The 60,948-nt window shown below is 47.7% G+C and overlaps 2 protein-coding genes and 1 non-coding gene across 5 annotated transcripts; 1 reads left to right on the top strand and 2 right to left on the bottom strand.

Annotated features, from left to right (window-relative positions):
- The first annotated feature begins 728 nt into the window (after positions 1-728).
- On the top strand, positions 729-24,093 carry B3GNT7 (UDP-GlcNAc:betaGal beta-1,3-N-acetylglucosaminyltransferase 7). Its single transcript, XM_053310428.1, has 2 exons — positions 729-886; positions 21,776-24,093. Exons 1-2 carry the CDS (start codon positions 855-857, stop codon positions 22,974-22,976), a joined length of 1,233 nt encoding a protein of 410 aa, XP_053166403.1. The 5' UTR covers positions 729-854; the 3' UTR covers positions 22,977-24,093.
- Positions 24,094-36,846: 12,753 nt separating this feature from the next.
- On the bottom strand, positions 36,847-48,860 carry NCL (nucleolin). Of its 3 annotated transcripts, none has more exons than XM_053309328.1 (15): positions 48,682-48,860; positions 46,224-46,334; positions 44,700-44,970; positions 44,049-44,192; positions 43,062-43,229; positions 42,751-42,837; positions 41,869-41,998; positions 41,176-41,312; positions 40,714-40,837; positions 40,275-40,411; positions 39,753-39,879; positions 39,440-39,591; positions 39,102-39,228; positions 37,489-37,712; positions 36,847-37,313 (listed from the first exon to the last, which is right to left on the bottom strand). In XM_053309328.1, exons 1-15 carry the CDS (start codon positions 48,697-48,699, stop codon positions 37,231-37,233), a joined length of 2,040 nt encoding a protein of 679 aa, XP_053165303.1. In that variant the 5' UTR covers positions 48,700-48,860; the 3' UTR covers positions 36,847-37,230. The 3 variants fall into 3 exon arrangements, with proteins under 3 accessions (XP_053165303.1, XP_053165304.1, XP_053165305.1); XM_053309329.1 differs by having other exon boundaries at positions 44,709-44,970; positions 48,682-48,857; XM_053309330.1 differs by lacking the exon at positions 48,682-48,860 and adding an exon at positions 47,618-47,663.
- On the bottom strand, positions 43,739-43,803 carry LOC128352679 (small nucleolar RNA SNORD82). The gene has a single exon (XR_008320575.1). It is a non-coding gene; the product is annotated as a small nucleolar RNA SNORD82 (small nucleolar RNA).
- Positions 48,861-60,948: the final 12,088 nt, after the last annotated feature.

Below are 60,948 nucleotides of genomic sequence, written 5' to 3'. Positions count from 1 at the left end.
ATAAGATGGCTCCCTGTCCCCAAAGGGCTCACATTCTAAAAAGAAACATAGGGACACACACCAACAACAGTCACTGGAAGTACTGTGCTGGGGGTGGAGAGGGCCAGTTACTCTCCCCCTGCTAAATAAACAGAATCACCACGGTAAAAGGTGCCTCTTTGCCCAGTTAGCAGGGGTTTGCCCATGAAACGTTTATCCTCACAACAACCCTGCAAGGTAGGGTTAGGCTGATAGATGACTGGCCCAGAATGATCCAATGACTTTCACAGCTGAATGGGGATTTGAATTTAGTCCTAGACCAGCATTCTAACCACTGCACCCACACAGGCCTCCCGTCGTGTGAAGGCTGCCTTCCGAACTGCCATGGTTATTGTTTATTATATTCCGACACACTTGTAGTAGTATGTATTACTAATACACTGCAATGCAAAACATTTATTTTATTTATTTAAAAAAGGCAAAACCAGCTAAGAAGGCTGATTAAGAAGACTTTTATCCTGCCCGCTCCCTGATGAAGAATCCTTCGCCACCCGCAAGCTTGCACCCACCCTGCCAGTCCCAGAGAAGCTGCTCTTCGAGCGCCCTGCCCTGCCCTCCCCTCCATGTCCTCGGCGGAGGGTGAATCTGGATTTGGAAGGGGCCAGTGACCGAGCCTGAAGGGTTAATAGTACCTGCAGCCTCAAGTCCCCACACCTCCCTGGTGGCCCCACCTCCCCGCGGCTGAGCCAGTTGCGCGCTCCGAGGGGAGGGTCGCCCTAGAGCGAGGAGCGAGGCTCTCTCTCTCTTTCTCTCTCCTCCGCAGGAACAGCGGCGAGCGGCGGCGGCGGCAGAGAGCAGCGGAGTTCTGCCCCCGGATGCAACCCAGGCTTAGCAGCATGTTCCAGTGGTGAGTGCTTTTCCTGGGAGCGGGGTGGTCTGCTTGCCCGTGTCTGGTTTTGCTCCACTCCATCATCCCCATGGAGCGCCGGGAAGCCGCTGCCAGTCTGGGTAGACAGGACTGAGCTAGATGGACCGAGCCTCCGACTCGGTCGAAGGCAGCTTCCGAGGTTGCGAGGAGGAACTGCTGCTGCTTCGCACGCGGCTGCAACATTTCCCCTCGACTACCTCGGCTTCGTCGCGAGCCGTTTCCCTTGCACTTGCCTGGATGGCCCCAGAGCGGCTCCGTCCCCTTTGTGGAGGCAAGGTTGGACCAGCGTCGCCCCGTTCTTGGACACGCCAAGCGACACTCTTCTCTCTCTGGGGCATCCTGTTGGGGTGAGCCCGGAGGGAGGAGGGCTTGCGTCCTGCGGGGTAGTGACCGGGTGTGTGTCTGAGTCTTGCATGCCTCGATCTGCCCCTGCAGTGAACTTGCACCAATGGCGAGGGCTTCAAGCGATTTGGGGAATTAAAGAGTTACCTGCCTCCGTTGCAAAGAGAGCGACGAGTTTGGTGGCCCGAGAAGGAGAACACGCGAACCCCAACTTTGCACTTCTGGTTCTGCTTCAGAGCTCCTGCAGAATTCCCCCCTAATAATAATAATAATAATAATAATAAAAGGAATCCCAGCCCAAATGCCTAACCAAGAAATTCCGCCCTACACCCTTGTCGTTCGGGGACTGTATTCCGAAGCAACAGATATTGAAAGTGCCATCCTAAGGATGTTTACTCAGAGGTCAGTTCCATTGGGCTCAATGGAGCTTACTCCCTAGTAAGTGCGTTTGGGCCAGTCGCTCGAGAGTTGGTGTGGTGGTGGAAAGAGAGAGGGGCTCGTGGTGTGACCCCCCCCAAGCATGCTTACACAGAAGTAAGTCCTGAAGAACTCAGTGTGGCTTCCTCTCTAATGAGCGTAATCAGGATTGCAGCTTTGGACTAGGGAGATCTGGGTTCAAATCTCTCCCTAGTCTTGAACTTGAAGCTCTGTAGTTGCAGCAGTGGCGGCTTCTCTAGCTCGGTGTAGGGCACACATTTTGCATGTAGGAAATTCCAGATGCAGTTCCTGGCAGTACCCCCAGGTAGAGCTGGGAAAAGACCCCCCCCTCTCAAATCCTGGGGTTTTGCTGCCAGAACCAGGATTTCCGCAGAGAGGGGTGCCCAACCTTGACCCCCCCAGCTGTGGTCGGACTACAACTCCCATCATCCCCCCACTGGCCATTGTGACCAAAGGCAGCCCAATGCCCGAGCAAGGCACCAAATGTTGCCTTGCCTCACCACCCTGGTGGGGGCTAGCTAGACCTCTTTCAAAACCAGCCCTTGCAAACCCTGAAAGTGGGCTGGGGGGGGTGGCCAGCCGCCTCCCCTTTCCCCGTGCTTCTTGCCAGCTTAGCAGGGGGGTCAGCTGAGTCCCCAAGGGCTGCTCCGATGGTGACGGGGGGGGGCTCCCTCTTGGCCCGCTGCTGGCACTCGGTGCTTCTCCACTGCCTTGGGGCCAAGCTGCCCCACTTGTGGCTGTGGTCCTACCACGTCTGGGGACCTGGTTCTGTTCGAGGGAGGGGGTAGCCAGGCTCTAGGCACTGTTGCTCCCTTGGACGTGGGGTCAGAGATTCACGGCATACTTCATATTCAAAGGCTTCTGAGCTGGCAGTGCCTAAAAAACGATTTATAACAACAGGAAGCGGCCAGCCTGCCACAGGGCAATTCTTCTGTGATCGCTTGGTGAGCCCGAAAGATCAGAGAACTGGAGCAGCATCCTGATGAGGAAACCCTTGGAAGCTTGAGCCGGCTTTCTGTAGAAGGAAAGATGACTCAGTCGGGGTCGTCACAGTGTATTACACAATTATGCCTGGTGTGAAGAAAGTGGAGAGGGGTTTGCCCCCTCTGGTGATGCGAGAACTGATTGGCAAGATTCGAGGCAGACAAAACAAAGGACCCCTTCATTCTGCATTGTATGAACAGGTGGGACTCACTGCCACTAGATGTGGTGATGATGCCATCTGTGCTTGTGAGTTGGGCAAAGGGGGATTGGGCAAATCCAAGGAGGAGAGGTCTGTCTATGGCTTTTAGCCACAGTAGCTAAAAGGACGCTCCTTTCAGTGCACCTCTGAATATCGGATACTGTGGAACAACACCAAGGGAGGGTGATTGCCTTCATATGGGCTTTTGGCTGGCCACCACTGGAAATAGGATGCTGGGTTAGATGGACCTTTGGTCTGACCCCGGAGGGGTTTCTTGCATTAATGGGGCTAAAACCCACTCGCTTTGCGATCCTTGTCTTCTCCAGGCAGCCAGTCCTTATCTTCCTGATGGATAGGGTTAAGTTTCATTTTATAGTTCCGTGCTTAAGTTTCATTTATCTCCGAGTAACAGTCAGCCTAATCGGTTGAGCCAACAGCGTCGATTTCGTTTGGATGGAAAGAAAGTGAAGGGTTCGCATTGGTGGCTGTAAAGAAGTCTCTTCCTGTGTGTGGCTTCCTGGGTTTCTTGTTTCCCTCTTACTCTGTGGACTCCTGTCGGAGTGCGCTTGTGCGGTTTCCAGCACTGATGGCTTTGTGATGAGTAATTTGTTAATGTGCGTGAAGGTGCTTTTTTTCAAACGAAGTTTTTCTTGCTTTCCTGTTGTGTCGTCGTGGAAAATGACCTTTGTTCAAAATTCTTCAATTGGCCACCTGTGCTAAAAATACTGGGAGGTTTATAGCAACAGATTAAAAACCGAATTGTTATTCTGCCCCCACGTTTTGAGTTTCAATCCATTAATTAAGCATGCCGTTTTTTAAACGTCATTTTGATAGGGTCATCACTAACATGGAAAGGGAAGCAATAAATGCAATAAAGTTTATCAGCAGCAGAAACAATGCCGCGCCGTAAAAGGCCAGGCTATACTAAGAAGCTAAGGGCTTAATGTTGCTTTGGTTTCAGATGAGACAGTTTCCAGGGCAGAAATCTATTTTCAACTGCTGGGGTCAGCCCTAGAGTGTCTGGAGTGCCTCTAAGCCTGTGTAAAGTGTGTGCTCGCAAAGTCCCCACCACAGAACTCCTCTCCATACATCCAGGTGATGGACTAAGAGCATTGCTATTGGACATAGGGAGCTGCTGCCTACTGAGTCAGACTGTTGGTCCATCTAGCTCTGTATTGTCTATACTGACTGGTAGTGGCTTCTCCTAGGTTTCAGAAGCCTTCCCCAGCCTTCCCTGGAGATGCTCCCAGGGGCCGATCCTGGGACATTTCTGCACACAAAGCAGATGCCCTACTGCTGATCTTAAGGCCCCATCCCCAAAGGGAACGTCTCTTTTACTGGCAGACTTTACAGGATGTTGTAGGGCTTACTGGACACACATGCAAGGGGAGATACTTTGAACAAACCCATAAGTTGCACTGCATAAATGCTATGCATTATCACCTCATCTGTTAGGATAGACTTCATAGGAACATAGGTAGCTGCCATATACTGAGTCAGACCATTGGTCTATCTAGCTCAGTATTGTCTTCACAGACTGGCAGCGGCTTCTCCAAGGTTGCAGGCAGGATTCTCTCCCAGCCCTATCTTGGAGATGCTGCCAGGGAGGGAACTTGGAACCTTCTGCTCTTCCCAGAGTGGCTCCATCCCCTAATGGGAATCTCTTGCAGTGCTCACACTTCTAGTCTCCCATTCACATGCAACCAGGGTGGGCCCTGCTTAGCTAAGGGGACAAGTCATGCTTGCTACCACAAGACCAGCTCTCCTCTCCTGGGTAGTTCCCCACTCCATTCCTTCTCATTTTTCTCTGCCGCAACTCAATTTGCCACAGGTAGTATGCACAATGTATTTTCAAGCCTTGCTGAAATCAGTGGGACCTGAAGGCTTTGGCTTCATTGTGCCCTGTGGAATTCACTGCCACAAGATGTGGTGTTGGCTATTAGCTTAGATATCTTTTCAAAAGGACACGTTCATGGAGGAGAAGAGGTCTTATCAGTAGCTATCTGAAACCTCCGTCTTTGGATTCTAATACTCTCCATATTCAGATGAATACCTCCAGATTCATTGTGAGCCCTTTTGAGACAGAGAAGTAAACCTCTGAGCTCTTTGTTGAAAAGCGGTACGTATCTGTAGTGGTAGTAGAGGCAGTAGGCCTCCAAATAACTCTTCCTGGGGAGCGGCTTCAGTGGGGAATCTCTGGGTTTCATGCCCTACTTCAGGGCTTACTGGAAACTTCTGGTTTGCCACTGTGGGAAGTGGAATCTTTGGTCTCAACCAGGGTCCAACTGTTCCCAGGTGCCAGCTCACCTGGAAATTTGAATGTAGTGCTTGAGCCAGGCGAGGGACGGACGGACGTGAGCAGGAGGAGGAAGGAGCCAGCTTGTCCCTCCATCACCTGCCGGAGCCAGAGACATGTGACCGGGAGGAGGCTTGTGAGGTGGCACGTCTGGTGCCCCTGTGGGGCGGAGGACGTTGCTGCTGGGGGTGAGCGTTGAGTCCGCTCTTCCCCATGGAGCAGAAGGCAGCCGGACTCCTGGATTTTGGTCCGGCTTCAAGAGCTAAGGAAAATGCATTGAGGCCCAGTCTTAATCCAGCAGGGTGCCCCTTAGACCTCTGCCAGCGGCCCCATTTCCTCCTATGGATGAAGCATCGTTCGTACTCAAGGGTTGGTTTCACTCTTCAATTTGAAATGTTGGCATGAAGCACTCGGTGAGCTTAAAGACAAGCCTTTCATATACATGCTGCCGGGCTTAAAGGACAAGAGCCCCTCTGTTCTCATCTCCTCCTCTCTGGGCAGCGGCCACCTTAAGGGAAACGGCACAGGTCAGAAGAGGTGCTTTGTTGGGTCAGAGCAATTGAGTTACAGCCCCCTGTTTCCCTCAGTGGCCGCAGGCCTTGGGGAAGCCCACAAGCATGGCCTGGAATAGCCCTCTCCAATTGCTGGGATAGTCAGAAGTACAGTATACTGCCTCGGCATGCAGAAGCTCCATTTAGCTGTCTTAGATAATGGCATGGCTGCCAATAGACCTCTCCACTCTTTCATGAATGGGTCTCTTTGCCTTACCCCTGCTAACTGCATAAGAGGCACTTTAAAAAGTGATGGCTGCCTTGTAGTTGGCAGAGGGAGAGCCCGGCTCTTCTGACTGAGCCCAGCATCGCATCTCTACAGTGGATGCCCTGCTTTCTGTGTGTGTCCTGTTCAAATTGTGAGCTCTTTTGGAACAGAAAACTGCCTTCACATTTATTTTGCTCTGCAAGCTGCTTTGAGAACATAGGAACAAAGGAAACTGCCATATACTGAGTCAGACCATTGGTCTATCTATCTCGGTATTGTCTACCTAGACTGGCAGCGGCTTCTCCAAGGTTGCAGGCAGGAATCTCTCTCAGCCCTATCTTGGAGGTGCTGCTGCCAGGGAGGGAACTTGAAACCTTCTGCTCTTCCCAGAGCGGCTCCATCCCCTGCTGAGGGGAATCTCTTGCAGTGCTCACACCTCAAGTATCCCATTCAGATGCAACCAGGGCAGACCCTGCTTAGCTAAGGGGACAAGTCATGCTTGCGACCACAAGACCAGCTCTCCAACTTTTGTTTCGTTTCGTTGAAAAGCAGCATGGTGAAAAGCCAGCATGGTGCAGTGGTTAGAGTGTTGGACTAGGACTGGGGAGATCCGAGTTCAAATCCCCCTTCAGCCATGAAACTCACTGGGTGACTCTGGGCCAGTCATGTATCTCTCAGCCTAACCTACCTCAGAGGGTTGTTGTGAAAGAGAAACTCAAGTATGTAGTACACCGCTCTGGGTTCCTTGGAGGAAGAGCGGGATATAAATGTAAAGTAAAATAAAATAATAAATAAATAAATAAATAAATAATAATATTAACAATTAATAAATAATAAATTTTCTTCACCCACTTAAGCCAATGAGGCGCTTCACGTGATCGGTGTGAAGCACCGTAGGGGGTTCTACAGGGATTGTGGGCTTAGCCCGCTCTCCCTGCAGACGAGCAGCCGCACTGGGCGGCCGGATCGGCTACCAGCTCTGTCACGGAGCCGACAGGGGTGGCAGGGATGGGGGGGCCGTGTGGCCCCCGGAAGTTTCAGGTTGCCCTGTGCGAGCGAGCAGGGCATCCTGCAGAGACCTCCGAACCTGGGAGGCTGCTTGCAGCTTCCCAGTGGAGGTCTCCTCGTGTGTCGCCATGGCACGGAGCCGTACCATGGCAGCACACGACCAGGAAACCTGGGTTAGCGGAGTGCTCGCTCTGCTAGCCTGAGCTAAGGAGAGGGCCACTTTGGTGGGCTAGCTGCCGGAGAACCACTGGGCTTGTCCGCGAGGCCACTGGTTTTCACGATGGGGAAAAACGGGGCTGAGCTTCTTTAGCCTAGTTTTCCCCTCTCGTGAGAATAACCTCGTTGTCTGCTAAGATAGTGGACTTTGTCAGCTTTTGGGGAAGTTCAAGTATATAAGTAATGTCAAGCAGATCTCCTCGTCTATGTGTGGCCCCACTATAAAAGTTGGACGGGTTAGTTACGTTTCTCCCCCACTCTTCCTTCAAAGAGTTTAGGGTTCCCTCCAAGCTTGCTTCATCCTTGCAGCAACCCAGAGGGATACATCTAGGCTGAAAGATAAGCCCCTTTCAGTCACTGTAATATGTGCGTACAGCTGACTGTACACAGGTTCCTGTGTATGTGTGAATGACTGTACCTGTGTTCCTGGTAAAAGTGAATCTGGGTACAGGCACCCTTAAGTGCAAGGCACAGATAGGAAGTGTTCTGCTGTATGTGTGTTTGTCACTGGGCAATAGTTTCCCTTTGCAGGAGCCAGGCGGATTCTGCCTCAGCAATACCCTGGATTTTCGGTTCACTCTCTGTGCAAGAAAGCAGCATCTTGGCTGTAACCCGCTAGAAAGCTCACAGGGGCCTGATGGTGGGCAGCCAAAGTAAAGTAAAATTCAACTGAGATTGATTCGAAGTAGGCTGAGACAAGCGGAAGTGCTTCTTCACATGAGTAAGTTATAGAACTTAGTGCCACAAGATATGGTGAAGATGCTAGGTTAATTCTTCCTTCGCTTTTTAAAAAAATGTGTTTTTTTGTTGGTGGATAGAATAGGAGGATAGGACTACTGAGTGATTAACTGTGACAACGAAACTGAACTTCCATATTCAGAGGCAGTATATCTCTGAGTAATGGAAGCTGGAGGTAAACCAGGGGTGTGTGTGTGTGTGTATGTTGCCCTTGGTGTGTTCAGCTGTAAAATACAACTCGTACATGAGAAGTGTCTGGAGGGGCCACAACAGAGATGTCCTAACCTTGTGCAGCAATACAAGCAGGCCTTGATATCCACAGATTCATTATGCGCAGATTCGCCTATCTGCGGTTGGGTAAAAGACACCTGCCCTCGGCATACTGACCTTACATATCCGTGGGTTGGGGTGGCAGGAAATGACCGCAAAGGTAATTTCTGGCCGTCATTTTCTTTTTTGGAGCCTTAAAATGGCTCCAAAGAAAGAAAATTGTGATTTCTGGGGCACAGCACAACTCAGGGGGACCAGCGAAGCATGGTAGAGAGCTTTCCCCACAACCCCCCCTCCCATTTGGCCAATTATCGACTGTTTTCTTGATGACCGGGAACCTAACCCCCGTGATCCCATAGCCCCAACAACTTGATATTTGCGGTTTCCATATCCGTGGTTGCAACCGGGAACGGAACCCCCACGAAAATAAAAGTCCTCTTGTATTGCAAAGCTCTCCAGCCATACTGAGCCCAGCAAAGGAGCTGGTTCTCCTGCAAGATCTCTTCTTCTGCCCCGCCAAATCCATGCATATGATGCAATTCTGTAGTGGTGACCCTGGAGCGGATTCCGCTGCCTACATTTCAAGGAATATTTCCACCACAACATTGATCAGTGTGACGACACAGAGTTGCCGTTCTCTGAGCACTCCGCTAGACAGCAAAGCGACACGCAGGTGGTACCATCCTCTCAGCACCAAAAAGAGTATTCTGCATGGATCCCTTCTGATGGGTGTAGCACTGGGCTGGGTTTTTGCATGGTGTGCTTCCAACGCAATCCTCAGGTTGAGATCATCAGTAAACAGCATTGCCTGCCACTTTAGCCTTTATTCAGACATTTTGTTGCACCTGCATTCCGGTGTCTGTATATATGTACATGTGTCAGCACTGTACAAATGTTGGACGTAACATATGTATAGGGCTATTGTGCTTTGGAGATGGGATTCCCAAAAGGCATGCTAACCTGAAACCGAAAATAACTTAGATGACTATATAAGTATCCGATTCTCTTTGTTTAATTTTTTACAGAAGGGTCTGACTAGGGTTCAACACTCACGGTATGAGTGTTGAACACAACATGTGAATAGTTACATTCTCAACCGTGGAGAACGTGATGCCATTCATAGTCTTGGAGATGTTTTTGACGTCATCACTGAAGAGACTGACAAAGGAGAAGCAAGTCTTGCCGTAAACAAGTTGGACTGTGTACAGGAGGAACGTAGGAAGCTGCCTTATACTGAGTTAGACTGCTGGTCCATCTAACTCAGTATTGTCCGCACAGACTGGCAGCAGGTTCTCCAAAGTTGCAGGCAAGAGTCTTTCCCAGCCCTGCCTGGAGATGCCGCCAGGCCAGGGACTGAACCTGGGACCTTCTGCGTGCAAAGCAGATGCTCTTCCACTCAGCTACAGGCCCGTCCTCTGTCCATCACCAAATTCTACAGGCTGTTATTTTCTCCTAAGAAATGCCCGAAGGAGCTATGCAACCTAATGATGGAATTCCCTACAGATGTACAAGAACAAATCTGCAGTGCTGCAGCCCAGGATCCTCAGCCAGGGTCTTCCATCAGCTACTCAAATGCACAAGCCGGGCAATCTGGTATGTCCCATTGCTTCAGGCACTGGTGGCACTATCACCCTCAGGGCATCTGGACTCCATTCTCAGGCCCACCAGTATCCCCAGCTATTTGCACGACACCTCCTGAGGAAACTGCGATCCCTTTGACAGATGGACAGAGAAGTCCTGGGTTATCCATATGCCCCACAAAGATGGTCTACAACAAATTTCCAACCTTGGCTCCCCAGATTACATTGGACTATCTTCATCCCCAGCCACAATGGCTTTTGGGCATGATGTGAATTGTAGTCCAACATCCTCTGGGTACCTACATTTGGAAACTGCTGTCCTAGGGACTCAGGGGATCCAATAATTTAGTTTATTTATTTATTTAACACACGAACAGCCCTGCTGGATCAGGCCCAAGGAAGCCCATCTAGGCCAGCATCCTGTTTCTCACAGTGGCCCACCAGATGCCGCTGGAAGCCTACAGGGCCTGTTCTTCTATGTGCTTTATAATTTTATCCTTGAGGATGCTTTCCATCAATTTGCTTGGAACGGATGTTAAACTAACTGGCCCTGAATCCCTTTTTGAAAATTGGTGTTACATTTGCTACTCTCCAGTCCTCTGGTACAGAGCCTGATTGCAAGGATAAGTTAAAATGTTTAGCAAGGAGGCTGGCAATTTCACATTTGAGTTCTTTGAGGACTCTTGGATGGATGCCATCTAGCCCTGGCGATTTGCTAGTTTTCCTTTTTTCCAGACAGGATAGAACATCATCTCTTATCACTTCTATCTGACTCTGTTATTTAGCCTCCATCCCCAAAAAGCCTGGTTCAGGAACAGGAATATGCTCGGTAACCTCTGCCATGAAGATGGATGCAAAGAACTCATTTAGCTTCTCTGCAACCTCCATATCCTCCTTAATAGTCTCTTTCACTCCCTCATTGTCTAATGGTCCAACCACCTCCCTGGCAGGTTTCCTGCTTCTGCCACCTTGGTCTCGAGGGAACAAACTTGTTCCCTGAGAGCCAGGAGCTCCTTGCACCGAGCACACACCCATGACTTCTGCCCATGGAGCAAACAGTCACACATTTGGTGCTCTGTGCAATACACTCAGAAATGCCCCTTCCCCTGCTGACTGTCTGTCTTCATACTGGTTTTGTTGGCTGTTTACAGTATTGTTGTATTGTTTACAGTAGTTTATTAGAAGGACAGGTCTCAGCTGTAATGGTCAGCTATTTAACGGTCCAAATGGCCTTTCTCAAGAATATGAGGGAGAGATCAGTAATTATATGAGGGATGGATTTGTACTTCCATTCTCTTCTCTGCTGGGCTCCTTGTGATCACAGGGGCTTGTTCCAGGCTCCAATGCACACTTCCCACTAAACTCCCACAAAACTCCAACATCCTGTTTGCTATCCTCTGTTCCCTATGTTCTCGGCCTACACCTCTTATGTAGAGAGTAGGTTCCAAATTGAGACACAGGATGTGGGTCAAAGAAATGTGGGGCCTCCCACAGCCCTAGCTGACTCCACTCCCTCCAGGCAGGGACAAACAAATATATTGGAGTTTGCTGGCCCTAGCAAATGCTAGCCCTGGCAAATAACTCTCTCTGTCTCTGTCTCTCTTTCTTGGACTTATCCCTTAAAGAGAAACCAGCCCTTCCAAATCTGCCCTCCTCCTGTTAGTTAGTTTGAAGGGGGGAAAGGCTAGATGTTGTTCTGCTTAGAAAAGCTTGCTCACCCCCTGAAGCTGCTGCTTCTGCTCTTCCCAGAGCAGCCATGCTTCTATACTGCCCCAAACCTGTGTCTCTGGGTGGTTTACAATTTAAAATATTAAAAACAATAAATCAATTAAATGATTAAAACCATTTAAACATTAAAATCATTAACATTAAAATCATTTAAAACCCAGCATTAAAAATATTAAAACTATAAATCTAATTAAAAGCCTGGGTGAATAAATATGTCCTCAGTGCCATTTAAAAAGTTGCCGGAGATGGGGAGGCTCTTATTTCAACAGGGAGCGCCTTGCAAAGACCAGGGGCTGCAACGGAAAAGGCCGGCTCCCGAGTAGCCGCCAGATGAGTTGGTGGCAACCGCAGACAAACTTCTCCATATGATCTTAACAGGCAGTGATGTTCATGGTGAAGAAGATGTTCTCTTAAATACCCAGGGCCCAAGCCGTTTAGAGAAGCCACATAATGGCGCAGCGGGGAAATGACTTGACTAGCAAGCCAGAGGTTGCCGGTTCGAATCCCCGCTGGTATGTTTCCAAGACTATGGGAAACACCTATATCGGGCAGCAGTGATATAGGAAGATGCTGAAAGGTATCATCTCGTACTGCGTGGGAGATGGCAATGGTCAACCCCTCCTGTATTCTACCAAAGACAACCACAGGGCTCTCTGGTCGCCAGGAGTTGACACCGACTTGACAGCATACTTTACCTTTAAGCTGTTTAGGGCTTTATAGGTAATAGCCAGCACCTTGAATTTTGCCCGGGAATGTATCGGCAGCCAGTGTAGTTCTTTCAACACCGGAGTAATATGGTCTCACCAAGATGACCCTGGATGATGATGTAGGTGATACCATCGGGGTCTTGTTCACTTGCTGCTGCCATTCAGTGTACACAATACGGTACTAAGCTATAGATGGACCAAGATTCTGACTCGGTAGAAGGCAGCTGCTTATGTAATAAATGGGTCAGTCTCCACCCCAAAGAATAAAGGAGCAGGAAGTTGACCTTGGAAATGTCAGGAATCAATGGAAGTACACTTTGCTGCTGACCTGCAGATGCCGGCTCTTCAGCAGAAAAAATGTAGAGAGCGACTAGAGTGGGAACTGGTTGATCTCAGAACAGAAGTACACTTGCTGGTAACCTCCAGACTTGATTACTGCAATGAGCTCTATGTGGGGCTGCCTTTGTACGTAGTCTGGAAACTACACTTAGTACAAAATGCGGCAGCCAGGTTGGTCTCCGGGTCATTTCGAAGAGACCATATTACTCCTATATTACAGGAGCTGCACTGGCTGCCAATAAGTTTCCGGGCAAAGTACAAAGTGCTGGTTATAACCTATAAAGCCCTAAACAGCTTAAGCCCACGGTACTTAAGAGAGCGTCTTCTTCTGCTTGATCCCCATGTCCACTGCGTACATCAGGGGAGGCTCGCCTGTGGCTACCTTCATGTCGCCTGGTGGCCACTCAGGGACGGGCCTTCTCTATTGTCACCCCAAGACTTTGGAATGCACTTCCCGTGGGAATAAGAGTCTCCCCATCTCCAGCGGCTTTTAAAAAGTGTCTGAAGACTCATCTTTTTACCCAGGCCTTTTAGCTTTTTGACTTTTTAACTTTTAGATTGTTTTAAATTGTTTTTAGCATTTAATTGATTTTAATGTTTTGGTTTGGTTTTGTTGTGAACTGCCCTGAGACCTTGGGTTGGGGCGGTATACATATATGATAAATAAATAAATAATATAGCAGGTCTGGACTCCATTTCTGCAGGCCTTAATTGAGACGACGTTTACTTCTTAAATCCTATCACAGTTTAATTTAGGATTGCTAGGAAGTTATCACTTATTACTGCAAATGCGAATAACCAGCAATACAATAATCTTGCATATTCTTAAGCTTATCACTAGATCAGGCCTCTTGTCTTCTCTTGCATTTGACTGCTGTTTACTAGCATTTTTAGCCTACTTTCCAATAGGTTTATGAGATCACCTGGCATTCTGTTTGTGTGTCCATGTGTCCGTCCATGTCCCCCCCCCCAACTGCCATCAACTTCACAATGCCGGGACCAATATGAACCAAATCGAGTACAGTTGTAGGGACACATAGGGACATCTCAATAGTTTGTGATGATGTCATCCACACTGATTCAAGATGACAGCTAGATAAACATTTGAGGCGCAAGTGGGTGAACGACTTAACTGATTTGAACCATCTTTGCTGCAGCTGTAGGGACACGTCAATGGCATAGATTGTGACAATGTCATCCAACCCAATTCAAGATGGCAGACATGTAAACTTTTGAGGCACGAGTGCACTAACTTGTGGACAGTCTAACCAATTATGACTTAGCGTTTGCAAGTCAGCCTGGTGTTCACTTCCAGTGGTTCTTCTAGAATGTTGGGACCAGCAGATTCCTCAGGGGCGTGGTGGGGAACTAGCTTTCAGAAGCACAAAAATAAATAATAGATTTATCAGGAAAAAGAGAAGCAATCTTGCTATTAAAAATGTGGAACTTCATTGATTTTTGCAGAACTAGTGGTGCAATCGCTAGGTACTGGTTTCCAAGTAGTTCAGGGAGGGGCCGTAGATCAGCAGGAGAAGACACGCCTTATATGCGTAAAGTCCCAGACTCAAATCCTGACGTGTCCAGTGAAAAGAATAGGGGGCTGTAGCTTGATGGTTGAGCTTCACATGCAGAAGGTCCCAGTTTGAATTCTTAGCAGCATCTCCAGGTACGGCTGGGAAAGATGCCTGTCTGAAACTACGATTACTACAAATATTTATATACCACTCTTCAACAAAATTCTTAAAGCGATTTACATAGAAAAATAAATACATAAATAAGATGGCCCCCTGTCCCCAAAGGGCTCACAATCTAAAAAGAAACATAAGGTGCCTCTTTGCTCAATTAGCAGGGGTATAAACCTTGGAGAGCTGCTGATGGTCAGTGCAGACAATACTGTATTTACCCAAACCTAAGACTAGCCACATCCCACCCTTCCCTCAAGTTCTTTGATGTTGGAAATCGGAGGGGTCACCTTAAATTCAGAGTCCTCTTCATTTTGGGTAGATATAGGTATAACCTGTATTTAACGTGTCTTTTTTTAAAGGGGGCTTGTCTTAAATTCAGTCATCGTATTTGGGTAAGTGTGGTGCTGAACTTGATGAATCAACAGGCTGAGGTAGCCCATGAGGGCTACCTTGTCTTGTGTCCCCAGAGGATGTATGTTTTATTTATCCCATTTTAATACAGTCTGATATGTACATCTCTAGGTGGTATGTACAATTTTAAACACAACATAAAAGAGTAAAAACAGATTAAAATTCCACCAAACACAATAAAAACAACCTCATAAAATAAAACAGGTTTTAAAAACGGATTTCAGTTAAAAGCCTGCAAAAGCAGGTGTGTCTTGAAGGTCTTCCTGAAAACAAACAGAGGAGGTGATGCTCTTATTTCAACAGAGAGCATATTCCAAAGCCCCGGGGCAGCCACAGAGAAAGCCCCGTCCCAAGTCGCCACCAAATGAGCCCAGTGGCAACTGTAACCATCCTCTCCAAGAGACCGTAACAGGTGGCAGTTTTTATGACAAAGAAGGCACTCTCTTAAATACCCTGTACCCAAGCTGTTAAGGGCTTTATGGGTAATAACCAGCACTTTGTAACATATCAGCAGCTAGTGCAGTTCTTTTAAAATTAGTGTTATGTAGTCCCTTCAGGTTGTCCCAGAAACCAGTCTGGCTGCTGCATTCTGTACCAATTGTAGTTTCCGGACTACATACAAAGGCAGCCCCACATAGAGTGTATTGCCGTAGTCAAGCCTGGGGATTACTAGCATGTGTACCACTGTTTTAAGATTATTCACCTGCAGAAATGGACGTAGCTGATGTATCAGCCGAAGCAGCTAAAAAGTGCTCCTGGCCACTGCCTCAGTATGAGAAACCAGAGAGAGTTTTGGATACAGGAGCACGCCAAAGCTACGTACCTGATCTTTCAGGGGGAGTATAACCCCATCCAGAACAGGCAGATCTAAACCATCTCTTGGGTCCTGCCCCCCCCCCCCTGTCAGTACCTCCATCTTATCTGGATTCAACTTCAGTTTATTCCTCATCCAGCCCATTACCACCTCTAGACCGGCCTTTAGAGAAGTTATGCCATTTCCTGATGAGGTCGACATGGAGAAATAGATCTGGGTGTCATCAGCATATTGATAACACCCTGCACCAAACATCCTGATAATCTCTCCCAGCAATTTCATGTAGATGTTAAAGAGCATTGGAGGCTTGTGGAACTCCACACTTTAGTTTTTGCTTAGCAAAACAGCAGTCTCCAAACAGCACCATCTGGAATCTACTGGAGAAGTGGGAGCAGAACCACTGTAAAACAATATCACCCAATCTCACCTCCCTCAGGCGATCCAAAAGAACACCATGGTTGATGGTATCCAAAGCTGCTGAGAGATCCAAAAGGATCAGCGGAGTCAAACTCCCTCTGTCAATAGCCAGTTGAAGATCATCCATCAGGCCTACCAAGGCAGTCTCAACTCCATAGCCCTCTTAAAAGCCAGCTTGAAATGAGTCTTAAGTAATCTGTATCATCCCAAACTGCCTGAAACTGATGGTCTTGGGCAAACATCTCTTTCTGTCAACCACGGTCCCCCAACTCTAATATGGCCATTGTTCGTGAAGATTTCTAAGAAAATGCATGTCCAGTGCCCTGAATAGGCGTTGATTATCTCATGGACTCTAGAGCTGTGCATATGCTACAGCCGCTGGGTGGACCGAGGCAACCTAAATGAAGGTGTTACCTTCATCAGCATGGGAACAGCCACTGCCGTGTACTCAGTGTTTCCAGTGGTAATACTGGAAGATCTGGGCCACGGGAGACAAGCCCACACTGTGCATCTCCTTCCTTCCTGCACGTGTCCCCCTCCTCCCCTCCCCAGCACGGGAGCAACAATGGCAGATATCCTGCCATCGCAAGGGCAGGCCACGCGCTGCAGGGGCACTGGCTTTTTTCTTCTTCTGGTCCCAGCCAGATGTAGCCAGTGGTATTTTGATGTGATGAAAATTGTCCACATATGCAGGCTTTGCCAAGGAATAAGGGCTTGCCGTGTGGGGAGACCTTAAAGTGGCCGTTGGCAGCTGGTTTAGCCACTCTGAGTGGGGAGAGAATAATTTGCATCTCTCCCTCACCCACCCCAGGCCCCCACTGCCGGCTGTTGCTCCCTTTGCAGGGCCAAACTCGGGGTGATGTTGGGGTTCTGTGACTGGAACTCTGGACGTCTTTGGCAGGATGCAGGAGGGGAGGGGGCATATTAGGGGCGTAGCTAGAGGAGAGGGGGCTGTGTCTGCCCCTCTCCGCATTGGCCCCTTGGACGGAGGGAGATAATGAAGAAAATAGGGAAGGGTGGAGCTGCCCCCCCAGGAGGTGGTGGTGGTGGGTCTCGGTTCTTTGAAAGCATCTGCTTATTTATAGCCACACCCATGGGGTGTACTCTGGCATGGGTTTTTTTTTTTAACTTTTTGCCCTTGTGCAAATCTCCCAGCTTTTGAGCCTGTAAGTTTCCCCCTCCACCGCTAAGCAGCTTCAGCGGCAATTTGGATTGTGTCGGTGACATTTGAAGACTTGGGGGCACACGGGTGGGGAGGAAGGGAGAGATCGAAGGAAAGGGGGCTCCCCTCTTCCTCTGGCAGACTGGCACACAGAGAGAGTTCTTTTCTTTGTTAGGCCTTTGCTTGCTTTAACCGTTTCCTTGAAAATGCAGCCCAATTCTTTGGCCTGGTTTCGACCACTGCCTGATCTTCTAGTGTTAAATTGTGGTTACATTTATCTATTTGATACGACTGCTCTGGGAATGGGTATCTCTTTCCATGATGGTTTTCTTGTCATTCCCAGGATCAATTTGTGGAAAACAGCCAGTCTGAATTCTACCCATCATTACACCAGAGTCTTGATAAGATCTGGCACTTTGCTGTTGTTGCATTGGAATGTGGAGCCAGTCATAGAAAGCCTTTACTCTTGCTGTAACTGGAAGTTCGAAACAAGCCAAGCAAGTCTATTCCATCCCCTCCAGCGCTTACCAGATAGGGGCACTTATCTTGTATGTCTAGCAAAGAAATAGACTTGATTAGCAAGACAGAGTTGCTAATCGCCGCTGGTTCGAATCCCCCGCTGGTATGTTTCCCAGACAATGGGAAACACCTCTATCGGGCATCAGCGATCTAGGAAGATGCTGAAAGGCATCATCTCATACTGCGCGGGAGAAGGCAGTGGTAAACCCCTCCTCCTGTATTCTACCAAAGAAAAACCACACGGCTCTGTGGTCGCCAGGAGTCGACACAGACTCGACGGCACACTTTACCTTTACCTAGCTACACAGTAAATGGCTTCCTTGAATGGCTGCACATGGCTTCCTTAAAAGCAGGAGTTCCCAACTTAATGTCCTCAGATGTTAGACTACAGTCCCTATAATCCCTAGCCACAGTGGCCAACGGTGATTGGCCACTGGGAAATGTAGTCCAATAACATCTGGGGACACAAGGTTGGGAACCCCTAGCAATTTCCCAGGGAACCCTGGGAATTGTAGTTCTGTGAGTGTAGAAAGAGAACAACAGAAAAGTCCCAGCCTTCTCTCAAAACTACAGTTCCCAGGTTCCTTCACGGAAAGAGTCCCTAACCAACATGGGAGCTGTTGTTGTGTCCAGTTTGGCCCTGAGAACCAACTGTTCACTTGGACAACAGTGTCTGTTGATGTTTGGATGTGCTTGAGACCCCGTCTTGCTAAACGCATTGTGCTGGATGGTTTGGAGGCAGGAGCAGGTGAAACACAATTCTGCTTTGGGCTCTTGAAGCATTGCCAAAGTCTCTCTCCATGCCCAAGACTGGGCCTTTGGACTGCCATTTCATGACACCATTACATCAGATGTACTTGCCAAGCAGCCCTCGTTGTGAGGGAGGAGAGACAGGTGAGACAGATGCCTAGTGTTTAGTCTGCTTTCTTTAGCTGCCCGTGGTGTGAAAAATGGCCGTATGTAGACATTGCTCTGGGAATTTGGGTGTTGGGTTTGGGAATGTAGAGAGGAGTGACTTCGTTTAAATGGGTATCAGTTACTTCTGATTGGGCTTTGCCAGGAAGGGCATGGAGATGAGAATATGGAGAAGTCTGGACTAGAAGGACAGCTTCTTCAGCCCTTCCCAGCAGGAGGTGAATTTGGAAACAGGGCGAGGCCTTGAATATCTTTGCTTTCCTGAAAAGATTAATACGGGCATCAAAAACTGCCCGGAAGACTCAACAGCCCTCCTTCAACGGCCTCCTGCACCTAGGGAACAGCCTTTCAGGGAGGGCTCCGGCCCTCTTTGCGCCTGAGGTGGGATGCTGAATGCTGCCTCCAGTGTCCCCCTAACAGGGATGATCCCAGATGTTGTGGACTACAGCTCCCAGAATCCCCAGCTGCAATAGCTTTTGCTTGGGGATGATGAGAGTTGTGGACAACAGCACTGGCTGCCTCCCATCATCTGCACACTGCATGCACGATCTCTCTCTTTCTCTCCTGTTGTCACTGCTGTTTGATTTCATGAGCACAAGGCCTTCTCTGCTGCCCCTTCTTTTGCAGCAGCTGCCCTGTAATACATGCATGCTCCTCTGCCGCTGCCGCCTCTCTTTGCTGCCAGGATAATTACGAGAAGAAAGGAAATGGGAGTGGGGAGAGAGAAAGAGACTTTATTTTGATCTTTGACCAGCTTAGAAACAAACCAACAGAAGAGGAAATGAGAAAAGAGCATTAAAATACTAGAGATTCTCGGCAGAGGTGGGCAGAAGCTGTGGGAGATGGGGATATCTTACCACTCTGCTGTTGCCCCTGTAATCCCACCGCTTGGGGTGGCTGCCTCCCCTCGCCTCATGGAAGGGCCGTCCAGCAGCCTTCATTAGGGTTGCCAACTCTGACCAAAACTATTCCATCCATCTCCAGGTGACTTGAGGCCAACCTTAGCTCGATCCAGAAGACTTGCTCTCAAATTCTGCTCTGTGGCATGGAGTTCCCAGCGCACGGATATGGGTTTTCTTGGACTGCAGTGGCGCTGCCTTCGTAACTGATTCAGGTTCCGTGCACTGCGGCAGTTAGAAAGGCAAACTCGGTTGTGGAAATGGCAAGGAAAGGAGCGGATAATAAAACTGCAAGTCTTCGAATGGCATGATATACATTTATGGGGCGGCCACACTTTTTAGATCACTGCCCTGGTTCAGCGGTTCTCAGACTACCCCAAATGGTGTTGAACTACAGTTCCCATAACCCCCTGTCACAATGGCTGAGGGCTGCTGTGGAAGGGAATGATGGGAGTTGTAGTCCTATAACATATTGGGACCCCAGTTTGAGAACCCCCACTTTAGAGGAAGTGGCAACTGGGGGGGCGGGTCATGATGTAATTATTTTCCATCACTCATACTACTAGAACTTGGGTCACCCAGAGAATTAGCATATGGTTCAGAATTGATAAAGGAAGCAATTTGTCATGCTACATGCAATTAATGTAAAGTTCACAAACCCATGAGGTACTGATGGCCATTTATCTTAGATGGGTTTGATCTTTTTGTGTTACAAAAGGGGATCAGACAGATATGTGGAGGACAGGTCTATTAGCCATGACACAATAGTTAGGCAAAACCTCCATGTTCGGAGGCAGTGTACCCCTGAAAACCAGCTGTTGAGACAAACAGCAGAGGATGGTGATCTCCATGTCCAACTTGTGAGCTTCCCAGGACATCAGGCTGGTCACTGTTAGAAACAGAATGGACCTTGGCCTGATTGTCATTTATTTATTTATAAAATCATCTCACATATGTAAATAAATTAATTGATGTATACCAGGGGTTCCCAACCTATGGTATTCCTACAACTCCCATAATCCCTAGCCACAATAAACTGTCACTGGGGATGATGGGAGTTGTAGTTCAGCAACATCCAGAGTACCACAAGTTGGGAGCCCCTGGCGTATACCACAATCGATGGGCATGGGGCTTTGCAAAGAACCTCTCTGCCCTGAGGGGCTTGCAGTCTTATATGGAGGCAACAAAGGAAGTGAGGAGAGGTGGGCTGGATCAGGGAAGAAGATGAACTGAGGTAGAACTGGTCTTGTGGTAGCAAGCACAAATTGTCCTCTTTGCTAAGCAGTGTTTGCCTTGGTTTGCATTTGAATGGGAGTCTACATTTCCAAGCACAGCAAGATATTCCCCTTAGAGAATGGGACTGCACTGGGAAGAGGTACTGAGGTTCCAAGTTCCCTCCCTGGCAGGATCTCCAAGACCGGGCTGAGAGACACGCCTGCCTGCAACCCTGGAGAAGCTGCTGCCAGTCAGTGTAGACAATACTGAGCTAGATGGACCAATGGTCTGACTTGGTAGATGGCAGCTTCCTATGTCCAAAGTGGTGTTTATATTTCCATGTGGTAGGGAGAGAGGAATCGGGCAGCTGAGAGGAAGAAGAGAGTGTCTAGAACTGAAAACTGCATTTCCCCAACCTGGGCAGGGTGATAAGAGCTGAGCTGCCTCTTCTGAGAAACTCTCTATTAATACAGCCTCGACACTGTGCTCTTATTCAGAGCAGCCGGCATCAAAGAGTCCCTGATGATGAGGCCTCGCTCTAGTTTTGAGGGAAGAATGTCCTGGAGATCCCAAGGCAGGACGGTTAGCCAGCAAACAGACCACCTTCTATTCAGGGAAGGCCCCACTCAGCAAACAGAAACTTGACTGCTCTCTTTTTAATGTTTAATTGTCGGTTGTGCCTTCTCAGTATGATGGTGAAAGCCCAGAGGGGGGCTGGAATGTGAGGGATTTGGAAACAGGGAGGGTGGGGGGGGGCAGCAAGCGGAAATTGGACACCACCTGGGTAGACCTTCAGCTTTAGTAACGGAATCTATTTCCACTGCTGATGTCCTCTGCTGCCACAAACAGATGTCTTGGATGGGTGGAAAATGTAGAACATTTTCAATATTTCACCCAGTGTTTTGGACCACTGAAATTGCCTCCTCTGGCCTGACTTGTGAGCTCTGAGTTCTACTTTTAATTCTCCCCTTTCTGTTCACTCAAGCTTTTAAAAATTAGATTTATTTTTTTTTTAAATAGTATTGTGTTTTGTACTTTCTGTTGTAACTAGTTTGTCTTCTGTTACTTGTTTTTGTTGGATGTTTTTTTTTTACTGTTGTGAGAGAGAACAATTTATGGGGCAGCTAACAAATACAGTTTATTATTATATCATACTGACATGTTTGAATGGAGGGTTATCGTCTAGCCTTGATTCCTTGTTTTTTCTTTCTTTCTGTCCTCTTGTAGGAAGAAGACCGTCTACAAAAGCGTCCTCCTGTCCTTTGCACTGGTGGTTATGGTGACCGTGCTGCAAAGAGGCATAGCGCCTGGTCAGTTCCTTCAAGGCCAGCAACAAAAAGAAGATATTTCCCAAGAGCCAGTAAAAGCTCAGAAGAGGGACAGCGTCTTCTCGGTTGCCAACAACTTTTGGAAGAAGAAGGAGGAGGAGGAACCCGTTACCATTGAAGCAGCAGAGACGCAGGTGACCTCTTGGGACATCACCACTATCAACTGCTCGGCCAACCTCAACTTCAGCAAGGACGACTGGTTCAAAGGGCTGGAGCCTAACTTCCGTCAGTTCCTGCTGTACCGACACTGCCGATATTTCCCCATGCTCATCAACCACCCGGAGAAGTGCAATGGCGACATCTACCTGTTGATTGTGGTGAAGTCTGTTATCACTCAACACGACCGCAGGGAGGCCATTAGGAGGACGTGGGGCCAAGAGAAGGAGGTGGATGGCAAGAAGATACGGACTCTCTTCCTATTGGGCATCGCTTCCAAGGAAGAAGAGAGGGCAAATTACCAAAAGTTGCTGGATTACGAGAACCGCATCTACGGGGACATCTTGCAGTGGGACTTCTTGGATAGCTTTTTCAACCTCACCCTCAAGGAGGTGCATTTCCTCAAGTGGCTTGACATCTACTGCAACAATGTCCGGTACATCTTCAAGGGTGATGACGATGTCTTTGTAAGCCCCGACAACATCATGGAATTCCTGCAAGACAAGAAAGAGGGTCATCCGCCTCTGTTTGTGGGTGATGTTCTTCTCAAGGCCAAACCCATCCGCAAGAAGGAGAACAAATACTACATTCCCAGTGCCTTATACAACAAGAACAACTACCCACCCTATGCTGGTGGCGGTGGCTTCCTCATGGATGGCCTGCTGGCCAAAAAGCTCCACAAGGTCTCGGAAACTCTGGAGCTGTATCCCATCGATGATGTCTTCCTGGGCATGTGCTTGGAGGTCCTTAAGGTGACACCTGTGGCACATGCTGGCTTCAAGACATTTGGCATTGTGAAAAACAAGAACAGCAAGATGAACAAGGAGCCGTGCTTCTTCCAAAGCATGCTGGTGGTTCATAAACTTCTCCCATTGGAGCTGCTCCGCATGTGGGATTTAGTCCACAGTAACTTAACATGTTCCAGGAAACTATATATCCTTTAGCTCCATCTGGAGGGAAAAAACAGTTGGTTTGAGGGAAAGCATTTGGATGCTAACAGTTGTGGGTAAACTCCCAGAATCCTCTGGGGATTCCTAGAATCCACTCTTCCAGCGCTGTGAAGGAAAAGAGGGAAAACCATGTGGGGAGGGGGGAAACTAGGGAAGGAAGGGCCTTGAAAAACTGTTTGTTTGTTTGTTTGATGTTTTATTTGTTCCCCCTTTGGTGGGGGGTTTGAGAAGTTTAGAAAAGACTTGACAAAGATGGCCAGAAGTTGCTAACGGGAGAAACTATGAAAAGAGATGGAACCAGGATGCTCTTGGAGGAGGCCTCCCGAAAATTTGCCTCCCAGCTTTCTTGGGGTGCAGGATTCTTCAGTGCATTGAGAAGATTGAGCCAAGGTGGAAATGCCGATGTGGGGATTTCCTCCCTTCTTGTGTACTTCTCAACTGAGGGCTGGCCCTAAAGCTAAGACACTTTGAGTGAGTGAGGGAGTGAGTGAGGGAGAGAGAGAGAGAGGTTTAAAGGCAGTCCTGAGTGGAATGATTTTTTAAATCATTGTACTCGATGTACAAACACCTCGATGCCATTTCCTTTCTGTCCCCCACCCCACCTGACTGTTCTGGAAGGTGTTTTGGGGGGAAGAGATATGCTTTCTCAAGGACAGATTGCCATCATCCATTCCTTTCTAAGATGGTTCCTGTTTTATTAAACCTGTGCCATCTGCAAACTGAGGGCAAGTTTACATAACCTTTTTTTTTTTTTAAAGGAGAAATGTTGCCAGGTGAGAAAGTTCTGTAACATTTCCTGTAGTAACTTATGCTGCCTCTGGAGTGAAAAAAGGGTGCAGCGGTAGCCACAATTTCTTTTGCTGGAAGAAATGAACAATCCCTTCCTATCCCTGTGACTTTGTTTCATTGCACGGGGGTGTAATTATAAGTAATGGCCGAAGAACAGATTTCTCACCTTGTGGTGTGATTTCCCTAACAGAAGAACTGTTGTGGAGGGGGGTTCTGTGTTAAATTGAGAGCAGTTTCAAGAAGACATGCTCCACCCATGCCCAAGTTAAGAGTTCCCTAACCCTTTGTGCTTGTCCTATAATAAATGGGCTCTCTCTCAGAATGTGAGGTTAGGTTCCACAATCTGTGTGCCATACATTGGCTAATGTGTTTATCCATGCAAGGTTGTACAGATCCTTTCCCAGTATGTGGAGCTGGCTCTCTCATTGGATAGGGTGGCCACTGCCTTGTAATGGGTACCATGCAACTCTTTGGTGTAGCTTAAGAATTGGGGGCTGCCAATGGCTGGAGAACAAAGAGGGCAGAAGTGGCAAGAACTGAATTGCAGAACTATGTTTTCTCCTTGCCTCTTGCACATACACACTAGCAGGGATCCACAGATTTAAGCTCAGCTCATTGGCCAGCCATTATCTGTGGTCACCACCGATCTCCCCGCTTATCTTTTTCTGGCACACGGGCAGAGGGCTTAGGAGAGAAGCAGGTCTTCTGTCAATGCAGTGGGCTATGCAGATGGTAAGAAACAGTGAGAGCCCTCTCCCCACCTTATACCGAGTCAGGCCATTGGCACATCTACCTCGGTATTGTCTACACAGTAGCTCTCCAAAGCTTCCGGCAGGAGTTGCTCCATCTGCTCCAAGGGGAATATCTTGCAGTGCTCACGTGTAGTCACCCATCCAAATGGAGGATAGGTCTCTCAAGGGCTACTAGTCAGAGGGCTACAGGCCATCTCTAGCCTCCAAGGCAGGATGCCTCTGAGTACCAGTTGCAGGGGAGTCACAGCAGGAGAGAGGGCATGCCCTCCCCTCTTGCCTGTGGGCTCCCCAGAGGCATCTGGTGGGTCACCGTGTGAAACAGGGTGCTGGACTAGATGGGCATTCTTGGGCCTGATCCTGCAGGGCTGTTCTTATGTTCTTACAAATCAGGGCCTGCTACCACAAGACCAGCTCTCTGCCCCATGATGATGCACTACAACTCCCATCATCCCCAGACAATTTCTGGGGACCCAAGCTTGAGAAACTTGGATGTGCACTGTTTCCTTAAGGCAGTTTCATAGTTTCTTCAGTGCCAGCTTAAAAAGAGGCTTCTCAGGGGAGAGTTCCTGGTTTTCCTCCTTTCAGCAATTTGCAGTGATGGTGGCAGCTCACTAAAACAAGTACTCTTTCTGCTTGATCTTATGCATGCTTACAGGGAAGAAGCCCCCACAGGGACCAGTGGAATTTTACACTTGTAAGGAGTACATGGAAACCTGTAGCTTTCGTTCCTTCTGGAAGATAAAGACCAAGTTGCCAAACACCTAACCTTCAGCCCACATACAACAGCATACCAGCCAAATCCAGAAAAACAAGTGTGCTGGGGAAGAAAGACCGACCACAGGCATGTCTCTCCTGGTGACCAAATACGACTCTCACACACAGGTCCTCTCCCCACCCCTGCTGTAGATGTGTGCAGAAGATGCAGATTATCCTTCCTTGCAGGCATAGCCATAATCTCAAACTGTGTTTGGGGTTTGCTTAGAAGCTTCTCAAGTAGTGGGCAAACTTTCCAGAAAGGACATCTAGTCCTCCAGTACGGATTTTGCCCTGCAAGGGGGACTGTGTGATGCATCTTAAGGGATGCTCTCTGTTCATGAGCACCATTGGGCTGTGTGCCCCAGAATCCTTTACGCTCTTACAGACAAATCCATAGTGTTCTCCAACAGATAAGACTCCATGGAAAGTGTTTCCTGGGGCTGAGCCAGCGTGCAACGGTAGGGCACATGTTTTGCGTGGGTCTGCGGTTAAACCTCTAATAGCTCCAGTTAAAAGATTTCTGGTCGCGCACAATGGAACTCCCCCTCCCTGTCTGATACCCTGGAGAACTGCTGCTGGTCAGAGCTGACAATACTGGGCTAGCTGAAGCAAGGGTCTACTTGGTGTAAAGCAGCTTCTGATGTCCCGACACAAGCAGCTTAAAAACCACTTGACACACATGCAAGATCCTGTACCTGTGCCACAAAAGTTACCAACACCCAGCCCTACTTTTGGAGACAGTTGGTGATTAGGTTGTAATTGCTGGTGTGATCCAGCACACTGTGCTAAAGCCTCATTAGTTTAACTGGGATTAAGTACATGTCATTTCACACTAGATTGTGACCTTTGGATCTAGTGGCTATGTTTCCATTCCCCAAATATGGCAATTTCTCCCACGCCAGCCATGAGTATGGCCCTCCCCCCCTTTACTTCCCTACATGTGGCTTGACTCGCTTTCCTGAGTAAGCTGCAGGTATCTGCTGTGGCAGTGCTGTGTGTGTTCCTGTTTTCTTGCTTCATGCAATACCAAATTCCACTATTGCATTTGGGAGACTAATGCATTCTCCCCAGTGTAGTCTGTGGAAGAGGGTAGGGGCTAGTTGTGTGGCAGGTTGTCCTTGGCCTTGTGGGGGTGCAGTAGCGAGAGATGGACTGGCTTCCGTACCTTCTAGCCACACGAGTCAAGGAACCTCCTTGAGTGCAACGGACTGCCCCCCTTTCTGCCCTGAATTCTCACTCGCTGCCTTGCAGACACAGAAAGGAAAGCATTTTCTACTTAAAGAGCCCCTCTGAAAGACACATTCCAAAATGAGCCTTTTCTGTAGCCTTAGAATTTCATGTTCCTTGGGATGGGAAGTGAGCACAATGGTGACTGAAGTTAGCCCAGGCATGTTTTGCTACTTAAGACAGCAATTCTCAAACTTGGGTCACCAGTTGTTGTTGTTGGACTACAACTCTCATCATCCCCAGCCACAATGGCATTGTAGTCCAACATCTGGGGACCCAAGTGTGAAAACCCCTGGCGTAAGACACTTACTATGTGTACAGATTCAGAGCTGGGGTTATGTTTTTACCATTATCATTATTGTTGAATTCAGTCGTCATAACATTCTGTGTGTGGTCCTTTTCCCGCTCCTCTCCTGGATCCATTTGTAGCCTTCTCAGCTTTTTCCTTCTGCAAGCTCTTTAAGGACCATAAACCATATGACATGTAAATTGCGATTACTAACCCCAACCCTCAGGACGGGCTCTAAATCTAAATCACAAATGCATATATACCTTGGAGAGGAAAAATTCTCAAGCAAATTCTCCTAACTGGCTTGCAAAGATGCACATCAATGTTCTCATAAATGCAGTCTTGTTCTTTCCAGCCCTCCCCACTCCTTCCAGTTATGGGTGCCTCTGAATATCAGTTGCAGGGGAGCAGTGTGGGAAGGGCATGCCTTTTGTCTCCTGCCTGTGTAGACACATCCCAAAGGCATCCGGTGGGCCACTGTGAGAAACAGGATGCTGCACTAGAGAGGCTGTGGGCCTGATCCCGCAGGGCTGTTCTTATGTTCTCATATGTTTGCTAGTCAGACTGTCAACCACTGTACCCAGTTTGAGGGGGAAGGGGACACAACTGGCCAGACCCTTGGTGCTAACACACCCCATGGCCAGACCCCTTCAGAGCTGTAGTCCAACAACAACTAGGGACCTCTGCTGTTTTGAGAATCCCTGGAACAGAAGAAGGGGCTTTAACCTCTGACTTGACAATCTCTTCTCCCAAGCTGCTATTAGCTTTTCTGCAACTAATAGCAGCTTAGGGGAGCAATTTAGATCAGGGATGTGGCAAAGGAAAGAGACCCAGATAATTGTCTCCTCTCACAGACCCCACTCCCACCATCCCCCCACAGCAGGTAGGTGGTTGTTGTTGTTAAACACTTAGGAACATGGGAAGCTGCTACTGAGTCAGACCATTGGTCTATCTAGCTCAGTAGTGTCTTCACAGACTGGCAGCAGCTTCTTCAAGGTTGCAGGCAGGAATCTCCTCAACCCCAATCTTGGAGATGCTGCCAGGGAAGGAACTTGAAACCTTCTGCTCTTCCCAGAGCAGCTCCATCCCCTGAGGGGAATATCTTAGAGTGCTCACACTTCTAGTCTCCTATTCATATGCAACCAGGGCAGACCCTGCTTAGCTAAGGGGACAAGTCATGCTTGCTACCACAAGACCAGCTCTCCTCTCCCAAGAGTTCCAATCTTATTTATGTCTCATGTGGCTCTTAGTTAATTGATTAGGTGCTGTCAATTCGATGTCGATTCTTAGCGTCCACATAGATAGATTCTCTCCAGGATGATCTGTCTTCAACTTGTCCTTGAAGGTCTCTCAGTGGTGCATTCATTGCTGTCATGATCAAGTCCATCTCCCTTGCTGCTGGCCGTCCTCTTCTTCTCTCTCCTTCAACTTTCCCCAGCATTATGGACTTCTCAAGGGAGCTGGATCATTGCATAATGTATCTGAAGTATGATAGTTTGAGCCTGGTCATTTGTGCCTCAAGTGAAAATTCTGGATTGATTTGTTCTATGACCCGTTTGTTTGTTTTCCTGGCTGTCCACGGTCTCCTCAAAAGTCTTCTCCAACACCAAAGTTCAAAAGTGTCAATACTTTTCCTATCTTGTTCCGTCAAAGTCCAGCTTTCGCATCCATAGAGTGTCATGGGTCTCTCAGTTAATAGTGTCCCTCAAAACACATTCCAACTAGTTAAGTATTGAACTGGTTGGATTGTGCTCACTCCAGAAAGCACATTTGTCAGGCTAGTTAACGTGGCAGCTATAAAATGTAATCATCGAGGCTTCTGCCCCCACCCCCCAAAAGTACCTTGCAAAGTTGAAATTTTAAAATGTGTATGTCAGAACTCTGAAATTTTAGCAGTTTGGGTTGGTGTGAAATTCTCTTTCTGTTCTAGCCTCCCTCTTGGAGCTGGGGGGCTTTGATACACATTCCTTGAGAGGGAGCATTTTGGGTGTGGCCAGTTACTTTGACAATCCCAAAGAGAATGCAAAGTGTTAAGCCATTAGCTAGCATGAGCACTACTAGGTTCTGTGTCACTGCTTGTCTTTCCCGCCAGATGGGCAGAGCAAACATGGTTGTCCTCTTGGCCCTAAAATGCTCCTTTAAGCCAACTGCGAATAGCGGCTCAAGATGCCCAGTGACAGGGGAGAATCTAGGAAGCATCTCCTACCACTGTGATGAACTGGCTGCGAGACTCTGCAGAAACTGGAGTGACTCTTATTACTGTGAACTTGTTTTAATTTATGATTGCTGTTGTTCCAAGGGAGAGGGGAAAGAAATGGCTATAGCTCTCTCTCTCCAAGAATACCAGTTCCCTTCCTGCCTGCTTTCAGTGCTGATGGCAGTGACTGATGGAATAAATGGACAAGGGCAAAGCCTAATGGTAGAAGCTCTTGCTGGAAGCCTCCTGTGATTTCTGCTTCTGCAACAATGACCCACAGGCTGGAGTAGATGCCTTTAATTTATACATGCCTGCAGTAGAGTGGCTGTCTATTTATAGCAAGAGGGACCAACCCGAGCCTCTCCAGCTGTTGGACTACAACTCCCATAATCAACAGGCTCAATAAACTGCAGCTGAGGGTGATGGTCATTGTAGTCCAAACACAGCTGGAAAGCCTTAGGTTGGCAACCCCCAACTTATCGCATATATGCTATAGAAGACTGTGTGCAGGGAATTGTGTAGAGAGCTCTCTCTCTTGCTCTGACATGGTGGGAGCTGTGCAGAAAACTATGGTAGAATGTGTGAACATTTTGGTTTTAAAATAAAGTTGTGTGATAAATAAATCCCAAATGTGTACATACCAGTCATTGGATGCAAATGTGAGGACACTGAGAATAACTCCGGCCAATCATCATGCAGCTCTCAAACAAGCATCCGAGACTGCCTTTTATTGAGTCGGATCATTAGCCCAGCTAGCTCAATCAGAGAGGAGAGAGGAGAGCTGGTCTTGTGGCAGCAAGCATGACTTGTCCCCTTAGCTAAGCAGGGTCTGCCCTGGATGCATATGATGGGAGACTAGAAGTGTTTGCACTGTAAGAGATTCCCCTCAGGGGATGGAGCCGCTCTGGGAAGAGCAGAAGGTTTTAAGTTCCCTCCCTGGCTTCTCCAAGATAGGGCTGAGAGAGATTCCTGCCTGCAACCTTGGAGAAGCTGCTTCCAGTCTGTGTAGACAATGCTGAGCTAGATAGACCAATGGTCTGACTCAGTATATGGCAGCTTCCTATGTTCCTAATCTTGTCTGCTCTAACAACAGCTCCGCAAATAGTCAGTAAAGGGGGAAACCTCCAACTGATCCTTCTAATGGGAGAGCAGGTAGAGGGCCTCCTGGCATGTTCTTGGCTGGGACTGAACCTGGGCTCTTTTGCAGTGCAAAGCAGACATTCTTCCCCAAGCTATAGGCCTATTCTCATCGCCTCCACTTAGGAAGCTGCCATATACTGAGTCAGACCATAGGTCCATCTAGCTCAGTATTGTCTACACAGACTGGCAATGGCTTCTCTAAGGTTGCAGGCAGGAGTCTCTCAGTCCTATTTTCGAGATGCCAAGGAAAGAACTTGGAACCGAGATGCTCTTCCCAGAGCGGCTCCATCCCCTAAGGGGAATATCTTGCAGTGCTCACACATCTAGACTCCCTTTTATATGTAACCAGGGCAGACCCTGCTTAGCTAAGAGGCCACCTCTGAGTACCAGTTGCAGGGGAACCACAGCAGGAGAGGGCATGCCCAGCGACCTCTGGTTAGCCACTGTGTGAAACAGGATGTTGGACTAGGTGGGCCTTGGGCCTGATCCAGCAGGGCTGTTCTAAAGACCAGCTCATTTTCACTTATTTATAAAACTACTTTCCTACTGCTTAAAGCCCTGAACCATGTACAATAATAGATCAATAAAAGAAAAGCTACCATAGATCACCCAGCAAATATATATTAGGAATGTGCACAGATCAATTTTTTTTGAAAATTTGATTTGTGCCCCAAACAAATCACCCCTGATTTGTTTTGTATCCAAATCACCCCAGATTCAATTTGTACTTGCTTTGATTCAATTCGGATTTGGACTGATTTGGACCACTTAACAAGGTCCTAGGGGCAACAAACCTGGGTGGTGGGTAGGTCCCCATGGGTGCCACCTACCAGCCCAATTGCAAGGCAGTGGGACACTTGTTTGATTTTTAATTATTTCTGTTTTTACTGATTTTGAACATTTCCACCATAGGAAACAATGGGGATTTGAAGTTGTCATATCCTAAGCCTAAAACGGATCCACAGCTTTCATTTATTTTATTTTTTTTAAAAAAGCTAAGCTCTAACCCTTGTAGAAGTGGAGTTATGGAGCAAAATGTGCAGTCATTATTTTTCAAGTGTTTGGATTCCTTGGTGTGTAATAACTTTTCCTCATAATGAATCCCTATGAGGATTCATTGCACAGCTTCATTTCTTCTGTTCATTGTGACTGTCACTGGACAGTGCCAACTGTCAACTGCCATGTGCCAACTACACACACACACCCACACACACACCTGCAAGGCAGTGGTTTATGCATTTTAATTTTTAGGAATACTGAAATGTTTAGATTCTTTGGTGTCTAATAACTTTAATAATAATAATCCCTATGAGGGCTTCATTATGAGGATGGTTGACACTGACACAGTTGATGGTTGACACTGTCAAAAAGACAGTCAAAATGAATAGAAGAAATGAAGGTGTGTAATGAATCCTCAGAGGGATTCATTGAGGGAAAGCTATTATACACCAAAGAATCCAAACACTTGAAAAACAGCGACCACACATTTTGCTCCATAACTCCACTAAGGGCTAGATCTTAGCTTCTTTTTTTTTAATGAAAGCTGGAAATCTGGGGGAATTAATAGGAGGGCTCCAAATCTCTAATCAGTTAGAATCGAATCAGGAGTTATTCAATTTGTACCCGAATCTAGCCAATGGACCACAGGAGTGATTCATTTTGTTTCCAAATCACTTAGATTCGGGTATAAATTGATTTGTACCCGAATCCATTTGCACATCCCACATACAGAGAGAGAGAGCGCACAAGCACCTTTGCAGCCTCAATCTAAGACAGGGCTGCTCAATTTCTGCAGATGTTGGCCTGCAACTCCCATAATCCCTGGTATAGAAATCGAATAAATGAATAAGTAAATATTGGTCACTCTGGCAGGGATTATGGGAGCTGTAGTCCAAGAACAGCTGGAGGGCCAAAGTCGAGCAGGCCTGCTCTAAAGTGAATGCATGTACAGTCACTCACACAGAACACATGCACATCTATATATTTCCCTAAGACGTATCTGTGGCTAATCTCATGCATGGCAGCTCTCGTGAGCAGCTGCTGATTAGCCACACAGACAGGGGAGAAAATGGTGGCAAAGGCTGGCCGGCCAGTGGAGAAAACAGCAGCAGATGGAAGGAGGATGCGGCAGCCAGTCACGGAGGGAGAATGTGCTGTGGGGGAGAACGAAATGGGACTGAAGCGGGGTGGGGGGGAGATAGGGAGAACTAGGGGCACAGATGCTCTGTGCCAGGTCAACTAGTATACCTGAATGCACATATAATATTGTCTGACTAGAACTAGGGTACATGTCCTTTCAAACAGCAAGATTTTGTCATCCTATTAGGCTAGAAATAGAAGCTGCACCCTACAGGCTCCTTCCTGTTGCTCTTAAAGGCACAGCAGCTGTATCCTGCCCATGTGCCTTGGCAGTGATCACTCTCTCCCTTCTTTCCTACGATGCCTCCCTGCAGCACTACAGAGTTTGCGGTGGAGCTCAAGAAGCCTATCCTAAGCTTTCTGTGCCGGGTGGCTGGACGTGGTAGTGATGGGTAGACCCCACCCCATCATTTTTGACTCTCGCCCTTGCCCTATATGACCCTGGGTGGCCCCGCCGTATCAAAGGACCAAAAGCTCATCCAGGCTTGTCAGTGGAGATGCTTCACCATCACTAACTAGCTGCCAGTGTCTGAAACAGAAGTAGTTTCAGCAGCGCTTTTTATCGGCTGCTTATCGGTCCTAGTCTTAAAGGGACAGGAAGGATCTCCGGGTTGACAGCTGGCAGTTTTGGTAGGACAGGCTTTACAAATAAATGAGTAATGGTGGTTAAAAAAAAAAAAGATTGCAAGGCCAGTAAACCCTGCATAGTGCTTGCAGACGAGACTGATAAGCGTACCAATCAACGGAGGCAGATTTGACTCAAAAAGACAGGATGGGGGGACATGGCTACACCCCTTCTATGGTAGTGTGTCCTTCCTATCGAGCGCTGGACAGGTAAGTGGACACAGCTGGGTTGAACTTGGCACACCTGCAGGCAGCCTGACAAGCTCTTCCATCTTCACCAGAGCAGCTCGTTTACTCAGAGGAGCAAGAAGTCAAGAGGGGTCCGGGCTATAGCTCAGTGGCAAAGCAAAGGCTTTGCACACAGAAGGTCCCAAGTTCAGGCTCTGGCGCTTCGAACTAAAAGGGTGCCAAGTAGCAGATGCTGAGAGAAGAGGGCGACTGGCCTTGTGGTAGCGAGCATGAGCTGTCCCCTTGGATAAGCAGGGTTCATCCTGGTTTACATTTGAATGGCAGACTACATGTGAGCACTGTAAAAGATCTTCTGTAAGGGGATGGGGCTGCTCTGGGGGAAAGTACCTGCCTGGTTAAGGAGGTTCCAAGTTCCCTCCCCAGCATCTTCAAAGAAGGGCTGTAGTAACACCTCCTACTTCGGCCAATAGCTATTATTAGGGGAACAATCACCCTCTTCCTCTTAAGTGAAGGGATGGGTGTCTTTGGCACACCAACCAGGGAGACTGGCCGATTTAGTGCCCTTCATGGAGGGACTAACTCCTTGCAACATGAGTATTCCTGTCCCAAAGAGCAGCCCTGGCCTCCAGGGTTAGGCTGACCTGACCTCACGCACAAGTAGTTTGGTCACCTAAACCAGGTGCCCACAACAGACACTGGATGTGAAAAGTTCTTTTATCAAGCTGGGAAGTTGCTGAAACATCCAGCCACAAAAACAAACAGACCCGGGAGATACAGCAGCAACTTAAAGCTTTGTTGACAGCTTCCCAAAGCACTGCTTCTCACCAGGCAAGTTCTAGGGAAATAGGAAGTATTTAGGCCCTCACTGAACCTTAGATATTCATCCTGGCTTCTCCAAGGTAGGGCCGAGAGAGCGATTCCTGCCTACAACCTTGGAGAAGCCGCTGCCAGTCTGTGCAGACAGTACTGAGCTAGATAGACCAATGGTCTGACTCAGTATATGGCAGTTTCCTATATTCCTATCCTTTTTGCCTCCCTGCTACATGGACCTTGGGTTCTTTCCATCTCTCAAACATGGATTGCCTAGTCAATTGGTCTTCCACAGCCTAAGGCCTTTGTTGTACTACTTTCTTTTAGTATCTGTTAAGGGTGGTGGGGATGCAGACAATGGCTAAGGAAGCTCAGTTATGGTTTGCTGCAACATTAGCATGGACAAACTATGGCTTAGAAGCATTATAAGCAGCACATTGGAAGGCATTCCATGCTAACCAGCCAGTCTGTCTTCTGAGACAGCCACTGCATGCCCTGAAAGACCTTTTATGTGAAACAGTCATGTAGCAAACTGGCTAAAGCTACATCACCAAGAAGCTCCAGGCCAAATTCCAACCTTGCTCTATGTTTCTTAGGTGGACTTGAGTAGGCCATCTTCAAGCCCTTCCCCTGCAATAAAAGATGTAATAGTGTATAGCACTGTATGTACTGAGGATTATGCAATATGCAAGTCTCTGAACACCAGAAATGTGATATGCAAGGGCTTCTTATTCATTTCTGCGTTAAATAAACAGAGCTACTGTTACCATATTGTGGAGAAAAGGAACTGATTTAAGAAAATGACCTAAGTTATCCTAGCAAGAGGCTGCCTCTAGCAAAATGTGGATCCTTTGTGCATGGCTGCCACCTAGTGTTCAGTATGCCACAAACCATTTCTACCATTTGCTCAAGGGCTTAACAGTTTCAAAATGGCTGAACCTCACTGCCCATTTCCTGCACCATTATAAAATGGGCTAACCCACCCACAGTTGTAAACAGATTTGACTTTTTTTGCTTTCATCTGTGATCTTCGTTCAGTCACACAATGCATATGCCAGGACCCTTGGACAACCAAAGGCTGACCCCAATATACCATAATGCTGAGGAAATCCCACAGGAATTTTCAAGGGCATACCCTAGATCAGGCCTGCACAACATAAGGCCCAGGGGCCAGATGCAGCCCACGGGCTCCTTTTTGCGGGCTCCCAGGTAGGAATGTTCTGCAGCAATAGTAGGAGCCATGAAGAGCTCTTGGCTTGCCCCACTGACCAGTAGCTCAGTGCAGGGGGATGCTTGAAACTGGAGATAGCTGTGGTAGTGATGAACAGATGGAGGCACTGGAAAAGCAGCACAGGCAGAGTGTGCCCCAGAAAGACCGAGTCACTGTTTTGGTCAGTCCTGCCCCCCTCCAAGGGGAGTCATTTCCTGCCCTCTCCAGAAACTGCCTTTCAACACATGTTTACTTGGAAATATGTCCCATGGTGTGTGCACAGTACGGTTTACTCAATTAAGCATGCCTAGGATTGTGGCCTGAAGCGCAACAGTGATTTGGGGGGGGGGGGGGAAAAGGACTTGACATTTGTTCAGGGCTGGCACGCATTCCAGGTGCCCCACTGACTCAGCAGTATGATTGGTTAAACTGTGGGTCCCTTGATGGGGTGGAAAGATCTTTAAGTAGTTAACTACTACATTAAGACATTAATGAAAACCATGTGCTGAAGACTGACCTCTACCAACACACACCAGATCACTGTTGATTCCAAGCGAACGGGGCATCCGAGTTGTGCACTGCTGCCCTTGATTCACAATAATATGCTCCCAGTATCAGCCTTGGAAAGGTCAATGAGATGGTTGCAGACTCCCTACCCTGTATGCATGTATTGTTTTGATCTCCCAAGTGCCCCATAGGCTATTGGAGCTCTATGCTTCTAGTGAGCCCAGCCCCATGAGATTTCACTGGGTTTTCACACGTCTGCTCGAGACAAGACAGTTCAGAAGTATCTACAATTTTAAAAGAGCTTTAATTCACCTGATTTAAACTTGCAACTGTGCAGCAGTCCTCATTTCCTATTTTTTTTTTTTTTTTACCAACCAGATAAGCTAGACACCGGCTAACCCAAGGAAACAGAATGCGGTTCCTAGACCAAGGTGGCAACCATTGCTCAACGCTGAATGGGAACAGATTAAATCCACCCATGTGTTCTTACCTTGCTTTGTATGACACCCCTCTCATTCCAGAATCAACTCAGCAAAATCTCTTCATAGCAGTTAAGGGTACAAAATCCTTATTTTCAGTCTTAGGCTGAACAGAACTTGCTGCTGCTGAGGGGTTTTAACTCAATCTGCATTTTATGCTATTCTGAAAGCTCACAACAGGCAACACTTCAAAAGAAATGAAGTGCTTCCAATGCAAAATTTGTTTGGAGCATCTAAAAGTCATACTGGAAGTCAACCAACCAGCCAGCCTCCCTCCTACAGCAGAAACAGAGGTCTGATATTCAAGACTTACAGGCAACACCACCCTTGGACAGGCCAAGAACCAGCCCTCCCCTGCTGCCCAACACAAAATGGTGTAAGATCTCTATGGGACCAAGCTGTTCAAGTCACATAAGCAGTGCCTATGAAATAATTCCTGGGGAACACGGAGAAGACTTTATCAAGTACAAAAGAGCATCTGTTTGTTTGTTTTTGTTCCATAGCTTTGTTCCTCTCATTGAGAAGGACAGGGCAGACAATACAGCTTTGGAAACTATGACAGCTTGCTGAAAATTACAAAAGTGTTTAGAGGGTATCCTATTATTCTAGGTTACTACACAGGCCAGTTAGAGCGCAAGCCATGTGAAATATGTAATATACAGCCAGAGGTCATGACCAAATGTAAAAGCCTGCTTGCCTAGCTAGTTTGGTGATTTCTTTCCCATTATCTAAATTCTGCTGCAGAACACACAAGAATCCATTTAGGCCATTTAATCTGTCCAAGACAGTGCGCCGAGACACAAATGATAAAACGTTTTGCATTTTTTACAGCAAGAACAAAAAAGAAAAAGGAAAAAACCTACAGAAATGTATAAGGAAGTTAATTTTTGTACATGGGGGTAAAACGTTATAAATTCAGGACAATGCACTGACACAGGGTCAACTCCCACATCTCTTGGTTGCTTTTAAAAAGTTTGTTTGTGTGGCCAGGCCGCTGAATGGCTGTTTCTTCATTTAAAGGAATTTTTCCAAGTAGGTCTTAGGGGACTGCAACACACCTTGGAATGTCCTCAGAAGGTTCTGTCATGTTGCAACAGAATTAAAAACCCCAGAGTCCTCTCAGATACATGAACGAGCCACTCAGTCATCAAATTTTATCTTCTTTCCTTGGGGCTTGTGGTCACCACCGCCACCTCTGCCTCCCCTGAAGCCACCACCTCTGCCTAGGGATAAAAAAAATATTTATTTATTTAAAGGAACACAGCTATTACAAGTTTTGCTAATTTTGAGAGGACATCAGTACCAACTGACCCACCAGCAATGTGCTATTTCTAGTCAATCCCAGCATAACGCTCTTGCAGTGGCTGTTACGGAGATTTTTCTAAGAAAAGCTTTTACCTCCAAATCCTCGGCCGCCCCCCCTGCCAAATCCTCCTCTGCCGCCCCGTCCACCTCTGCCTCCACGACCGAAGCCGCCGCCGCCGCCTCCACGACCAAAGCCGCCATCACCCTTCGGCTTGGCAAAATCAAGGGTCACTTTGTTTCCATCAATCTCCCCATCTTCCATGGCTTCTTTTGCTGCTTTGGCGTCTTCTGTAGAGCTGAAGTCCACAAAGCCAAACCTAGAGGAGGAGATGGCTCCATTTTCAAACAGGGAAAATGCATTCAAATCACAGCCTCAAATAATTTGAAGAGGCACTTGAGATCTCTACTGCAGCCATTCCATTCGCAAGCTGTGCTTTAGCTACCATACGATGGCACTGCAGAAGTTGAGTTGCTATTGAGTGCAGCCCTTAATGCCGCAGCTTTCACTCCTGCTGTCCAATCCAGTCCAAGGACTTAAAAGCGAGAGAGTGCTGCTGCTCTGTGCCAGACGCTACAAAGAATGGAGAGCAAACAAAGCACAAGTGTGACATCACTAAGCTCTGTGCCTGCTCACCAGCCAGTGATGCAAAGCAACTGTGACTCTTTACACACAGAGACTGGCCTCAAGTACAAAGAGGCAAGCAGTGTCTTCCTAGCTAGAGAAAGCCTCAGAGTCCTCTCTAGGGAGAATGTTCCATAGTTACGGAGTCACCTGATAAGCACTGATCTCTATTCTTGCAGCTTGCTCCTTTTCCTGGAGGCTAACCAAGGAAGGCATAAACTAATCTACATTAGCAGCAAAGTTATGACAACGGGGACATTGCCCCAAGAAACAGCAAGACCCCATGCATGCAGTTTAGGGCTTTAAAGCGTTAGGCAACATTTTAGACTGTGCTCAGAAGCAGAACCTGAGGTTTAACAGATGTGTGATAATGAGTCAGCATGAGTGCTTAGTATGGCAATTTTAATCTCTTCTGGACTACGAAACTCAAGAGGCCATGGAGGCTGAACAGTTAGCTTTTTGGAAGTAATCTTTAGGCTTCACTGAATGTTATGAACATTAAGACAGGCAATTTACAAGTGTTTCACAGCAGTGACTGTTGCTCAGCTGAAGTAGTCAAGAGGCACCCAAGGTCAGTGCTGTGGCTTTATCTTCTTCTCGTGCGAATCCATAGCCTGCCATGGGATTTACAGCAGGAAGGAGCTCATTGAGAAGGTTGAGAGGCTATTATCTGAGGCTGCTTGAACAAAATGCTTAACTGAAGTTTTTTATTTTTTAACTCAAACTGGAAAGCAGCATAGCAATAGCACTTACATTTATATACCACTCTATAGCCGGAGCTCTCTAAGCGGTTTACAATGATTTAGCATATTGCCCCCAACATTCTGGGTACTCATTTTACCGACCTCGGAAGGATGGAAGGCTGAGTCAACCTTGAGCCCCTGGTCAGGATCGAACTTGCAGCCTTCTGGTTACAGGGCAGCAGTTTTACCACTGTGCCACCAGGGGCATAGATTTGAGACATCCCTTCCTGTTAAGTCAAAATACTTCTGCTCTGGTCAACAGCATCAGACCTTTTAATGCTTGCAAGTGCAATAGCACAGGTCTACAGAAGGCTGAGCAAGGGTCCCACTTGAACACATACCCTTTGGATGAGCCAGTGTCTCTGTCCGTGACTATTCTTGCACCGACGGAACCATCGAATGACTCTCTCAGTGTCTCTTCTGTGGTGTCCTCAGACAGACCTTTGACAAACAGCGTTTTGCTTTGTTCTAAACAGAAAAAGATACAGAAAACCAATTTTGTTTTAGCTCAACTGTTCTTAGCCACGCATGTAAACAGACTTGTGCAGAGATGAGAAATACTGTTTGGTTTGTGGGTTTGTCCCACAACTGCACATTTAAATGTGCTCCCAAAACCAAGGCACCAGTGGTCAAGACTGACCCCATTTCCCAGAAAGCTACAATGCAAGAAGGGACTTACGACCAAATCCTCCTCTGGCATTGAAGTTTCTGTTTTGCCCTCCCTGTGTGCTGAATTCCAGTCTGATTGTTCGGCCTTCAATCTCTGTGTTGTTGCAGGAATTCATGGCTTCTTTTGCATCTTCAACTGTAGGGAAATCTATAAAAGCAAACCTGGGCAAGGAGAAGAGTAGAGTCAAGACAGGGAACCAGTACTCCTATACTACTGTGAGCTGGTGGCTTGTTAAATGGAGAGGGTTCACCAGGCTGTGACCAGCTGTTGTCCACCTGCATTCCTCCCAATCATACAATCACAAATGTGTTTCCTGCTTTACCCTTTAGGCTTTCCCTGGTTGTTCTGTGGAATCCTGATTGAAGAAGCTTTCTCAAAGACTTCCTGAAGAGAGTCTTCTGTTGCATCATATGAGAGATTGTTCACAACTAGGGTTTTTGACTCAGTACCTGCACAGAAGACAATATTTCACATTTCAGGCATGCTTATATTTGCAATGATCTACAGAAGATTTGCCAACTCTATTTTGTCCTTCAATGAACAGCTGAGCTGGAACTTCCAATGTCTAAAAATCATCTTACACACCTATCTCTACAACAGGGAAACTTTCAGCCCGCTGTCAAGCCACCTCTGCATTAACGCAGGGGAGCCAAAACCTGGAGAGGACGTTTGTTCCTCTCATGTGGAGTCCAGCTTACTGCGTCAACTCACCAAACACACTACCTGCTTTGCTATTTAAGGATACTACTGCAACAGCCATTTGCTTGCAAGATTGTAAGCTAAAGTGCAAAACCAGTTAGGCCATGGCTTCCCTGCAACGCTTCTCCCAGCTTTGCTCCCTTACCGCCTCTTCTGTTATCCTGCTGGCTTTTTTCGCCTGTAAAATCGAGGATGATAGAACGACCCTCAATCTCCATCCCTTGCTTTTCCTCCATTGCTTTCACTGCATCAGCCTCAGATTTAAATTCAATGTAGGCAATCCTGGGGGGGAAAGAGAGGGCAGGGTGCAGGAGAATTAAAGAAAAAGCTTTGCCAAGGGCTAAAGCAGCCTGGAAAAATCAAAAGAAATGTTCGTGATATTAGACACAGTCTCACCAATAACTGCAAGATTGGAGGATTAAGTTCACAGACACTTGTGGCCTTGCTGAAGCAGAACACAATGTAAAACTGTATGTGAAGTCAATCTCCACGTATCCTGGGTTTAAGTTCAGAGCTGAAATGTTCCCTGAATAGGATTCCTATATGCCAATTTAAACTGCAGGTGAGTGGCCACAACTACATACCCTTTGCTGCTCCCATCCTTGGACACCAGCCTGATCTCCATGGCATTGTCAAAAATTTCTTGCAGATCTTCTTGAGTTACACTGTATGCAAGGTTCTTCACAAAAATGGTTCTTGCATCTCTCTCTAGAAGGAAAAGACAACCATGTAAAATTAGAACACAGGGCAAAATACTTTAAGCCACCTACTTCCCCTTGGGCAATCAAATATTGGGTCTGTCCACCAGCCAAAGTTTGTTTTACTCAGCGAGCTATATTGGTATATTACTTGTCAGTATTTGTTTCACTTATCAGGCATCATTTTTCACTCATCACAGACGAGGAGACTAGTGATTTCCTGCACCCTGCATGTCTGCAAGTTGCAAGTCTGCCATTTTGGGGTAACATGGAGGTGCAAAGAACACATTGGCTGTGCTTGAGTAGCAGCATGCTCTTGTCAAGCTAGACCAGACAACGCCTCCTTACCTTTCTTGTTCTCTTTAATACTCTCTTTACTCCTGGCTTTTTCCAGTTTTATTTCCAAGCCCATAAGCTTCTTTCCATTAAATTTAAGCGCTTTATCCAGGTCAGCTTCCGAAGAAAAGTCTACATAGCCAAACTTTCTGCAGCACAAAGGGAGAATTACTTTCAGTATCCAACCCATATATAAAGATCTGCCACAAAGTCAACTAAAGACAAATGATTGCCTTAAAAGCCAGTTGAAATCTGTTAAATCTGTCCAATGAAAATGCTAGTCAGGTCAGATAACTGAACCTAAACAATTACAGCAGGCTGAGGCAGCATCTGGCAAGCCAATGTTTTGCTCTGCTACCCAATACCTTCTCCCGGGAGGGACCAACAAACAGGAATCTCCCTTGCTTTCAGAAAAAATCTCACACAAGTGTGCAAGTGCCTCAGTAGAGTATCTAAACCAAAGGCAGCAAACGCCTTCATTGGTCTCAGCATTTAATGTTGTCAGCTTTTGAGGTCTTCAGCTGCATTTCCCACAAACCAACCCAAGTGATAGTACTCACAGGTGTTACACCCCAGCTTACTCTGGGCCTGCTGTTCCCAACAGCAAACCATGTCAGATTTACTAGCAGAATTCAGCTTTAAAAAGAAGTTCTTCCTTTAAAAAGTCTATCTTGCAAAATATAGACTCTTATGCAAAGTTCTTACTTTGAGCTGCCAATCCGGACTTCTTGGACTTGCAGGTCCTTTTTGGCAAAGAAATCTCTGATGGCCACTTTCAGTTCTTCGAAGTCCTTGTTTGAATTCAGGTTACCCATGAAGAGGGAGAAAGCAGCTTCTAAAGTTAGCGGGAAAAGGGGGCAACAGTCAGAAGGAGCAAGCAAAGAAAGGCTTCTATCAAGCCATGGAGGCCTCCAGTACCTCAGGTTGCAATGGAGATATCTTCAGCACTGAATACTGAATATATACAAGGAATAACCCAGTCGCTATGAATACTGGAATCTACATATTAAACTTGACCATGGAGCCTGGGAAAATCCACTGGGGCATGGCAGCGAGGATCTATCTATGCCACACCCTGCAGAGGGTGGCAAGAGGAGGTTTTGTCTTCACTGCAATTTTCCCCCCTTGTGCTTCAGATTCACAGAAGTGCATGGTTGCCACAGCCACAAGAAAAAGCCAACCAGTCTTCTCTTACAGGAGAAAGCAAACCAATTTCAGCTAGGGACATCGCTGAAGGCAAGTGGGAGTTTGTCCTACTCACTGTCCCTGCGGATCTCAGCTTCTCCACTCTTGGGAGCCAAGCAGATATAGCTACAGCAGAAGACACTTTTTTTGGTCATGTGAGCGCGCAACAGAATGTTGGGAACTGAAAAGTTGGGCAACCTCAGCACTCCAGCTCTTGGGACTACAAACCTCACCATTCCTCGCTATTGACCATTGTGGCTGGGAATGATGGAAGTTGTAGTCCAACCAGGGGAGGACCAAAACTGTGCAGCCCTATAGTGATGGGGTGTTTCTTATACAACACATTGTTTCCTCCTATGTATTTCAAACAAGAAAAGGTTGTAGGTGTAAATGGCAGCTCACCGTCACTCTTCTTCTTCTTGGGCTCTGGGACACCTTTTTGCTTGGCCATTTCCTTCTTGCGTTTCCCAGGTGTTTCTTGCACTGCCTCTGAAGTACAAAGAGAAAGGAACGGATATAGGAAAGGCCTTACAGAAGGATGCACAGAGGGCTGGAAGGGACTGCTGGATCAGGACTTGACTATCTTGCACGTTCATGTGTGATTTACCACCACATCATTTCAGCGAGAAATCATCATTTCCAGCTTGAGGCCCAGAACAGAAAAAAAAAAAAAAAAAATTCTTGAAGTTCCATGAAAGATACGAGCAACTCACCTTCTTCATCCTCCTCCTCGTCATCGTCTTCATCCTCCTCCTCCTCTTCTTCGTCATCGTCGTCATCCTCCTCAGATTCTTCCTTGGCAAGCTTTGCCGGTGTAGCCTTTAATGGAACAGCTTTCTTTCCTTTTGCTGGTGTGATATCCATGGGTTCATCTTCAGACTCTGAAATCATATTCAATTGTTTTATCCCACAACACACAGAATCAAGAGATGCTCCCAACTTCATTCAAGAATATTGTAACCTCTTATTTTAAGCGTGGGGGCGGAGGCGGCGGGGAGAGAACCCTTGCGTACTTTGGTTCCTTTCAAAGAGCTAGCACATTCTGCAGTACTAACTGCAAACTGGTGCTCATCACTCCTGGTAGCATCAGCCTTGTTCAGCAAAGGGGCCCAAGCCCAAATGGGAGACTGCAGTGTCGCTTGATGCGCTTGGGCTTGATGCGCTCGCATTAGCAGTATCTTCTCTCGTCTGCAAAAAGGTGTTTTGCAAAGTGTCCAAACCACGTTGTTCTGAGTGCAAGGAAATGTGGCACATGGATCACTGTTTGGGGAGGCATCCAATTGCACAAACAGGGTATACACACACACACGGCCTGAGTCAGCTAGAAGGTGGGATCGCCACACCTCCACTACTTGCACAAACTGACTGTGCTAGAAAGCAACAGGGCCCAACACTTCAGCTCACATTGAGACATCACAAACTCAGTATTAAGTCCCAATACTCATCATTTGTGCTGGTTTATGCAAAGGCTGCTCCCATATGGCTTTTTTTCACAGCAACCCTGTCCTGTCTTGCCCTGATGGTCTGAAAGCAGGATGTGGACTCTTGTGGGTCTGCTCCTATATTTCTTTTTGAGTGCAGTGCCTCCTAGCTGGGCTATCCTCATTGTGAAGCCTACTGTTTTACTGCTTTAAGAGCAAAGGTGCTCTAAGATCCTAGCTAGCCAACTATTTAGAAGACTCATAACAAAACTGACTTACCATCCTCCTCATCTTCCTCTTCATCGTCGTCGTCATCCTCCTCATCAGACACTTTTTTGCCTGCAACTGCAGCTACAGGTTTCTTTGCCAATGCCTGGACTGCAGGCTTTTTTAATGGTACAGCAACCTCCTCCTCAGACTCATCTGTAGCAAGCAATCAGTCACTTGTGATTAGTGAATACAGTTACCCAACCACAGGGCAGCTGTATCTAGTATGCCTATTGAGCTCCATCTACAAGACAGGGAGCTTGAAACCATCACTCATGGCTGGGCAACCTCAAGGATTGAGGACCACCAAATGGGAATGCCTTTGAATATTGTTTGGAAGCTGTAGCTAGTGCAGCATGCCACAGCTCGACAACTCACACTTGATCTTGAGCAGCAAGACACCTAAATCGGGCCCTGTATACCCCACAGCCATCAATTCTTCCCCATTCCCAAGGCTTTACTAGTTAGTCTGTCCGATTAAAAAGGGATGAAGACCTCACGGTGACAAGGACAGTCAATACATTAATGAGAAAAAGGACTACTGTGTGTAGAGCTGGAAAAGTATTTCTGCTTGCAGAAAAAGCCAGAAATGTCTCCCAAGATTTGTTTAGACTATTAAACTATACCATGTCAACAGTGCACGTGGCATATGGATGCTCTCACCAGATTTACCTTCGTCCTCCTCGCTATCATCCTCGTCGTCATCTTCATCCTCTTCTTCACTCTCTTCTTTCTTCGCATTCTTCCCGTTTTTAGCTCCTTTGGCAGGGACCGGGGTCTTCTTTGCTGGAGCAGCAGCTCCCTTCTTGGCTGGTGTAGCAAGTACCTTTTTGGCTGGTGTAGCCACTGCCTTCTTGCCAGGTGTTGCTGCCTTCTTATTGGGTGTAACTGCTGGGGCTTTTGCTGGAGTGACTGTTTTCTTCTGAGGAATCATCTGTAAGAAGAGAAATATTTCAGTCCACAACTGGCAATACTAACAAGTAATATAATATGAAAAGAGAAAGGGTGATAAAACTGCAGTCTTGCACACACACACTTACCAAGAAGCAGGCCCTACCGAACACACTGGTGACTGCTTCCCAGTAAACCAGCACAGGACTGGGCTGCAAAGACAATCCTCAGGCTGCTGAGCCTATTCATGGCACAATTAAAACCTGGATCTCCTTACAGACATTGCAAGAAGAGAGACCACCATAAGAGAATGCAGCTGGAGCTTAGAAGGAACAGGGGAACTGAGTCTTTGCCTATACTTTGCCTGACCAAAACCTCACACGTGTATGTACGTACACACACACACACACACACACAGTCTTCATAAGCTACCTTTGCCATTGGGAAGAGCTGGGAGCAGACTATCAGCTGTCAGGTCCTGTTCCAGGGAAAACATGTTGTACTACTTGATCCTATTTGCTAGGTAGCACATTTTGAGGAGGGCGGGGGTGGAATACAGGATTCAAGGTTGCAGTAACTGATATTTTCTATGTAAGCATCTGAACACTAGAGAGCCAGCATGCCTTTGGCAAATTCCAATTCATGAGAAAGCACAATGGGCTGCCATGAGCTAGATACTATCCCTCATCTCAACAGTTATTGCAGAAATAACTTTAAATGGCTATTACCGAGATGTCTGATAAACAAATCAGGTTGCCTTATTTCCACATCTTATGCAAGACCCTTATCTCTAAATTCTAATGCTCTTCCAAAAATGAACAGGTGACCTAGTTGCATGGCGGCTGCAACAAGAGGGAAATCACACCAGTGTCATCTCAAATGGGAAAGCCATTTTGCATGAAGTAGTACTCCATGTGGCCTGAGCACTTGCAGTTATGCCTATTGGATCCCCTGGGTGACTCTGCAAACATGGTTGACAATACTCAAGCCAAATGGGAGGGCATTTTATAGAAATGTTGCTGTAAACCGCCAAGAGATGAAGGTTTGAGGCAGTGTACAAATAAATGAATGGCTTTCCCAATTGTGCAGTCTCCTGTTTCCATGGCAATTGCACTGTTAAAGTAAAATAAACCGGGCCAAAGGCAAATAACCTGGAGAAGAAGCAAAATATTTTATTATTTCTCTGTGTAAACCGCCCTGAGCCATTTTTGGAAGGAGGTATAGAAATTGAATAAATAAATAATATAATATACGAATAAAATAGAAGTAGCTAAGGTGCAGGTGGTTGGCCCTCACCTCTTCCTCGCTGCTCTCCTCCTCTTCTGAAGATTCCTCTTCTTCACTATCATCCGCTTCCTTTGGAGGAGGGAGTGCCAATTTTTTCTGTTTAGGTTGATTTTTAACGTTCTGTGAGAAACAACCCACATTAGACTAGTTTTCACAAAGCACTCAGTTTCCACGGCTAGCAGGGACCACGGCAATTTGGAATGCAGTTGAGTGTCATGGGTCCCTTTTTAAAAAATGCTTACAACCCCAGTGACAAGCAGCAACTGGCATGACTTAAGTAACAAAGTAACACTCAAGTGCAGAAGCACTTCTGCAGCTCCTAGGAAGTTTTAAGTAATTGGCAATTATTTACATTAGCAAAAAAATAGCTATCCCCATGGCTAGAAAATATTCTGAATTCACCGGTTATGGCTTAAAATGATTGGGTGCCAGCAGCTGATTAAGCAGCCACCCTTTCATAGCTTTAAAAAGCCACCCCAGCTGAAAATCAAATACTACTCACTGCAATGCAACTTGCTGTATATAGCACATTGCTTTATTAGGCTTGCAATATAAGTTTCCCCTTCCTTATACCACAAAGCACACATGCCACTTGTGTGGTAAAGGGAAACATCTCCAGCATTGTGTGTCTTGTTGGCCATGAAGTGTGTGAAGTCTCCACTGAAGCAACTTAAACCACATGCTCAGCTCTCTCATTAAAGTCAGTGGGACTTTTGCCCAGATTGTAACAACTCCTCCCCCACACCTCCTAAGCACCATCCATTTATCACCACTAGGGCCTTCACGTGCAAATGCACCCAGCATGTGCCAAACCATGCCACTTCACAAGGAAATCAACAGGTTAGCATTTCACTGGGCAACCAAAACTGTTTTTAAGTATTTTAACTTGTTTTAAATGGTTCTGAACTGTTTTAAAATAGTTTTTATATTGTTTTAAGCAGTATATTTTTTATTTTTATTTTTATATTTTACATTTGTTGTGCCTTTGGATGGGGGTGGTCAAATAAACACGGTGGAAGTAGCAGACCCCAATTCAATCCTTGCAATATTTAGTTAAAAAGGAACATAAGAAGTAGGAAAGACACAACTTTTCTCTGCAACCTCAGTGTTTCTACAACACAATACACCAGAAGTGACCACTCCTATGCTTTCCAGCTATTGGTGGACCACAATTCCAATCACCCCAAGAATTGTGTGTAGGGTTGATGGGAGCTGTAGTCCAACACTAACTGGAGAGCCTCACGTGGGCCACCTTTAAGATTGCAAGAAGAGCATTGCTGGATCAGGCCCAAGACCCATCTAGTCCAGCATTCCATTTCCTACAGTACTCCTTGGACTGGACAACAGCAGCCCTCTAAACGGACTAATAACGGCACACCTTACTGACTAGTGAGCTTATATACCCGATGTAGGAGAACTCGCTATGCTCGCTCTTTAATGCATCGGCAAGGAATGGTGTGGCTCGGCGGCAAAGCCCCCCCCCCGCAGGGATCCCCAGGCTGTGTTGACTACAACTCCCAGCATCCCCAACCAAAAGCCACTGCAGCTAGGAATGCTGCGAGTTGTAGTCAACACCCTCTGGGAATCCCTGTGAGAGGGGCCGCTGGTTCCCTCGCTGTCATCTGCAACTGCATGCAGACACGCGGCGGCCTTAGGAGTCCAAGGCCTCTCCGGATCCCCAGGCGCCAGGGATGGCACTCCGGGCCTTCAGTCTGGTCCCAAGTGCAGGCGCTGGGAAAGGCCCGAGCGGCGCCGCTTTCAGCCCCTTCCCTGCGGCGGCCTCCGAGAGGCGGCGTTGCCAGGAGCCACCCGCGCGCGTTGGAGGCCTGGCTCGTGCTCACGGTCCCGCGTGGCGCGGACGGGAGCCGAGAGAACGAGCCAAGGTGGCGGCTTCCGGCCCCTCCACGTGCTCCCCCGGACGGAATCACGTGGGGAGGAGAAGCGCGCGCCCGCGAGGTAGAGGGGACGCGAGGCAGCGCGCGACGCGAGCCGCCGCCTCCCCCTCCGTTACTTTCTTGCTGCGCGCGCGAGGCCGAGCGCACGAGAAAAATTAAGGCGGGAGAAAAAGGCGGGGGGGGGGGGCGCTAGAAACTCATCCGAGTGTCTGTGCGCGCGCGCGCGTTCCCCCGTCCTCCTCTCGCGGCTATTCCCTTCTCAAAGAAGGGGAGACTAGAAACCGCCGAACGTTCTGAAGGGGTGCACACACAGGCCTGCGCGTGCGCGCAGAAGCCAATAATAGGGCCGGGAGGAGGAGGGGGGGACTTGAAACTGCAGCCCGCTCTTTCTTCTCTCTCCCGCCTTCCTCACACAAACGTGCGGGAGGCCTAGAAACTGCTCCCCGCGCGCTCAAGGCTGCTCGAGTCGCCCCCCCTGCCCAGAATGCCAAGCCCGGGTGGGGGCTGCCAAAGCGCTTAAATTGCCGAGGAGAGCGGCCGCCATCTTCCCCCAGTTAGGCCGCGGGTCTCACCTTGGCGAGTTTCACCATGATGGCGGCTGAGTAGTCCGGATGTCGAGCGACTCGAAGGCACCACCGCACGATCCAAGCGCCTTGTTCGAGTCTCGGCCTGAACCGAAAAGAGTGAGGTCGTGGGCTAAGCTTAACTCAATCCCACCCCACGCCGCCGCTTCAACCAATCGGCGGTCGAGGAGCCTCGCCTACTCGCGAAGACGGACGGCCCCTTATCAGGCTTTCCCCCAAGTCGACGGCGTTGACCAATGGAATCAGGGCCCGGTCCCGCCCCTCCCAATCAGAAAGCGCGACCGATTCAGAGGCGGGTGGCGAGGGCGCAGCCCATTGAGAAGCAGATCTGAGAGGTGTGCGCGCCGTGATAGGTCTGTTCTGACTGGCGGAAGTGGCGGAATTGAGGAAATAGAGCACGTGGCCGAGGTCTCTGTGTCCAACCACGTGGTGTTGCCCATTTTGCATCTTTTCTTTGGTAGTTCTGTGGGTTTCGGCTGCGCGGGAGACGGGAGGTCGGGGAGGAATGGGCTGGAATCAAGAGGTTAGGAACTGGACAGGTGGCCGGGGTGCTACCGCAGGAGCCTGAGTAGGCTTGCTCGGGAGGAAGGAAGCCCCACTGTGTAGTGGCGCTGTGCTTAGTGCAGATGCGAACTGGACAAAGAGGCACCCTTTCAAGATGGTGATTCTCTCTTATATTTAGCAGCGGGAGAATAACTGCCCCTATTTAGCCTCAGCACCGCATCGCTCCAATGGCTATTGCTGGTGTCTCCCTTGTTTTTTCCCCTGTTTAGTTTGTGAGCCTTTGGGGACAGGGAACCAGCATCATCATCATCTTCTTCGTTTGTAAACTATTTTCATTGTTTTGGTTGAAAATGAATGTTGATGATAATAATGTGATTTACTGCCAGGTAAGTGGTGTAAGAGTTCATTCCTGCTGTGATGCAGGAATTGGAGATGAGAAAGCAGAGGGCCAAGAAAGGGAGACGGGCTGGTATGGGGACAAGAAACTGATGTTGGTTGATTGTATGTGTTTGTGAAGGACAGATGCTCGATCGGGCAGCCAAACAGCATGGAGGATTAATGCATATTTGGACATAAGCAGTTAGCATCTGAAACCATTTGCTCTGCAGTTACTTTTACATGATGCATTTTTAACGTATGCTTGCAGCACACTGTGGGCTGGATGGTATATAGGTTGATCTGGGAGAATTGGGTAGGTGATAAATGGTGTTACTTTGGGTAAGTGTGTGTGGCTGGAGATGTCATACAGACTTTGAGAACAAGGAAAATGAAGTAGAGCATCAGGCCAAGTTTGAGGCACGTTTCCTGCAGGGGAGAAACACTCTGCATGTGTGAATATCTTTTTTCCTCCTTGGAAAAAACAGCATGTAAAACCATATGTGAAGAAACCCCCCAGTGAATCCTGCTAGGAATAGGAACTGGGAGCCATGCTTGGGAGAAGAGAGCAGAACCTAAATCTTCAGCCTAGTAATACCATCTCCCTTATTTCTGCTGAGTCTCTTGGATCACTGGGACAGAAAAAAATGAAAGCTCTGTGGTATGGACTGAGCTACTCATAAGCAACAGCTACTGGAAATGCCCAGCAAAAAATGATTACTTTTGCTTCTGCTGCTGCTTTTAAACAAGGCTTGAGGGGAAATAAGCAGAAATCCCCTGTCTACCGCATGGAAATCCCACATAGTTTACTGACCACAACGTATTTTCGCTAACAGTGGAATCAGTATTCCCCCCCCCCACTGCTCCACAAGTAAAATTATACAGTGTACCTTCTTCAGAACAACTTTGAATGTTTCAGTGTTTTAACTGATTTCATCTTCATCTGATCCCCCGCTTTTTGCCTTGTTCTCAACAACTTATAAACATGTCTTTGGGAAATATCTACTGCTCACTTTGAAAGGTGTGTCTTTCCCTAGGAACATAGGAAAGTGCCTTCTGCCGAATCAGCTCAGTATTGTCTACACACAGACTGGCAGTGGCTATTAGTCACTGCAGGCAGGCAACTACTACAGGCAGGAGTCTCTCTCAGCCCTGTCTTGGAGATGCCAGGGAAGGAACTTTGAACCTTATGCACGCAAGCATGCAGATGCCCTTCCACTGAGCTATGGCCCCATCCCCTCAGGGGAATATCTTACCATGCTCATATGTAGTCTTCCATTCAAAGGCAAACCAGGGCAGGCCCTGCTTAGCAAAGGGGCCAATTCATGCTTGCTACCACAAGACCAGCTCCCCTGGTCGTGGACAGGAAGGCCAGGGTTTAGAACCTTTAACAACATTAATGCAATTAAATTGCTTATTAATTTTATTATTTTTTTATTATTTACAATTTAAAATATTTATATGCTGCCCCTCCAATACTATACTGCTTGGGAGGGCTCACAACAGTAAATCAACAAAAGTAATATAACATTTTAAATAAATAAATAAATATTTATAAATAAATAAATAAATATTTGTGCATTTAAAAATTCAATGAAATTGAGGGGAAACATTTTTCCTCGGTTGTGCCAATTCAAGCTGCAGGCGTGTGATCTGTGTGATTCTCCCCTACCCTGCAAACTCCCTGCACACAACTAGTATATGGCAGCCCACCCGTGTGCGGAGTGGCTGATTCCTAGAGGTCACTGCCTGTCAGTCAGGACAGGGTTCACTTCTGGTCCACCTTTCAGGAGAGTGAGGGGCCGTTCACTACAGACCTGCGAGAGCAGAATGAATGAGTCCTTCTCTTTCATTTTTTGACTCTGCCTTTTTGCAAAGCTTGTCTTCATGGATCTATAGATTGTACTCAATGCTACTCATGAACATCTTGGAACTGACACGATGTTCCTTTGTGCCAGAAATCAGAGACAGGACACAGGAATTGTGTTAAAACTAGGGCCACACCTTTATTAACTATTTTTAACAGATCTGCCTTGTAGCTAAGCCACAGTGCAGCTGTCACCCCTGGCCACTGTACCCTTTCCCTTTCCCACCTGGCCTGCCACAGTGACCAAGGGGCTAGCTATTTAGCAGCACCGCTCCTAGTGTTTGCCAAATCAAAAATCCCTTCCAGTGCGACAGTGGAGTAGGCGAAAAACCACCTGCCCCCAAGCCAATTTGGGTGGATGGGGGGGAAAAAATCCTACTTGGTCCTGAATAGTGACTGGCTAACCCCACACTGTTGCCTGGATGGGTGAACAGATGCTGAGGTTCTCCTGCAGAAGGCTAGCAGAGGATACTGTTATTAGTGCTCCCTCTGCCCCCTTGGTTGGCCCCACAGAATGAGGATGCAGTCCACTACATGGTCCAATGGGGTTCCTTGCACCCTGCCAGGACTGGATGCAACACCACTACTACGCACTGCAGGCATAGCTGAGGGAAGGAGCGGTTTTGCACCCAGACTCGGGGTCAATAGACAGGATGCAGGAAATGGGTAAAAACCGGGGCCAGAACTTTAGTAACTAGTTTTAACAGAGTTCTGTAAACTACTGCTACTACTTTACTAGTACAACGGCAGGGCTTCTCCTCCTGGGGTGAGGAGTTTGTTTGCTGTGGTACAAGGCCTCTCCCTTTTGGGGCGAGCCCCTCAGGCTCCGAGTCCAGGCACAGTCCCAACCTTCTTCTCTCCCCTGGCATTTCGCTCATCATGATCAGCTGAAGAAACTGCCGCATGAGTATGCTCAATTCCTTCCCAGACTCTTCACTTCTCAGCCACACCCACGAGCTTGACTTCTGGGGAATTTCCCCAAATGCACTCCCAGGGATAGGAAACAGGGAGATTGGAAAAGATAGGAAACCAAAGAAAGACCCCCAGGAATTTAAAAATGAGTATATAAAACCAGTAACTAGGGATGTGCACGGAACTGGCGATGGCTGGTTCAATGGCGGGTGGGTGTGTTACCTTTAAGGAGCAGGGAGGGTGCTCTTACGCCGCCGCCACCCCACACATTTCCCCCACTGGTGCTGTGCTTAGGAGATGTAAGTTTTGGGTAGTATAAAAATATGTTAAATAAATAGATAATAAATTAAAAATGGTCCCGCGAGGCAGCAGCGTACACGTGCAGTGGGCACTTCCAGTCCGACATGCACCGGGGCGGCAAGGAGGTACGCTGCTGTCCCACGGGACCATTTTTAAGCACAGCGGCAGTGGGGGGTAGGGAAGAGCACCCTCCCTGCTCCTTAAAAATAACCCCTCCCACTGTCAGACCGGCTGAATCGCCAGACCTTTGAAACAGTTCAGAGGTCCGTAAAAGTGCCTCTGAACCAGTTCGTGTGCAACCCTACCAGTAACTAATACTGTGTTACCTTGGTTCAGCAATTCTACAGATCCTTGGCTGAGCGTGTATTAATCTCAACAGGATTTTCCACTCCTTAGACACTGAGGCGGGTCTCACGGTCCGTGAGACCCGCTTTTTTAGAAACTGCAGGCCTGCTCTCCCCGCAGACGAACGGGCAGGGAGCCCCGGGTGGCCAGATCTGCTGCCCACACGGTTTCTGGCTCCGGATGGAGCCAGCAGGGGCTGGGGAGCTCAGGAGCCATGCGGCCCCCGCAAGCCCCAGTATGCCCTGCGTGAGCCTGCAGGGCATACTGGGGAGACCCCCGAGCTGGGAGGCGGCTTTTCGCCTCCTGGCCGGGGGGCTACTCACAATTGTGAAAAGCAGGTTTGCGGAGCACACATTCCGCAAACTTGCTTTTTAGCAGGGGTTCCAGAGCGGGTTACCTGCTCTAGAACCACCGGGCTCGGCTGCGAGCCCGGTGGTTCTGATGATTAACAAAAATGGGGCTAGGCTCTCCTAGCCCGCTTTTTGTTAATCGTGAGAATCGCCCCACTAGCTGGAGATGCTGCACTCTGCAGCTGCCCGCTTCCTGCCGGGATGCTGCATTTCACTCACCATGATCACCTGAAGAAACTTCTGCAAGATTTTTGCCTGCTTCTTGGCCAGTCTTGTAATGCCTGCCCTGAGAACATCTATTCTCAATTTCAGGATGACCTCCTTTATCACTGATCAGGATTGGTGCTAAAAATGGCAAGGCTGAGGGTTCAGAGCAGACATTTCGCAGCCTTTTATGCCCCTTTCTCAATTTTTGACTTTCAAGCTCTTTCTCTCCCCCACGTCCATATTCTGTTGCTGCTTCATAGAAAATTTGCAGGGTGTCCCTTCCATCTTGCAACGTAAACCATTTGGAGAACTTTTTTTGAAGGTTCCCTGTCCCAAAGGGGCTCACGGTATAAGAAGAAGGAAAGGAGAAACACCAACAAGAGCCCCAGAAGGATACTATGCTGGGTTAATTGGGGGATATAGTAGCATGACCCCCTCCCCAGCCAAGCAGAAGAGAGCCACCACTTTTAAAAGCGCTTTGCTCAGTTGTTGTGCCGTTGAGTCGGTGTCGACTCCTGGCGACCACAGAGCCCTGTGGTTTCCTTTGGTAGAACACAGGAGGGGTTTACCAATGCCTCCTACAATGCAGTATGAGATGATGCCTTTCAGGATCTTCCTATAGCGCTGCTGCCCGATAGAGGTGTTTTCTCAAAGTCTGGGTAACCTACCAGCAGGGATTGGAACCAGCAACCATGTGCTCCCTAGGCAAGTTACTTCCCCGCTGCACCATTAGTTGGTTAGCAGGGATGAAATCCAAACTATGTGCCACAAGGTGGCCTGAAGAAGATTCCCTGTCCCCAAAAGACTCACAGTCTTGTGTGCACGCGCACACACATACACGACACCAGCAACAGCTAAAGGGAAACTACAGAGCCGTGTGGTTTCCTTTGCTAAGGGGAGGGATGCTGTGCTGAATAGGGACAGTTGTCATCCCCCCCCCACTAAATATAAGAGGTGCCTCTTTGTCCATTTAGCAGGTGATTCCTAAATGGTGTGCCACAAGAGGGCCTGAAGATGGTTCCCTGTCCCAAGGGGGCTCTCACTCTAAGAAACACACTGGAGACCCCAGCAGCTGCCCCAGAGAGGGATGCTGTGCTGGGGATGAACCCAGTTCCCTGTTGCATATGAATGGGAGACTTGATGTGTGAGCACTGCAAGAGATTCCCCTCAGGGGATGGAGCCGCTCTGGGAAGAGCATTTAGGTTCCAAGTCCCCTCCCTGGCAGCATCTCCAAGACAGGGCTGAGAGAGATTCCTGCCTGCAACCTTGGAGAAGCCGCTGCCAGTCTGTGAAGACAATGCTGAGCTAGATAGACCGATGGTCTGACTCAGTATATGGCAGTTTCCTATGTTAGGAGAGGAGAGCTGGTCTTGTGGTAGCAAGCATGACTTGTCCCCATAGCTAAGCAGGGTCTGCCCTGGTTGCATAAGAATGGGAGGCTTGATGTGTGAGCACTGCAAGATATTCCCCTCAGGGGATGGAGCCGCTCTGGGTAGAGCAGAAGGTTTCAAGTTCCTTCCCTGGCTTCTCCAAGACAGGGCTTAAAGAGATTCCGGCCTGCAACCTTGGAGAAGCGGCTGCCAGTCTGTGAAGACAATACTGAGCTAGATAGACCAATGGTCTGACTCAGTATATGGCAGTTTCCTATGTTCCTAAGAGAGCTGCCACCTTCAGAGGTGCCTCTTGGCCCAATGAGCACAGGGGTGATGATTCCCCAGCAGTGCTGCACAACAGGACTCCAAACTGGCTCCCTTTTCCAAAGAGCAACATGACACAAAAAAGACAGAAGGGAGACCTTGGGATGAATGCTGTGCTGAAGTTGGATACAAACAGTTGCTCCCTCTCCTCAGTAGAGGAGCTCAAAGGTGTCCCTTGGCCCAGTTAGCAGGCGTTTAGCTAGTACTAAATAAAGCAAACATTACAGAACCCCCCTTAGTCTCCTCCAAAGAGAACAGAAAGAGAGCAGGGCCAGCTTTGAAACTCCTTGCCACTTGATGAAGGGGGTCACAGCACAGAAGACAAGCCCCCCCCCATCACAATCGTCACACCTCACTCAGAAGATGTCCAGGAAGCAGTAGTGGCTAGTGGGCATTGGAGCAGTGGTGGCAGGAGAGAACATGGTCACCGAGACAGAAGCCTACCCTGCCCCTCCTTTTCCTCCACACCAGCAAGTGCGGTAAAGTGATGCATATTGGGGCAAACCCACCCACTCCAACTTCACATATACGCTGATGGGATCTTGCTGATGCGGAAAGTGATCTTGGAGTCATGGTGGACAGCATTGAAAGTGTCGACTCAGTACTTGGCCGCTTTTTAAAAAGACAAATTCCATGCTAGGGATCATTAGGAAGGGGACTAAAAATAAGAATGCTAGTGTTATAATGCCCTTATAGAAATGTATGGTGAGGCCACATTTGGAGTACTGAGTACAGTTCTGGTCAGCGTTTTCCAAGAAGGACATTGTAGAACTGGAAAAGGTGCAGAAGCTGGCAACCAAGATGATCAGGGGCTTGGAGAACCTTCCTTATGAAGCAAAGCTACAGCATCTGAAAAGAGCCCCTGGTGGCGCAGTGGTAAAACTGCCACCCTGTAACCAGAAGGTTACAAGTTTGATCCTGACCAGGGGCTCAAGGTTGACTCAGCCTTCCATCCTTCCGAGGTCGGTAAAATGAGTACCCAGAATGTTGGGGGCAATATGCTAAAAAATCATTGTAAACCGCTTAGAGAGCTCCGGCTATAGAGCGGTATATAAAAATGTAAGTGCTAAGTGCTATCTGGGGCTCTTTAGTTTCGAAAAGAGGCAACCGTGGAGAGACATGATAGAGATCTGTAAAATTATGCATGAAGTGGACAGAGATAAATTTTTCTTGCCCTGTCACAATACTAGAGCCAGTTGTCATCTCATGAAACTGAAGGTCGGGAAATTTAGGACCGACAAAAGGAAGTACTTCTTCATGCAGCATGTATTCAGTCTATGGAATTCTCTGCCATGGGATGTGGTGATGGCCACTAGCTTGGATTGCTTTAAAAGGGGCTTCAATCAATTAATTGAGAACAAGTCTATCAGTCGCTACTAGTCTGGTGGCCATCTCCAGCCTAAGAGGCAAAATGCCTCTAAATGCCAGTTGCAGAGGAGCAATGGCAGGAGAGGTGTCATGTCCTCATCTCCTGCCTGTGGGCTTCTTCGAGGCATCTCTGGTGGTCCACTCTATGAAACAGGATGCTGGACTAGATGGGCCTTGGGCTTGATCAAGCAGGGCTGTTCTTTTATTATGACCCTGTTTGACAGCACGGACCGAACTGCTGGCCGGTTCTAACAAACTGGTTGGCAGACCGGTGGTTCGGTTTGAATTTGAGCCACTGGTCTGCGAGCTGTTTAGTTAGAACCGACCAGCAGTTAAGTTCATGCTGTCGAACCGGGTCTAACCACTGGCAGTTCTATGCATACCCCTGTCTCAGGAACCATCTCCACATGGAACCATCTCCACATAGGTGCTAGCAGCTAGTTTTAACAACAAGGAGACTAGCTAGGAGTTGTGTCACCACTCTGTGGTGGTTCCATTCATTCCAAAGAGTGCTATTGAATGTATGGCTGGTCTGTGAACCCACTACCACGTATGAGTTTGGTCTATTCAAATTCCCCACATTAACAATTTGGTTTGTTAGCATTAACATTAGTACCTATTCTATTGATTTCCCAAATAAGAATGTATACTTTATTGGTCAATAAATGTCTATTATTTTTCATTAGAGGCTTGTGGTCTCCCCTTTGTATAGTTGCGCTTAGGTTAGCTCTTGCTATAAAGACTCCGCAGTGTAGATGTGTGTTGCCCGACATGTCATAACAGTGATGTGATGACAGTCTTGGTGGGAAGAATGCCAGTTGAGTGTTATCCACTTCCTGCCTCTCCAGATTCCTCTTTTCTTTGGGTCCTTGCTTCCACCAACTCCTTAATATTTATTTATTTAGTCTATCTATATACTGCCCCAAACTCACATCTAGGTGGTTACCACCCAGAACCAAGGACCATAGTACATAGGAACATAGGAAGCTGCCATATACTGAGTCAGACTATAGGTCCATCTTGCTCTGTATTGTCTACACAGACTGGCAGCAGCTTCTCCAAGGTTGCAGGCAGGAATCTCTCTCAGCCCTATCTTGGAGATTCCAGGGAAGGAACTTGGAACCTAGATGCTCTTTCCAGAGCAGCTCCATCCCTCAAGGGGAACATGTGCTCAAACTTCTAGTCTCCTTTCTTATGCAACCAGGGTGGACCCTGCTTAGCTAAAGGGACAAGTCATGCTTGCTACCACAAGACCAGCTCTCTAGTAAGGAGGACCTAGGTCTCTCAGGATGTGTTAATTAGGAATCAGTAGCTTCTGGCCTTCCCACCTATACAGATGGAAAGACATAACCAACATCCCTTTGTTTTCGGGTTTTTGGAAAAATCCCTTCAGAGTATTCAAACACACTACTAACCCCACACAATTCAACATAAAAAGGGGGGGGGTATTACAAGTTTAGGAACAAGCATCAGGTTGGATGAAAAGTTGTTCTAGTAAGAACTAATCAGCTTACTTTCCTTTCACTGTCTCTACAACTGGACTAAATTTGGTTTAGATTGAGGTCCACAAGTTAGATCTCTTGCAGCTCAAATATTCATGCGTCTGCCATCTTAGATCGGGGTGGATGACATCATTACAAACTACACCATTGAGGTGTCCCTGTGTCACTCACTACAACTGTACCAAATTTGGTTCAAATCGGTTAGACAGTCCTCAAGTTAGTGCATTTACACCTCAAAAGTCATACATCCACCATCTTGGATCAAGGTGGATGACATCATCACACACCACACCATTAGGGCATCCCTATGTGCCCATACAGCTATAGCAAATTTGGTTCAAGCTGTTTAAGTGGTTCACAAGTTAACCCCCTTGCTCCTCAAATGTTTACATATCTGCCATCTTGAACTGATGTGGATGACATCATCACAAACTATGCCATTGAGGTGTCCTTGTGCGTCACTCACTGCAACTCTACCCAATTTGGTTCAAATGGGTTAGGCAGTCCATAAATTAGCTGGCTTGCGCCTCAGACATTCATGTGACCACCATCTTGGACTGGGGTGGATGACATTGTCACAAACTACGCAGTTGAGGTGTCCCTATGTGTCCCTACGGCTGTTGGTTCAAATTGGTTAAGCAGTTTACAAGTTAGCGTACTTGTGCCTCAAAGGTTTACATGTCTGCCATCTTGAATTGGGGTGGATGACATCATCACAGACTATGCCATTGAGGAGTCCCTATGTGTCCCTACAACTGTACCCGATTTGGTTCATATTGGTTCAGGTGTTGCAAAATTGATAGAGCGGGACACACACGCACACGTACGCACACACACACAGCTGGGTGATCTCATATGCCTACTTGAAAGTAGGCTAAAAACCAGGCATCTAAGAATGTAAAGACTTGCAAATTAGCCTTTAGCCCTATAGGCCTGTAGCATCTTAAGTGGCGCAGCGGGGAAATGCTTGACTAACAAGCAGAAGGTTGCCGGTTTGAATCCCCCCTGGTACTATATCGGGCAGCAGCAATATAGGAAGATGCTGAAAGGCATCATCTCCTACTGCGCGGGAGATGTCCATGGCAAACCCCCCCTATATTCTACCAAAGAAAACCACAGCGCACTGTGGGCGCCAGGAGTTAAAATTGACTTGACAGCACACTTTACTTACTTTATCTATAGGCCTAACTTGCAGGAACACTTACAGGTTACAGTCTTTATGGGCCAGCTTAACAAGGGAAGAACAAACATGGCTGGCTTCCCTCCACTAGAAGAGGGAACAATGGAACAGAGAAAGACGTGACTTCATCAAACCAGGATGGGTTAGGTAGGGCCAAGGTTATCTTCACAACCCATAGGAGATGATTCCCCTCAGCTTTGCAGAGCTAGGAACATAGTTGCTGGGATGGAGGGAATCGATCCCACAGGTGGCTTAATTGATGGACAAGGCCCTTGGGTCTCCCAACCACACACTCCCAAAAAAAGGGCTGGAAGAAGGAAGGTGAAAAGCTCTTGGCTCTGGCAAACTATTGCTTATAGACTGAAAGAAAGGAAAACAAAATGGCTGTGCGTGGTTCTCACAGGCAACACTGCAGCTGCCAGCATTGGTAATACTGTAACTAAAAGGTTGCGTTTGGTAATGTGCCTGCACTACTAAGCGCCACTGTTCTCTAAGACGTGTGCACACTCAGTTAATTTTAGATCCTGCTCAGGTTAAATCAAAACATAGAAACATAGGAAGCTGCCATATACTGAGTCAGACCCTTGGTCCATCTAGCTCGGTATTGTTTTCACAGACTGCAGCGACTTCTCCAAGGTTGCAGGCAGGAATCTCTCTCAGCCCTATCTTGGAGATGCTGCCAGGGAGGGAACTTGGAACCTTCTGCTCTTCCCAGAGCGGCTCCATCCCCTGAAGGGAATATCTTCCAGTGCTCACACATCAAGTCTCCCATTCATATGCAACCAGGGCAGACCCTGCTTAGCTAAGGGGACAAGTCATGCTTGCTACCACCAGACCAGCTCTCCTCTCCTAAGTATCAAGGCTCACACTGCCTTGATACTGCCGCCCACAGCAAAACTCATTCTGCACAGAGCAGCCACCCAACTTCCAGGCTCAATGGAGGGAGTAGTGGGTAGCTGGCTCTTGTGCCCAGCCCAACTGAGCTGCTGGGCTCCATGGAGGGGCAGTAGCAACAGCCCAGGAGGAGGAGGGGGGTCCTGCAGGCAGCGCAGTTCCCAGGTGGGGTGGGAGAGAAAGGAGTAACCCGAGCTGCCTCCTTTGGGGTCCCCCACCCCCACCTCCTTGGGGCCCAGGCCTATCATCAGGACCCTAGCAATGTCCCTTGCCAAAACCCCACCAGGTATAACCAAGTTGCAGTCGTGTTTCATGGCTTTAAAGACTGGAAGAGAGCGCTTGATTCCTTTACAGAGCCAGAAAAGGTTTAGTCGTCCAAAGGGGAGGGGTTGTGTGGGCTCAGATCCTTTCAGTACATAGCAATGCCCCCGAGTGTTCCGATTCTTAGGACAAGCTGGCATTGTCATGTCACACCATGAAAATTAAAGAAGTGGGGCACACACAAAATCCCACGTGGGGCAAGACAGTGCTCTAGGTGGGGCAGTGCAGGGCACCCACTGGCTACCGGCCTGCTGGGCCCCAGATGGTGCAACTTCATTTGTGGCTCAAATGTTTCCACTAGGTGGCAACAGAAAGCAACCTTTTTTGTTTTTGCATAGCTGAACCTCATGGAAGGAGATAGATTTTGACTGTCAAAACCACAGAATGGGTTGCTTTTTATATTTATGTGCTCAGCATTTTTTTCTTCTTCCAA

This window comes from Hemicordylus capensis, chromosome 3 (assembly GCF_027244095.1).
Source record: "Hemicordylus capensis ecotype Gifberg chromosome 3, rHemCap1.1.pri, whole genome shotgun sequence".
NCBI classification, from domain to species: domain Eukaryota; kingdom Metazoa; phylum Chordata; class Lepidosauria; order Squamata; family Cordylidae; genus Hemicordylus; species Hemicordylus capensis.
The sequence above is the reverse complement of the archived record's forward strand: the minus strand, read 5'-3'. Positions and strand labels throughout refer to the sequence as shown.

What these genes read in the sequence shown, in the direction of transcription:
- NCL (XM_053309328.1), bottom strand. An exon ending in CAAGAAGAAGAAGAGTGACG is followed by an intron (nt 41,999 to 42,750) that starts GTGAGCTGCCAT and finishes CGCTAACTTTAG; the next exon opens with AAGCTGCTTTCTCCCTCTTC. An exon ending in GACACTGGCTCATCCAAAGG is followed by an intron (nt 37,713 to 39,101) that starts GTATGTGTTCAA and finishes CTCCTCCTCTAG; the next exon opens with GTTTGGCTTTGTGGACTTCA.
- B3GNT7 (XM_053310428.1), top strand. Translation starts at nt 855, where the DNA reads ATGCAACCCAGGCTTAGCAGCATGTTCCAGTG. An exon ending in CTTAGCAGCATGTTCCAGTG is followed by an intron (nt 887 to 21,775) that starts GTGAGTGCTTTT and finishes GTCCTCTTGTAG; the next exon opens with GAAGAAGACCGTCTACAAAA.